Source organism: Pseudorca crassidens, chromosome 2, assembly GCF_039906515.1.
Source record: "Pseudorca crassidens isolate mPseCra1 chromosome 2, mPseCra1.hap1, whole genome shotgun sequence".
NCBI classification, from domain to species: domain Eukaryota; kingdom Metazoa; phylum Chordata; class Mammalia; order Artiodactyla; family Delphinidae; genus Pseudorca; species Pseudorca crassidens.
In genome coordinates this window covers 166,179,077-166,251,165 of record NC_090297.1, presented here as the reverse complement: position 1 = coordinate 166,251,165, position 72,089 = coordinate 166,179,077, and the positions used below count along the sequence as shown (strand labels likewise).

The following is a 72,089-nucleotide window of genomic DNA, read 5'->3' as shown; positions in this document are numbered from 1 at the left end:
ATCTTTTTTGAGTTCTTTAGATTTTTCTCCACTCATGGGCTTCAGGCAATCAAAACACACCCACATGACACCCTCCTTTAGCTGCAAAGTACCAAGGGGTGACAGACCCAGGACCACCCTGGAACGCTATTCAATAGGCAATTTTGCAATCATTTAGTCCCATCTGAAGTTGCTGGTGTGGGTGGCAAAGAGGTACTCACATAGTGACATCTCTGAGAACTCTAGGGCTACCTGAATTACCAAGGATGGTTATAATAAGGTAAGAGGCTACATTTCTGCAAACATTAATGACGGACATACCTGCCATCTTTTCACCTCACATGATTACTCAAGTCCTGCGGTAGTCAAGAGCTTCTAATAGCCCCACAACGAGTATTACATCATGGATTACACCACCAGCTATCACATGACACACGGAAGGGAGTAGTAGCAGAAGTGTCAACATTGGTTCAACCTCCTTAATTCCTGAGTAACTGTCTTCTTGCCCAAGGAAGCAGCATAGGTGCCAATTGCCAGCCTGCCTTCTTTATAGATGTTCCTTTAACAGAGTTAAGAGCCCAGGCCAGACTTCGTTTTAGGTACGGCTGATATAGCAATAGATAGGCAGATGTATCAATCGTTCCTGTCTCATGGAGCCTACAGCTTGGTAAGGGAGGCAGGTCTTAAATAAACAATCAGAGAAATAACTGCATAATAAAAATTATGATAAAGAAAATGTATCAGATGCTACATACCATACAGTGGTGGACTTAAAAAGAAATAGTCCTGATATGTGGCATTTGCCAATTTCCAGGGAGTAAACACTTCCACTGTGATTTTAAGCTACTAGCCAAGCTTACAAAATTCCAGAATGTTTAACAAACAGATCCCATTAGCCAGTGTGAGCCAACACCAGCACATAGAACACAATAGAGGGACTGAACCAAATTATGGGGGTCAGAGCTTTCCTTATTAAATGAAATTTAAGATGAGACCTACAAGATCAGCAGTAGGCAGCCAGTGAAAGAAGGGGGCAAAATATTTTACAGACAGAAGGAATAGCTTGTGCAAAGGCCCTGAGGTGAGAAGGAACATGGCATTTGAAGTAACAAGAGAAGGTACGTGTGGTGGAGATAAGTGTGCCCCCATACTGGATGAGACAAGTACAATTATTATTATCCCCATTTTAGGTGTAAGGAGACAGAGCTGCAGATGGGATAAGTAACCAGTCACTTGTTCAAGGTCATATAACTGCAAAGCAGTAGGGTACGAGCTGAATCTAGGCAATTTTTCTCTAGAGTCCGCCATGGTATTACTACTTTCTGCTGCTTTTCAGCTGAGGCTGGAGGTGTGGGCAAGGTACCAAGTATGCAGAAGTTAGTGAAATCTGGGGGTTACTTCTAAGAGCAATATAAAATACTTGTCCTCAAGTCATCTCTCTAGGCTGACAGTTCTTAATTCATTGTGTTAAAAGACCATTTACAGTCTTTGTAGTGGGCCAAAGCTGAAAGACAAGAAACTATGTAGGCTGTCATTTCCTCTCCTGCTTACCTCTTGCCCGCTCTCTGTCTTAGAAATTTTTTTGAATCTAATTTTTTCTATATGCCAAGAAACTTTCTAGGTTCTCTTACTATTCCAGGAACAAAATATTTTATCTTTTACTGGTGTCTTGGAGCCATGTCCTTTAAAATACCTCAACCAAGAATGTTGGGCTAAGGGTAGGGAGATGTTGGATTTTGCTTTTCCATTACATAAAAATGTGTTAGCACCTATATTTAATGCTCTCCTCAAAGATACATACCCTTGGACTTCCTTTGTCAAAAATAAACCTTAAAAATGTCCATGTGCGTGTCAATAATTCTATTTCAGTAAGTCTAGTTTGTATGAATTGAATTATACTTCAGAGTAAAATTCCAATATAATTATATTTTGTTCTACCTTCTTCAGTAAATGCTTTTGAATTCAAAAAAGTTATTCATAAAAGTGTTGCGAGACCTTTGGAAAGAAAGTGCCATTTAAATTCAGAGCAGTACAATTATAATAATTATTATTTTGTTGCTATTCTATCAGTGATCCTGACATTGCCCCTCCTACCACTTTCAACCAAAATTTTTCTCCCTGCCATCCCAAACAAGACAGCTTTAAGTTAGCTAAAGAGAGAAAGGTAGATCTTTGGAGTACTCTGCCATGACAGCCTTATGAGGTAGAGAATAGCTTTTTGATACCATCTCATTTAAACACAATGGCTCACACCAGATCATAAAAGCTATTTTTTTTAATATTCTGGAATTTTGTGAGACAACAGCTGTTTTAGATGGGAAATACCAATGGAATAAAAATGTTCTGATCAGTCAACAATAAAATACCGAGTTCTTACTAAAAGGAAAACAAAAAATTATATGCTTGCTATAGGGCAAACCAAATGCCTCTTTGCCCTGGAGAAACATAGTCTGAACAGACTAGATGGGAGGCTTTGGGCTCCCTTAAGTGTATATCTTGATAATCACTTCCTATACATTGGGCCACTCAAGATATAAATGAAGCAAATGTTTATTTAATGAAAAAATAAAAAGATACATGGTAAGGCAGAGTTCTTCCTAGCTTGGGAAGAACACTTTCATGAGACTCCAGCCACTCATGTCCAGATTAGGAAAAAGGAAATGTCTCTGATGACCATTTTGGAACTGACAGATATAAGGGGCAAGAGCTAAAAGGATAAACACTTGTGTTCTATTCTTTTGGCCTTTGCCTCTACATCTCTAGATTTTTCTCTTGATTTGGTAGAACATAAGCCATGCAAAATATTGCTCAGCAGATCCCCCATGATTTAGTGGATCTGAAAAAATTGAAATCATTCTCTCACAAAAACAGAAGATGCTGGAGAGGGTATGGAGAAAAGGGAATCCTCTTGCGCTGTTGGTAGGAATGTAAATTGATACAGCCACTATGGAGAACAGTATGGAGGTTCCTTAAAAAATTAAAAATAGAATTACCATATGATCCAGCAATCCCACTACTGGGCATATACCCTGAGAAAACCATAATTGAAAGAGAGTCATGTACCACAATGTTCATTGCAGCTCTATTTACAACAGCCAGGACATGGAAGCAGCCTAAGTGTCCATCAACAGATGAATGGATAAAGAAGATGTGGCACATATATACAATGGAATATTACTCAGCCATAAAAAGGAACAAAACTGAGTTATTTGTAGTGAGGTGGAGGGACCTAGAGACTGTCATACAGAGTGAAGTAAGTCAGAAAAAGGAAAACAAATACCGTATACTAACACATAGATATGGAATCTAAAAAAAAAAGAAAAAAAAAGAGAAAATGGTCAGAAGAACCTAGGGGCAAGATGGGAATAAAGATGCAGACCTAGTAGAGAATGGACTTGAGGGTACGGGGAGGGGGAAGGGTAAGCTGGGACAAAGTGAGAGAGTGGCATGGACATACATACACTACCAAATGTAAAATAGGTAGCTAGTGGGAAGCATCCACAAAGCACAGGGAGATCAGCTCGGTGCTTTGTGACCACCTAGAGGGGTGGGATAGGGAGGGAGACGCAAGAGGGAAGAGATATGGGGACATATGTATATGTATAACTGATTCACTTTGTTATAAAGCAGAAACTGACACACCATTGTAAGGCAATTATACTCACAGTACTTATGACTCCTAGAACTAAGTATTTTTAATGCATTTTTTAACTGAAGTATAGCTGCTCTACAATATTATACAAGTTACAGGTGTACAATATAGTTATTCACAAATTTAAAGGTTATACTCCATTTATAGTTATTATAAAATATTGTCTATACTCCTTGTGTTGTACAGTATATCCTTGCAGCTTATTTTACGTATATAGTTTGTACCTCTTAATCCCCTACCCCTATTTTGCCCCTCCCCCTTCCGTCTCCCCACTGATAACCAGTAGTTTGTTCTCCATATCCGTGAGATTACATCTTCATTCATTCATCTGTTGATGAACACTTAGGTTGCCTCCACATCTTGTAAATTGTAAATAATGCTGCTATGAACATTGGGGTGTGTGTATCTTTTTTGAATTAGTATTTTTGTTTTTTTCAGATATATATCCAGGAGTGGAAATGCTGGGTCACATGGTGGTTCTATTGTTCATTTTTCAAGAAAGCTCCATGCTGTTTTCCACAGTGGCTGCACCAATTTATATATTCCCACCAACAGCATACAAATGTTCCCTTTTCTCCACATCCTTGCCAACATGTATTATTTGTGGTTGTTTTGATGAGAGCCATTCTAACAGGTGTGAAAATATATCTCATTGTAGTTTTGATGTGCATTTCTCTGATGATTAGTGATGTTGAGCATATTTTCATGTGCCTGTTAGACATCTGCATGCCCTTTTTGGAAAAATGTCTATTCTGTGCATTTTTAAATTGAGTTGCTGGGTTTTATTTTTTTGATGTTGAGCTGTATGAGCTGTTTATATATTTTGGGTGTTAACCCCTTATTTTCTCCCATTCAGTAGGGTGTCTTTTTGTTTTGTTGATGGTTTCCTTTGCTGTGCAAAGGCTTTTAAGTTTAATTAGGTTCCATTTGTTTATTTTTGCTTTTATTTCCTTTGCTTTAGGAGACAGATCCAAAAAAATATTGCTATAATTTATGTCAAAGAGTGTTCTGCCTATGTTTTTTTAAGGAGTTTTATGGTTTCCAGTCTTACACTTAGGTCTTAATCTATTTTGAGCTTATTTTTGTATATGGTGTTAGAGAATGCTATAATTTCATTCTTTTACATGTAGCTGTCCAGTTTTCCCAGCATGACTTATTGAAGACACTCTCTTTTCTCCATTGTATATTCTTGCCTCTTTTGTCATAGATTAATTGACCATACGTGTATGGGTTTATTTCTGGGCTCTCTATTCTGTTCCATTAATCTATGTGTCTGTTTTTGTGCCAGTACCGTACTATTTTGAGTACTGTAATTTTGTAGTATAGTCTAAAGTCAGGGAACCTGATTCCTCCTGCTCTGTTCTTCTGTCTCAAGATTGTTTTGGCTATTTGGGGTATTTTGTGTTTCCATACAAATTTTTAAATTATTTGTTTTAGTTCTTTGAAAACTGCCATTGGTATTTTGATAAAGATTGTATTGAATCTGTAGATTGCCTTGGGTAGTGTGGTGATTTTAACAATATTAAATCTTCCAATGCAAGAACATGGTATATTTTTCCATCTACTTGTGTCATCTTCAATTTCTTTCATCAATGTCTTATAGTTTTCTGAGTATGGGTCTTTTACCTCCTTAGGTAGGTTTGTTCTTTGGTATCTGATTCTTCTTGATGTGATCACAATGGGATTGTTTCCTTAATTTCTCTTTTTGATAGTTTGTTGTTAGTGTATAAAAATGCAATAGATTTCTGAATATTGATTTTGTATCCTGAAACTTTACCGAATTCATTAATGAGCTCTAGTAGCTTTCTGGTGGTGTCTTTAGAATCTCCTATGTATAGTATCATGTTATCTGCAAACAGTGACAGTTTCACTTCTTTCTTTCCAATTTGGATTCCTTTCATTTCTTTTTCTTGTCTCATTGCTGTGCCTAGTACCTTCAATACTATGTTGAATAAAAATGACAAGAGTGGGCATCCTTGTCTCATTCCTAAAATAAGAGGGAAAATTTTCAGCTTTTCACCATTGAGTGAAATGTTAGCTGTGGGTTAGTTATATATGGCTTTTATTATGTTGAGGTATGTTCCCTCTATGCCTACTTTCTGGAGAGTTTTTTTTATCATAAGTGGATGTTGAATTTGTCAAAATATTTTTCTGCATCTATTGAGAAGATCATATGATTTTTATTTGTTAATGTGGTGTGTCACACTGATAGATTTGTGGACATTGAACCATCATCCTTGTATCCCTCAGAGAAATCTCACTTGATCATGGTGTATGATACTTGCAATGTATTGTTGGATTTGGTTGGCTAATATTTTGTTGAGGATTTTTGTATCTATGTTCATCAGTGATATTGGCCTGTAATTTTCTTTATTTGTGATATCTTTGTCTGCTTTGATATCAGGGTGATGCTGGCCTCATAGAATGAGCTCGGGAGTGTCCTTCATCTGAAAGTTTTTGGAATAGTTTGAGAAGGATAAGTATTAACTCTTCTCTAAATGTTTGGTAGAATCTACCTGTGAAGCTATCTGATCCTGGACTTTTGTTTTGCTAAGAGTTTTTTTTGTTTTGTTTTTGCAGTGTGGGGGCCTCTCACTGCTGTGGCATCTCCCATTGTGGAGCACAGGCTCTGGACGCACAGGCTCAGTGGCCATGGCTCATGGGCCCAGCTGCTCCGCGGCATGTGGGATCTTCCCGGACTGGGGCACGAACCTGTGTCTCCTGCCTCGGTGGGCAGACTCTCAACCACTGCACCACCAGGGAAGCCCCTTGCTAAGAGTTTTTAAATAACTGATTAAATTTAATTACTGGGAATTGGTCTGTTCATATTTTCTATTTCTTCCTGGTTCAGTCTTGGGAGATTGTACATTTCTATGAATTTTTCCATTTCTTCTAAGTCATCCATTTTATTGGCATATAGTTTTTCATAGTACTCTCTTATGATCTTTTGTATTTCTGTGGTATCAATTGTAACTTCTCCTTTCTTATTTCTGATTTTATTGATTTGGGCCCTCTCCCTTTTTTTTCTTGATGAGTATATCTAAGTGTTTATCAATTTCGTTTATCTTTTGTTTTGTTTTCTTTCTTTTTTTTTTTTTTTTTTTTTTTTTTTTTTTGCGGTACACAGGTCTCTCCCTGTCGCAGCCTCTCCTGTCGTGGAGCACAGGCTCCAGATACGCAGGCTCAGCAGCCATGGTTTACGGGCCCAGCCACTCCATGGCATGTGGGATCTTCCCAGACCGGGGCACAAACCTGTGTCCCCTGCATCAGCAGGTGGACACTCAACCACTGCGCCACCAGGGAAGCCCTATCTTTGTTTTCTTTTTGGTCGCATGGCTTGTGGGATTTTTGTTCCCTGACCAGGGATCAAACCCCAGCTCTCAGCAGTGAGAGCACAGAGTCCTAATGACTGGACCATCAGAGAATTCCCTTGTTTATCTTTTCAAAGAATTAGATTTAGTTTCATTGATATTTTCTATTGCTTTTTTTTTAGTCTCTATTTTATTTATGTCTGTTCGGATCTTTATCATTTCTTTCCTTTTACTAACTTACTGTTTTGTTTGTTCTTCTTTCTCTAGTTCCTTTAGATGTAAGGTTAGGTTGTTTATTTGATATTTTTCTTGTTTCCTGAGGTATGTTTGCATCACTATAAATGTCCCTCTTAGAACTGATTTTGCTGTGTCCCATAGGTTTTGGATCATCATCCTCTTTGATCTCTTCAGTGATCCACTGGTTTTTTATTAGCATATTATTTAGCCTCCACTTGTTTGGGTTTTTGCAGGGTTTTTTGTTTTTTTTGTTTTTTTTGTTTTTTTTTTTGAGTTGATTTCTAGTCTCATGGCATTGTGGTCTGAAAATATGCTTGATATGATTTCACTTTTCTCAAATTTACTGATGCTTATTTTGTGACCTAGCATGTGATCTATTCTGGAGAATAGTCCATGTGCTCTTGAAAAGAGTGTGTATTCTGCTGCTTTCGGATGGAATGCTCTCTCTATATATCAGTTAGGTTTATCTGGTCTAATGTGTTATTTAAGGCCATTCTCTTATTTATTTTCTGTCTGGTTGATCTGCCCATTGATGTAAGTGTGCTGTTTAAGTACCCTACTATTAATGTGTTACTGTTGATTTCTTCCTTTATGTCCATTAATATTTGCTTTATGTATTTAGGTGCTCCTATGTTGAGTGCATATATATTTAAAATTGTTATATCTTCTTCTTGGATTGATCCCTTGATCCTTATGTAGTGTCCTCTTTGTCTCTTGTAATTGTCTTTATTTTAAAGTCTATTTTGTCTTATATAAGTATTGCTACCTCAGCTTTCCTTTGATTTCCATTTGCATGGAATAAGTTTTTCCATCCCCTCACTTTAGATCTAAAGTAAGTCTCTTGTAGGTAGCATATATGCAGGTCTTATTTTTGTACATTAAGCCAATCTATGGCTTTTGATTGGAGAATTTAGTCTATTTACATTTAAGTTGATTATTGATATGTATGTTCTTATTGCCAGTTTGTTAATTGTTTTAGGGTTGCTTTTGTACGTTTTTTTTTTTTCCTTTCTTCTTCTTTTGTTCTCTTCTCCTGTGATTTGATGACTGTCTTTAGTGCTATGTTTGGATTCCTTTTGCTTTTTTTGTTTGTATATTTATTATAGATTTTGCATTTATGGTTACCATGAGGTTTGTATATAGCAATCCATATATATATATATATATATATATATATATATATATATATATATATATATGATTGTTTTAAGTTGCTTGTCTCTTAACTTCAAGTGCATCTTAACAACCCTCCATTTGTACTCTCCTCCCCTCAAGATTACTGGTTTTGACAACATATTTTACATCTAATTGTTTTGTGTATCCCTTAACTGCTTATTGTGAATACAGACTACTTTTATCTTTTAACCTTTCTACTATCTTTGTGTGTGGATGATTTTCTACATTTACTGTATGTTTGCCTTTACTGGTGAGCTTTTTCATTTTGTAATTTTCATTCTTTTACTTGTGGCCTTTCTTTTGCACTTAGAGAAGTCCCTTTAACATTTCTTGTAAAGCTGGTTTGGTGGTGCTGAACTCTTGTAACTTTTGTTTGTCTGCAAAGCTTTTGATCTCTCCATCAAATCTAGATGAGAGCCTCGCTGGGTAGAGTATTCTTGGTTGTAAGTTTTTCCCTTTCTTCACTTCAAATATATCATGCCACTACCTTCTGGTCTGCAGCTGAAAAATCAGCTGATAGTCATATGGGAGTTCTCTTGTGTTTTATTTGTTGCTTTTCCCTTGTTGCTATATTCTTTACCTTTAATTTTTGTCATTTTAATTTCAATGTGTCTTGGTGTGTTCTTTTTTGGGTTAATTCTGTATGGGACTCTCTGTACGTTCTGGACTTGGATGTCTGTTTCTTTTCCCAGGTTAGGGAAGTTTTCAGCTATTATGCCTTCAAATATGTTCTGTATCCCTTTCTCTCTCTCTTCTCCTTCTGGGAACCCTATAGTGTGAATATTAGTGTGCTTGATGTTGTCCCAAAAGTCTCTTAAACTGTCCTCATTTCTTTTCATTTTTGCATTTTCTGTTCAGCGTCACTGATTCCCAGTACTCTTACTTCTAGCTTGCTGATCCATTCCTCTATATTATTTAGTCTACTGTTGATTCCTTCTAGTACATTTTTATTTCAGTTATTGTACTCTTCATCTCTGTTTGGTTGTTCTTTCTATTTTCTAATTCTCTGTTGAAAACGTCTAACTTCTTGCTCTGTGTATGCATTCTTCTCCTGAGATCTTTGATCATCTTTATAGTCACTACCCTGAACTCCTTTCTCATATAGATTGCTGGTCTCCACTTCACTTAATTCTTCTCCTGGGGTTTTATTTTGCTCCTTTGTCTGGAGCATGTTCCTCCTGGAGCTGGTGCCTGCCCACTGGTGGGTGGAGCTGGGTTCTGGGCCCTTTGGTAGGCAAGGCCATTAGACCTAAGTATTTTTTTTACTATACAAAGAGGAATCCTTAAGAATAGAATGTAGTGGGACTTCCCTGGTGATCCAGTGGTAAAGAATCCTCCTTCCAATGCAGGGAACGTGGGTTTGATCCCTGATCAGGGAACTAAGCTCCCACATGCCGTGGGGCAACTAAGCCCACACGCCACAACTACTAAGCTCACGCACCTCAACGAGCAAGCCCACATGTCACAAACTACAGAGTCCACATGCCCTGGAGCCCATGCACCACAACTAGAGTGAGAAAAAACCCCACAAGCCACAACTAGATAGAAGTCCACTAGAGAGAAGCCCACGCATCACAACTAGAGAGAGAAAACCCACCAGAACTAGAGAAAAGCCTGCACACTGCAACGAAGAGCCCGCACGCCGCAACTAAGACCTGACGCAGCCAGAAAAATAAAGAAAAAAATTAAAAAAAAAAAGAATGGTATGTAGTGTTTGATGTTCTAGGACATTTCAGTTGACATTTGTCCTGAGGAGAAAACATACTTATCCCCTAAGATGAAAAGAGTTGTAACTAAAAACAAAAAGTTGACTTAAGTGCTTACTTCCTCCTTTGAACTCCAGGTTTATTCACTCAAGAAATGATTCAGAAGGAAATAATTATAATTTAAACATGCCATAAAAGTATTATATAATCAAATATGTTTGTAGAAGGCTCAGTAGCCTCATGATAAAGACTTCAACTTTATCCTGGCACCAAAGACAATTGGCTTTTAGGGAATTCTCTTCAAGGTAAAGGATAAATTGTTATTTTGACCCTTCCTACTACTGAGAAAGAGGCACAATGTCTAAAATCCAATAAGGCCTTATTGGATTTTGGAGAAAATATATACCTCATTGGGCATATTAATCCAGTCTATTTACCAAGTAACATGAAAGGTTATTAATTTAAGTAGGGTCCTGTTATATTGTGATTACAATAAGAAATATATATTTGTTTCCACTTCTGACAGAGAGCTCCTAAAACCCTTGGAATTTCCCATGGATGAGAGTGATAAAGGTGTATTTTGTTACGTTACTGAGATAACTTTTGGAAAGCACCTAAGTATGGTGGCTAGGTGCCATGGAAACCAACCATGTAACTAAATGGTTGGAACTTTCAGCCCCACCCAGGACCTCTGGGGAGGGGAAAGAGGCTGGACATTGAGTTCAATCACCAATGGCCGATGATTTAATCAATCGTGCCTACGTAATGAAACCTCTATAAAAACCCAACAGGACAGGATTTGGAGAGCTTCTGGGTTGGTGAACACATGGAGATTTGGGGAGTGTGGTGTGCTCTGAGAAGACGTTGAAACTCTGTGCCTTTTCCCCATATCTTGCTCTATGAATTTCTTCCATCTGGCTGTTCCTAATAAACTTTTATAATAAACTGTTAAACTTGTAAGTAAAATGTTTCTCAGGGTCCTGTTAGCCACTCTATCAAATTAATCAAATCCAAGGAGGAGTTGTTATTGGAACCCACAATCTATAGCTGGTCAGTCAGAAACACTGGTAATAACATGGACTTTGATTGGTGTCTGGAGTGGAGGAGGGGGGTGGTTAGTCTTGTAGGACTAAGCCCTTAACCTGTGAGATCTGGTGCTATCTCCAGGTAGATAGTGTCAGAATTGAGTTGAATCATAGGACACCCATCTAGTGTCCAATAATAGCTTAGTATGGTGGGGAAAAAAAAAAAAACCCCACACATTGGAATTGGGTGCAGAAACTTAGCTCCAGAACAAGAGAAGTCTCTACAATATTTCAAGGCTATCATGCAAGCTGCTCTTGCATCTAAATCCAGTACATCCCATGGTGCTAGAAGGGTCTGTATTAGGTAGGGATCCTGTATGAATCCATTCACCTGATAGGTGAATCATGGAGCAGACATTTAGGATTTTGGAACAAAAGTATGACAGCTTCTTTAGAAGAGAAGAAGAAGAGCTCTTTTTCTGAGTAACAGTTTGAAACTGGAAGTTTAGTCATAGACCATCTTGTTATAATGCAACATGAATTGTTCATGAAGAATTAAGAGTTATTGACCCTATAAGCCTCTAAGTTAGGCATGAATAATATTATTCCATTATCAGGTGGAATTGGAATATGTGAAATCAGATACAAGTAAGTTGAGTAAACAAGTGACCCAAATATCCGTGGTCTCTATTCTTGAACTCACACTTATGGCTTCATGAGACTTTCTCTGTGACCAGTGGACTGAAAGAAAAATATTTGACCTTGATTGTACAGTTTTGTGTGATATCTCAGTATCACCCTAAAATGAATGGCTACATCACTACAGCCCCACTTTGGGGTGGCCAAGGATGATAGTGGTGAAGGAGAAATTGCCCTGTGGGCAGAATTTGCAGCGGTGTACGTGGTTGTTCATTTTGTCTGAGAGATAGTCAGAGATATAGATCTACATTGCTTCATGGGCAGTAGCTAATGGTTTACATGGATAATCAGGGACTTAGAAAAAGAATGATTGGAAAATTGGTGACAGAAAAGTCTGGGAAAGAAGTCAATGGATAGAACTCCCTGAACGGGCACAGAATGTACCATGTTAATGTTCAAAAAAGCTCAACCTCAGCATAGAAGGATCTTAATAATGGTCAAGATGACACATTCTGTGAACTTCTTTCAAGTCCCTTTCTCTAGTCACACCTATCATTGACAATGGGCTCATGCACAAAATAGCCATGATGGCAGAGATGGAGTTTATGCTTGAGCTCAGCAACATGAATTTCCACTCACCATGGCTGCCCTGGCTACAGAAACTGCTGAGGATCCAACTTCAACCCACCCAAAGCAGAGACTAATACCAAGCCCCTGAAATAGAACCATTCCTAGAGTAATCAGCCAGCTATCTGATAGCAGGTTAACTATATTGGACCTCTTCTATTGTGGAAGGGACAGTGTTCTGTTCTCACTCCACAGAAACCTACCCTTCATATGAATTTGTCTTCTCTGCTTGCAATACTTTTGCCAAAATTAGTGTCTGTGGGCTTATAGAATTCTAATGTCTAATTCACTGTGATGGTATTCCACAACGCTTTGCTTCTGACCAAGGAACTTATTTTGCAGCACATGAAGTGTGGCAACAGGATCACACTCATGGAATTTACTAGTCTTACTATGTTGTCCGTCACTCTGATGCAGTAAAATGGTTCTTTTAACAATTCAGTTACTGAGCTAGATGAATGGAAAACTTTTCAGGGCTAGGGTAATGTCCCGCAAGATTCAGTAAATTCTCTAACTTGTCAACCAATATATGTTGCTGTTTCTCCCCTATCCAAAATTCACAGGTCCAGAAAGAGCTGTAAATGAAAAAACACCTCTTGCTGTTGCTCCAGGTGATCTACTTGCAAATTTTGTTTTACCTACTCTGCAACTTTTGGCCCTACTGGTCTAGAAGTCTTAGTTCCCAAGGGATAGATGCTTCTGCTAGGAGATGCAGCAATGGCTCCATTAAACTGGAAGTTGATTCTGTCTGCTGGCTACTTTGGTCCCCTCCTGCTAAAGAAACAACAGGCAAAGAAAGAGGTTACTGTATTGCTGGGATGACTTGTGACTATCAAGGGGAAATTGGATTACTACAGGACTATGGGAGTAGGAAGAACTATGTCTAGACTAAGGGCACCTCCTACACTCTCATGTCCTGTAACAAAAGGATCCAGTGCAGACAGGACTGCCAAAGGCTCAGATCCTTAAAAAATGAAGATTTAGGTTACCCTAGCAGGCAAGGAACCATGACCAGGTGAGAGGCTTGCTGAGGACAGAGGGTAAATGGAATGGGTAGTAAAAGAAGGAAGTTATAAACATCAGCTGAGACTACATGATCATTCATAGAAATTAGGACAGTAAGAGTTATAAACATTTCGTACTTTGATATAAATATATTTGTTTATATATTAACCAATTCTTTCTTTCTCCTCTATCTACCATCTAATATTAAATGTGGTAAATGCAGTTGTCCGTTGTATTAGTCTCCTTGGGCTGTCATAACAAAGTCCCAAAAACTGGGTGACTTAAAACAATAGAAATTTATTCCCCTACAATCTGGAGGCTAGGAGTCCAAAATCAAGGTGTCGTCAGAGTTAGTTCTTTTGGAGGCTCTGAGAATCTGTCTCATGTCTCTCTCCTACTTTCTGGTGATATCCAGCAATCTTTGGTGTTCCTTGCCTCTTAGATGAGTCACTCCAATTTCCACCTCCCTAGTTATATGCCATTGGTTCCTCTGTGTGTGTCCAAATTTCCCTCTTTATAAGAGGGATTGGTCCAATTACACCAGCAATTGTATTAGCTCCCATCTTAATCCAATATGACCTTTTTAAAACTTGATTACATCTGCAACTATGCTATTTCCAAATAAGATCACATTTACAAGGTCTGGGATTTGAACTTCAAAAACATCTTTTTGGCAAACACAATTCAATCTGTAATATCCTTATATCTCAGTATTTAAATTTCAGAATTTCAAAGGGAGAGTGGATCTCAAGCATAAGAGGAATGAATATCACCCCCAAAATGGATAAAGTAACACATGAGATTATGCACTTTCATTTTGAGAGAGGATTGGTATCTTTTCAACTGTGGAAGAGATAGTTGCATCTTCTTAGGTAGAAACATCATTTTCTAATGTCTTTGTTTGGAAGTTATATGTATGGTTAAAAGAAGTGTAAATGGATGGCAAGTTGGCAAGGGATAGATTGGGGTGGCTTTGTACAATATCAACTTAGCTGAATCAGAAACTGCATTTCCCAGAATTCCTTTTCCTATTTAATGCTAGGTTAAGGTTTGCCTTAAAAGAACTCTGCATGAGACTTGGAAGGCAGAAGTGAAGCAGTGGCCATTATACTATGAAGAGGGCAACAGGCACTATTGCCAGCAGTGCACATTATCACCGACCTGGAATCTCACCTTGACTTAGGGCCACAGCTGTGATCACAGCTCCTGAATCTCTCTCCAGATCTCCTCCTTTGCTTCACAAGTCCTGCACCAGGTACATGGTCAGTAACATGGGAAAGGGCACTGGATCCTTCTCCAAAGTCACCTACATCATGGAAGTTGGTAAAAGGCAAATGTGCGTTCTAGGTTTTCCTCCTGATTCCAGTTTTTCCTTGTTCTCCTTTACTTCATCTTACCTTTTCTCACTGGTAGCTCTGCTGACGCACAGAGACTTCAGCCCATCATCGGACACGGAGGCAACAGGCTCCCACTGACTTCTTCACTAGATCCCACAGTTGTCTAACCCCATGTGTCTTCCACCAAACACTGGCAAAAGTTGTCACACAGGAGGAAATCAGGAATGATGGAAAGAACTGGCAGTCATAGTCTACCACCTTCATAAAGTCAGAAAATCTTCTACAGATAGGTTTAATTTTGGACAATTATATCTAACTACCTTCTTGTTGCCCATCCTTCTGGAGGCCAGAACTTGCTAGTCATTTTTGACTTCTCTTCCACCCACATCCATATATTATGATTCTCTCCAATTAGAACATAAAACCAAACATCAACCCATATTTCCTGAGACTGGATGTTACAAGCTTGGGGAATAAAATATAAATATGTGTTGTGGCTTATTTACAAGATCTTACTCACAAACAAGGTGACAACCACATCATCTCTATTCAGTTTGGCTTGCCAGACTTCTTATCTTCCAGAAGAACTGGTTGGAGCAATTTATTAGCATTCTATCTTAATCAACTTCTGAAGTGTAATTCAGTTTTCTTAGTTCTATACTCTGATATAGTTTTTGTTTGTTTGTTTTACTATAAACTCCCATTTTCTCCTGTTCCCCATATTTTATCACCCTTTTGGAAGGTCGTCTTTCCTCATTTACTATCAACAGGTGATTTTGGGGTTATGTACACTTCTTCTTTCATATCTCCCCTTGTACATGTCCTCCATTTGTTAGCTTCCCTGCCTCACATCCTGCCTTACCTGTCCTTTTCCAAAAGTTGAAGACACAAGCTCTTCCATGAAATGTGGACTCTACACCTTGGTTAATATCCATTGATTGGAAATGTATTGTGTGGAAAAAAATGTTTATAGAGGAGATGAAGCTGCTATTCTGTTTAATGTAAAGTAACAGTGCCTGTTGTATCTGTTTCTTTTTTTTTTATTAGATATGTTACAGATTCATTCTATTAAATTGTTAAGTTCATCCAGCATGCAACAACACTTGTTGGACTCTGAGAATGATATGTGCATCTGTCAGTCAGAGACTGCTTCTCAAGAAGATAACAGTGAAGTTCCCAGCTCAGCCCCAAAGCTCCCAGGTACCAAGTGAGGCCCAGATGCTGTAATGGAACAGGAGCAGGACCCTGGGCAGACCACTCCCTCATATCCTCAGCTCTAGCCCTTCTTTGAAGTACCTAGATAATAGTATCTAAAGCACATTTCCTGAGTTGTTTTACAGATGCTAAAACCCCCAGGGCTTCCCTGGTGGCGCAGTGGTCGAGAATCTGCCTGCCAATGCAGGGGACACGGGTTAGAGCCCTGGTCCGGGAAGATCCCACATGCCGCAGAGCAACTAAGCCTGTGCACCACAACTACTGAGCCTACACTCTAGAGCCCGCGAGCCACAACTACTGAGCCCGTGTGCCACAACTACTGAAGCCCTCGCCCCTAGAGCCTGTGCTCCGCAGCAAGAGAAGCCACCGCAATGAGAAGCCCACGTACTATGACAAAGTGTAGCCCCCACTCTCCACAACGAGAGAAAGCCTGCGCACAGCAATGAAGACCCAACACAGCCAAAAATAAATAAATAGATTTATAAAAAAATAAAATAAAATAAAACCCCCATCAAGTGGAAGAAATTAACTACTTGATGACCATGAGCACATAGCCCCCAGACCTACTGGCACCTAAGCACTGATAATGTTAAGCCCTGTGACACTGCCCTGTTACCTCACCATCAACCAATCAGAGAATCGTGCCCAAGCTGATCACATACCCCGGGACAAACCTCCCTCACCTTACCTGTAAAAATGCTTTGCTGAAACCCATCAGGGATTTGGGGTGTTTTGAGCAACAGCTGCCCTGGACTCCTTGCTTGGTGCCTTGCAATAAACGCTGCAGTTTCTTTCACCGCAACCCGGTGTCAATAGATTGACTTTACTGCTTGAGGGTGAGCAGATGCAAGTTTGGTTCAGTAACAAAACTGAGGGGAGTCTGGTTTCTAGAGCAATGGCTTGGTTAATCCATGTAGTTTTCATGAAATGATTAACATTCCTCATGAAGAAAGAGAGGCTAAATGACTCAAAACAGATTAGCAAAAAAGACCTGAGTCTCTCTCAGAATTCTTGGTATGCTGGTTGGCAGGATTTCTATCTGCCCCAGGACAGTCTTGTTCTCAAAATCATAAAGTTCAAAAAACATAAATTATTTCCATGTAGCTAAAGGAGGGAAACTATATTCACTGTTCATCTTGTTTGTTAAAAAAAAAAAAAGAAAAAAAAGAAAGAAAAGAAAGGGAATAAAACTTACAGTATTAGAACTTTAACATTTGGATTTAGAATAAAGAATAAGAAATATGCAGTAAATCATTATGTATTTTAAATCACTAATTATACATCAACCCCTCTCCTTAAATATGTTCTAGCACCAAGAAAATTGTTAGTTTGCAGAGTAGAAAGCACCATAAGAGAAATTTACTTTTCATCCTAACACTTTGTAGTAAACCAAAATCATTCAAGACAGCTCTCAGTTAATTCCTATTAACGTCAGTCTCTACTTTTCTAATAAAAGAAAAAGTTAAATCACTTCTAATAGAAAAGCTATTTTTAAAATGTCAAAAATATTTCATTATAACACTTATCAGCACATATTCACAAGAACAGTATGTCCAAATGTAGTCCCGTAGAATTGAAAATGCCAGAATTCTACTTTCTCACCTCAGGCAAATCTTAATTTGCTGTGAATCTTCCCTATGGCCAAATCCCTGGAGGCATCTATTTTAATAAAACATAGAAAACGTTTGAATCATGTTCTTCCCCTACCCCACTCTTACTCTGCTGTGGACTGGGAGCCCATGGAACACTAGCTGTGTATTAGCCAAGCGTGATGGGGAAGCTGAACTTAGGAATCTGAGCTCAGTTTGCTAGCAAAAAAGTAGGAAGTAGCAACGTGTTGCAGTGTACACTATGTGGTTAATGTTACCAAAGATGTTGAGTGAGCAAATGACAGTGCGGGAGGGAGGTGTCAATACCCCTAGCTGTTAGATTGTCATAAATACTTATCAAAGAGCCACTGGGGAGATCACAGAATTCTAACCAATCTATCTGGCAGTGACCTAATCACCAAGGCTCAAAGGCTGATATAGAACCTTCTCACGCCTTTAAGGAGGTTACCTGAAGCTTCCGCTTTGTAAGAGGAATTACTTTGGCAGAAGTGGATGGTAGGGCTGTGGCAATAGAGGAGATTATGATTAGGCAGACTGGAGCATTTTTTTACTCCCTTGCTAATTCTCTGTGCTTCACACTAAGGCCAGAGACTATTGTCTCTCCCTCATCTCTCTTTCCCTTTATAAACATGTGTGTTTATTTCCAATTATGTTACACGTACAAGTTCCTGGAGCTATGAGATGCTTGAACCTGAACTGAGAAAAAAGAGGAGGAAAAACGACACATCTCCAAATGAGTTTCATTTATATAATGAAAATAAATTTTTACACAATCAACAGAAACACACCAAGTTTTTTTTGAGAAAAATATTTTTAAATAAATTTTTGTCTTTTTTTTTTTTACATTCTGATATACATATGTAACAAGGTTTATGGCACTGTAACCAGAATCAAATCAAAAAAAAAAGTTAAACAAAGGAAAAAGGTGGGAAAGAAAAGTAATTGGTTTTGTTTAATTCCTTTGCAGTTCCAAGCTGGCAACTTTGCACTATTTGTCTATCATTCAGCTGCCAGCTCTAACTCACTTGCACACTCAAAACACCATATTATTGCACAAGAAGCCAGTGAAGGCATATGGTATAATGGTCAGTTCCTTGCTATTTCAAAAAATCTCTTAAACCCAGAGAGGGGGAAAAAGTAATCCAGAGTACGAAACACACAAAATCAACAGTATCCTTTGTCTCTTTAAAGAATGTGAAGGGTTCTTAGACCACTTAAGCTGCCCTGATCATCTCTTTGCACCAGTGAGCACAGCAGGGCTTGGTTTGGTTGGGTTTTTTGTTTTCGTAAGGACAGCCCAGGCAGATCCCAGGTCTTCATGATTCAACGTCTTTTCTACGTACTTTGGGTTGTTTTTAATTGGTTTAAAGTGTAGTATCTTCGGTCTATGAACCTGCACAGACTAGTTAATCGTAAACTCTACAAATAGCTTAAAAGGAAAAGGGGAAGAAACAAATTTTGTTACATTTTTATTGTTGACTTAAAAAAATTACGTCTTTAGCCTCCCTGCTTTGTCAGTTGGCGGGAAGTAAATCTCAACGGCATCAAAAGTTAAATTCTTCTCACACTTGTTAAAAATAAAAAGTTTTAAACAAGTTTGTTTCCATTTACAAACTTTACCCCATCTAAAAAAAAAAAAAAGACAGAAAAAAAGAAAAGAAAGAATCCATCCTCCTTCCTCTTCGTCTCCTAATGGAGAACAGTCATCCTTTCCAGCCAGACTATTGTCACACAACCGTCTCCACACCCATCAGCTTTGGCGTAAGGATTCGTGGTGTCACACCGTTGTTTAGGTCTTCCTCAAACTCCAGCAACTGCCCCATGAAGTTAAGGTTTGGGGAAATAATTGGTCGTTTGCCTTTGACAAATTTATAAGCATCAGTCATGGTCATCCGCGTATGCTTCATCAAGTAAGCGATGACAATGGTGGCAGAGCGGGACACCCCAGCCTGGCAGTGGATGAGCAGCCCCTTCCCACACTGGTGAGCTTCCTCTGGAACAAGGGAGAAAGGCAAGAGGTGCAGAGAAGGAGAAAGAGAGATGGAGGGAGAGAGGTTAACGTTTCTCTAGACTTGACAATGCCATATTCTGTAGAGAGAGAAGACATCAAAATGGCTTTGAACCTAAGTATAGTTTACTAGTTAATTGTGTATGTTTATGTCACAACCTCCAGAACTGACTACAAGTAATATTAGTATGAATAAGAAGCTACATTTCTACGTTTAAAGAGAAGGCTAGGTAAAGGAGTCATTCACAATAATAGCTGACTTCACAGGTGACGGTGGCCAACTAAGGATGGAGCCACAACACAACTAGCCTAAATGTCAAACAAGCTACTGGTTAAGTAGACCCCTCTGATTCAAGATGTTAATTTCTATCGCCATGTTGTGTCACTTGTCAAAACTAGTGTTATTAACAATGTCTCTCCTACCTGTGACAGAGAAAAAGCATTTCTTGTTTTATACTATAGAAATGCTCTGTGCAGAAACTGGTACTAAATGGATAAGAGTTTCAATCTTAGGAAACTCTGAAGAGGGTTAAAGGAACAAAACTCAACTAGAAAGTTACTACATTCAGCTTCTCACTAGCAAACCCTATTGTTGCAAAGTTAAAGACTTGCAGTTCTCAGGCATAGGGTGTCACCTACATCTGAACTGTCCAACCCCCTCTGCATCTACACATGCCTTTCCAACATGGCAATGATGCAGAAGATGAAGGAATTAACAGCAATGGCTCAGAATCCAGAGCAACTGAAAAAGGCAATACTTTAAAGGTTTTCAGGTATATTAAAAGCCCAGGAGAATAGCACTTGGGCACTGCCTGAATGGATTCTTAATGACACTTCTAAACTAAAAGGCATCCCAAAGAAAGCATCCCTGGAAAATATACCAATTAGATGAAGAGTAGGAAAGGAGATGGTAAGGAGAGTCCCGTTCTAACAAAAACTACTTCTACTGGCTACCCGCTAGTAGATTAAGCAAAGAAACATTGTGCAAATTTTCATCTTAAAAACCCAGCAATTTAGCTTGCTTCCTATAGATAACTGTATTTTAGGAAAGTATCTCCTGTTTTCAATTTCTCCTCTTCAGCACACACTATTTAAGGACCTCCACCTCAAAATGGGGAAGCATGGGGGTAAGAAGATGAGCCACAAAGGGCTAGGTTTGACCATGATTCCACCTTGTGGTGGACCTTGTGTGAATCACATAACTCCCCAGAGCCTCAATCCTCCTATCTGAATAATGGGAATAATTGTAACTAACCAGGCTCAGGAGATATACGAATAATATCACCTGACTCAGGAATAACTAAACTGGCATAGTTAAACCCTAAACCTAGACTCTGCTTCGTTTATATTAGACTCTCTGTGAATGCTATTATGTTTCTAAAACCAGCTGTGTTTTCCTTAAAGCAAGACTATCAGATTTCAGTTTATCCAATGATATATAACAATGAGAATAAAATATTGTGCCTGTGCAGGGTGTGATGCGGAACTGTTTTCGAGGTTAAATGCTATTTATTACTTGTTTTGTTTTCTTTCTAAAACACCAGGTGAGCCTGAATAATCTATAAGGAATGTGGGTGCTTTGACTAAAAATCCTCTTAGAACCTAAGCATATCTTATGCTACCCATTAAAAGAAAAACAATTTCTTTTTTTTTTTTTTTTTGTGGTACGCAGGCCTCTCACTGTTGTGGCCTCTCCCGTTGCGCAGCACAGGCTCCGGAAGCACAGGCTCAGCGGCCATGGCTCACGGGCCCAGCCGCTCCGCAACATGTGGGATCTTCCCGGACCGGGGCACGAACCCGTGTCCCCTGCATCGGCAGGCGGACTCTCAACCACTGCGCCACCAGGGAAGCCCGAAAAACAATTTCTTAACTTCCCCCAACTGGAATTAACTCAGATAAAATTGCACTCATAACATCATATATCAACCAGGAAGTTCCTCATCTACTTGGTGACAAACTTTTCTTCCTTGGGACTCAAGGTTTGATTCACATATCACTAATAAAAAATCTAAGGTATCTTTGCATCCACAATCATTGCCCATTGAGAACCAATAGAGCCTTGTAAACACTGTGTTCCCAAAAGGCTCCTGGCCTCACAGTCAAGAGCATTAGGCTCTGGTCCCTTTAGTGACCACTCAGAATTTCCTTCCAGATTGAACATTCTATGGTCCTGCAATAAATAAAGGCACAATTAGCAAGGAAATGCCTGGGTTAAGTGACCAGAGCTGCCAATTCTACAGCAAACCCACCCACCCTAATGGTTGTTAAATCCAAGGGTATTATTTTTGTTTTTCTTTTTTTTTCTGACAAAGGAGCACTGAACATGAGTGCATTCTTCTTGGGACAGAGGCCACTAACAATCTGCTACAATATTTAGGAAAAGTACTGGGTCACCCTTTTGTGGTAAGAAAGGTTGGAATCACTTGGGAAAAAAAAAAAGAAATTGTTGAGCACCTGCTGGGTGTCAGGTACTCCCCAAGTGATAATTTGAGCCTTGCAACAGTTTGAGGCTTAGAAGCAGCGAAAGTTAAAGTTTAAGATTAGGGTTAGGCTGGCCGTTGCTTCCTTCTAGAGATTAAAGCCTGCTGTTGCTAGAATTTTCTCTCCTTGGTAACTACATGGGCTATACAATTCGATCTTTCCTACTTCAATGAGTCTGGGGTAAACTAAGGGAATCTAGTACCATCTCATGAGCACTCAACTTCAAGCCTTTTTGCTACCCATTGTTTAAAAACTGAGGCAAAGCAAACAGAAGGGAAAAACTACTCCCCCCCACCCCCTCACCCCTCCACTCCCGTTCTTTCTCTCCTCTGTGCTGAGTAATGCGTAAAGATGTTCACTACAGCATTATGTTTCTGAAAAAGATCCTTCAGAAACAATCCTTCAGCAAACACTACCTTTGCCTCAAGCAGTGGCAAAGAAATTTAACTCAAAGTAAGGGAGATGTCATATTCACAATACAGCTGGCCTCGGGTACCCGCGGGGGTTTAGTTCCTGGATAAAATTCACAGATGTTCGAGTCCCTTATATAAAATGGCATAGGAAAGTCAGCCCTCTGTATCCGCGAGTTCGATCCGTGGTTGGTTGAATCCGCAGATGTGGAACCCGCGGATACAGAGGGCCGGCTGTTTTTTACTCCCTGCAAAGTGCCTAGGGACACCAGTAGACTACATACCCACGGTTCCTGCTCTGGCCGCCAATTTCTTACTTCCTGCCAGTTCTTTTGAGATGGTGTTATAGAACATCTCAGTGCTAACCCCTGCCACTTTTTCATTGAGAACTTGAGGGATGTGGAGGTCTAGTTGAACGGATCCCAACCCAGTTGAATTATTGTTCTTTTATAACCATGGTTCCAATACACTTGATGGGTTACGACTTAGGAGAATACTTTGGCTGCACCAGGTGGCAGAGCCCAAAAACACCTCGGTGGAGCTTTTTTTGCAACACAGGCATAAATCTTGGACTTGATATCAAAGCCCAAGCCAGAGAGGAAAGGAAGGCGGAAGATGAGACTTCCCCGTAGGAGATAGTTACCAATGAACTCAAAAGCCTCTTCAAAGTACTGCCTCAGGTTCTGCTTGTTGCTGTCGGTCGCCGGCAGCCGCTTGTAGTTGAACAGGCCTTTCTCATAGTGGTACAGGGGTAGGTGAGTGGTGACGTTGATGACGTAGCCAATGTTCAGCCGCTGCATCACATCCAGGTCCTGGGCATCCTGTTCGTTGCCGAGGAACAGGAAGGGCAAGATGGGCGTCAGCTCTGCATTCTCGATGTCGGGGGTGCTGGGGATGGACTGAGGTAGCATGCTCGAGGCCGCGGACGCACCGCTCCCCACTTCCCAGCACTCTTGGAGCTGGAGGGAGTTGTCACAGAGGTTTTCATGGTTCTGCTTAAAACTGCTAAGTCCACCTGGAACAAAAACACAGAAAGTGAGAATGACTACCCCTAGAACTTCAGAGCTGGCAGAAGATATCACTTTCCCCTTAGGAATGAGTGTGTTTAGTTGCTTATTACATTTTTTAAAATAAAATCAAAATACAAATGAAAGTCCATTTGGAGACGGAGGACAAACTTTGGAGGATATCACTGCATGCAGTACTTTGGAAATGTGCTTTTTATACAAACTGGGGCATGTTCCCCTGGAAAGAGCTCCACGAAGCATCAGGCAATTTCATTAGCAGCAAATTTGTTCTGCCCCAAAGAGGCATATGCTCAGTGGCCTATATAGAACCTTGCACTTTGGGAGCCCAGGAAGGCACAGATGACTTCCTTGGGTGTAGAATTTCTGCCTGTACCTGGGCAGTGTAGGTGTGTGTGCCTTGCACTCTTTGTAAGCTCACCTTACCCAGAAGGCCAAGTTTGCCCCCAATACAGCAGCGTGGTTACAAGCAGGGACACTGGAAGAACCAGGTTATCTTGGCTATAATCCCAGTTCCACCACTTCCTGCATCTGTGACCTGGATAAATTAATTTCTCTCTCTGGGCCTCAATTTCCCTGTCTGTAAAATGAGGGCAATGGCATATACCTCTTAGGTGTGATTGGGAGTCTGGAATGAATGGAAACATACATAAAGTATGCAAACCTCCCCCTCATCAAATGCAGTGTCACTTATGAGAATGTATCTTAAGGAAATCATCAGACCAAAGATAGCCAGCTAGATGCATAAAGATGTTCGCTACAGCAGTTTTCTAGAAAGGTCAAAAACATTTTTTTAAAAGGGAAAAGTTGACATGTGCACCCAATGGAATATTATGGAGCCATTAAAAGTTGTGAAAGGAATATGAAAACAGTGTTTCTGTTTAATATTAAATGAAAAAAGCCAGTTTAAAAACATTCACCTTACATGTGATCAAAAGTTGAAAAAACATGCAAAAAAGAACACTGAAGTCAGGAAATTTATAGATCATAGTTTATTGCTTAAACTTTTCCTTTAATATTTGTCAGATATGTTTGTGGATAAGCCCAAAGGATTATTACAGAGGTCAAATTATACAATATACATGTAAGGGCTATGAAATCAGAGTTGACATTATTAACTACCAAATGAGCTCTAATTCTTACCAACTAGATACACTCTGGCCTTCCCTTTGAACAGAGGGGGAAGTTGGAGATCTAGAAGCTGAAAGCCACCAGAACCCAACATTGACCCACCTCACCCTCCCCCAGATAGATGCCTTGCTTCTGTCTTGATAGTTTCAAGAGATAAAGGAGGAAACATAATGGGTGAACAGGATATGGTTGTGTTGAAATAAATACAGGAAGTCTATCTGTCTACCAGTTTCTGAACCTATGTCCTTCTCCGTTTCAAGTTTCATCTTTGGCAACCACAGCAGGAAGCTCCAGGCTGTAACCCAGACCAAGCCTCAGGGCTGTTCACAGCCCATGCACACTAGTCGTATAAACTTGGGAAGTCATATTTTCATTAAGATCCGTCATGATTCAAAGATCATTCAAAGGCGGTAATAGTATGACCACCTGTGAGTATCAAAACCTGTCTTTGCTTTTGGAAAAGAAAAACAACAGCTATAAATTCATTTTAATTGATTTCTAGAATTAACTTCTGCCCTTACATCTTATTATTCTGCTATGAAACATTGATTAAAACAAAAAGCTTGTCTGGACCCAAAGAGATCATTTTTCAAGTAGATAGAAGAAGTGGAAACCACCAGAAAAACTTCATTAGTGAATACCTAAACAAAAATTTGAAATTGCCCGCTGTCACCATCACAAGCTCCACGAAAGAGACTAAAGAGTTATTTTAAAATCTGCTCAGCTTTGGCTCCATAAAATCCAAGTAAACAGTTCCACAGTGGTTCTGTAATGGGAACCTAATTCACTTTTTGTTTTTTGAATAAAAAGACAGTTGTTACACTTTTCTGTATAAGATGAGAGGACAGAACAACAAAACAGATTCAAAAGAAGTCTTTAACGTGGTGGATTGGAGGGGGGGAACTTCTCTCTGTTCTTATTTAGTGTACTCAAGCTGTAATTTGTCTTAAAAGCAGCTAGTTTTTAAAAAATGCATGCCAGAAAACCACACACACAGAAAAAAGCAGCATACAGCTTTTTAAAATTCTGTCTCTACACCTCCTTTCCCAATGACATCAGCTGGAGGCTCCCCACCTGCCCAGTTGCCATAGCAGTTACACAAAGACATACAATGACATCAGTTGGCATGATATCAGCTCTTTGAGTGCAAACAATACAAGAAGAACTACTTTGTTTAAGGCCTTTGGTGCAACTGTGTTCTGGGGAGCCAATGATGTAATGCTAACAGGTGGCATGGGCCTTCCATTTGCCTAATGGGGGGAAAAAACCCATGGGGGAGGGGAGGGGAGGGGAAGGCATTGGAGACAGACAGACACAAAATACTCCGAATCCCAGGGGGTGCCCACGTGCAAAATTATGTGTATATTGTATGTTTAAGCCACGTGGGAACTCTGTTCATCGAATCTTTGGAGGCAGAGTGGATAGAAAAGGAAATATTCTAATTCACACATATTAACTAGACGAGGAAACCCTCATTGAGGGATATGAACAAACAGTCTGTTCAGTTGCCAGTCTGCTGACCAGTGTCGGCATCAGTTCTCATTAAGGGTTGTGCACAGCTAGATACTGCAGTTAAAGAACTCTCTCTGGGGATGGCGCTTACAGCAAAATGAACCAGTAGAATCTCACAGTGGTGGTTTTGAGAGAGATGTCTGTAGGGAGGATTGTTTTCTTCCCTTAGAGGTTTGGAATTGGAAGCCAGGGAGGGATGAAGGGAAGATGATGGCTAATGTGGTTCTCCCTTCCAACTACTTTCCCTCCACCCTACCCCATCACGTATCATAGAAGCCGAACGGACTGATCACTTAATGAGGAGTTTTGATTATTTCATATTTGTTATTACTACATAGGAACATTACAAGATGATAACTAACAATTGAAGTGGAAGCAGTGTAGCATGGTGGTTAAGAGAGGGGTTAGAGGCAGGCAGACCCGGGTTGCAACTGTGATTCTGTCTCATGAGAGTTTGTAAGACCTGGTATAAATCCCTTTTCCTCATTAAGCCTCTGTTTACTGATCTGTAAAGTGGACTTAATATCACCTACCCATAGAATTGTGGTACAGGAAGCCTATGTAAACATATAATCAGGCATTTGATAAATAACATCTTATTACCCCAATGTCATCACTGTTATTGTCCTCACCTCCAGCTGATCCGCTGACTCTGAAGTTCGTGAGAACCCTAAGCGCAGTGCAAGTGATTCTGAGGCCAGGCTGCTCAGGCCTGAATCCCGACACTGCCAAATACTGGCTCTGAGACCCTGCACAAGGTCCTTACCTCTTGGCTTCTCCGTTTCCCCACATATAAAACAGGAACACCTACCTCACACTACAGTCTTGAGGATTAAACTGATTCATAAAAATAAAGTACTTTGAAATGATATCTAGCACATATGAAGCACTTATTTTCACTACTGTGGAAAACTGCCATTTTAAAGACCTAAAAAGAATTCTAAGGCAAATACCATATGATATCACCTATGTGTGGAATCTAAAATATGACACAAGTGAACCTATCTATGAAACAGAAACGGACATAGAGAACAGACTTGTGGTTGCCAAGGGGGAGGGGGTTGAGGGAGGGATGGAGTGGGAGGTTGGGATTAGCAGATGTAAGCGATTATATACAGAATGGATAAACAACAAGGTCCTACTGTATCACACTGGGAACTATATTCAGTATCCTGTGATAAACCATAATGGAAAAGAATATAAAAAAGAATGTATGTATATATATGTATAACTGAATCACTTTGCTATACATCAGTAATTAACACAACATATCTCAAAAATAAAAATTCAAAAGAAGGCAGAAAAGGAGGGAAAAATAAGGTACAAATTGAATGAATAAAAGAGCTTCGAGATGTGAGGTTATCATCCAGAAAAAATAAATTCTGCTTAATATAAAGACTCTCAATGATAATAGGCTGATGTTTCTAGAGTTTTTATTTGTAAAAGCTTATTGAAAAAGAACTAGGTACCAAGGTATCTGAGCAGTTTTAAAGTTTAAATAATATACTTTTATCATAAAGAAAGCAACAGCTCCCTATCCTTCTTAAACAAACCCATCTGATTTCATTTTTTCTTTGTCCTAGCTTTCCCAAGAAAGCCTGTACGTCTTTGGATTCCTGGGTTTGCCAGAGGAGAATTGAGTGTTTTCAATAAAATCACTCTTCTCTCCTCCCTCCCCTCCTCTCCCCTGTGTCCCCAAGTCCCCACCAGGCTGAGTGATCTCTGTAGACACACAACTGCTCCCAGATATCAGTGCAAATATTTCCCAGGCATGAGCAACAGTGCTGGGGGCAAACATTTCAGACCTTATCTCAAAACCAGGTTCTCTGCCAAAATAAGTATGATCAGCATGTGGATTCTGAATGGCAACAACAAAGAATACCCAGCACCCCTGCAAAACACATAGAAATGCAACCGGTGAGTTTCCTCCAACGGGAGGTCAGTGAGGTGACAGTCCCACTGAAGCAACGGATTCTAGTTGTAGTGGGAAATCTCTCTTTGTAGATGTATTTCACCTCCTGTAGCTGTGTTGGCTATTGCAGCCCTAGAAACACAAGAGCCCTCTGTAATGTGATTCAGAAGCAGTGCTCTGGATGGCAAATTAAAGGAACGACATCCAAATGCAGAATCTATAAGCAAGAGATTTCCATCGTCCAAAGATGGCCAGCACTTTGGCACACCAGCTTTTTGGCTTCATGCTAAGTTGAAAAGTGAGCATTTTTCAGAAATCTAAGGAAAACTCTCACTGAAGGTCAGCAAATGACATTAACACCCAAAGAAAAGTGGAAGGGAACTCAAGTTGAACTTTTCTACAAGCTTGCTGCGAGCATATTCACTGCCCCTTTTTGTTGTTTAGAGTTTCTTATTGGGTGATTAGCTTTTTAAAGTAAAATGGTACTTGATGATAGTGGTTAAGAATGTAGAATCTGGAGCCAGACTGCTTGAGTTGAGAATCTTGGCTTCCGTCACTAACTAGCTGTGTTACCTTGGTAAGTTAGTTAACATCTCTGCACCTCAAATCTCCACACCTATAACGTGGAGTTAACAGTAGTATTTATCTCACAGGGCCCTTAATATGGATAAAATGCTGCATGAGTTAGATATTATCACTATAAATGGGAAAGATATTGGTATAAAAGGGGTCCTGATGGATACTATTTCGTGGGCCCTCCATGGAAACTGGAGTCCATCTAAGCAGACTCCCAAGATTCTATTCTCACAAGGATCCTTGTGGAAGAAACAAAGCCTGAGTAAACCGGAGCTGACGTCAGGCTTCCAGAGTCGAAACTCCCAAAGATGGGGCCGGTCAGAGTTGTTTCATAATTTTCAGGGAAGAAAATCATCCACCTTAACAGGAGAAATATTAGAGATACAAACTAGAACCACGAAGATTACTTCTAACTCTTGTTTTCTATGAAATTGTCTTCATAGGTCACTGACATGACTAGGGATTTCATAGTAGGAATGATTTCAAGTTTAATACCAGATGGTATCACCTAAACTGTCCTATGATCGTGTCCCCAGGGAACATGTATTCTCTCCTAAGGGGAATGAAGGGAGGCTGTATCAAAGAGGGAGCATGAGTCAAAAGTGCTGTGTCACCAGGTGTTAAGGTAAGAAAAAAAGGGATAAAGAAACAACTTTGTTACCGGGGAAGAGAGAGACTTAGGAGGCTGAGTCCAACAGTGTTGCTGGTGGGGACCGTGAGTCAGAGAGGAGTACCCCTGTGATCCCTAAAATCACATCATTTCATTGCTTACATGTGAAAAGTCCAATGTGTGAAAAAACATAGACGAGTCACCATAGAGCTTAAAACTCTTTAAAAATAAATTAGGATATTGAATTCAATTGAGCACATTTTGATTATCTGTGCAAATATTGTTAAGTGTTCCAGGAAGATATATCTGCTCATATGTTAGTCCCTTACTTCATGGATTTTTTTTTTTTTTTTACTGTCTGTTCTCTCTTAGGAGATACAAATTCTCTACAGATATACTTTAAAAGCCAACTACAGAAGACAGTTTATTATATAGAAGGCAGCGGGGAAAGAGTGCAGAAATAACCTTATTTAAATCCCTCTGTACACAGGACTTCGCTATATGTCACAGGAAGATAGGTGATTTGTTAATATGTTTGATACCAATAGCTGTAGGGAAGATATCAATCGCTTGGTCATGAATGGGTGATCAATCTACTTTTGGAAATAATTTATAAAAATTAAAAGATAAGTTAAAGGACCTCTCTGGTATCTGTTTGACCTAGTGACAAACCATAGGTAGAAATTACTTCAAGAATGCCCCTCCCAAAACTGTCCTTCCAAAATAGACTAAAGATTACTCCTGTCCTTATACTTAATAGTAATCTAACAAAGTTGTCTTTAGTGATGTTTTGAGAGAGAAAAAAAGAAAATTCCTCAAAAGTTTATACCAGAATATCCTCAAATTTTGAGTTAATAATACAGCCCTTTCACTGGATTTTCGGCTGGACAAAAAATCATAATTTAGGCTATTGATGCTTACCTGAAATAGACATCGTTTGTATCATCATTGTAACTCAGGTATCTTATTTTTGTTTCCCTCAGATTACGTGCCATCCCTTCTACCCCAACAGTTCGGTAGACTGTAAAATCTGCCATTCTGGAAATAAGCTAATACTTGACTATCATATGTACCAAGAATTAAAAACAATAATTTTTGCTCCTCCCTAATCTTTGTATAATTTACAATATGCTTTCAGCTAAATTTTTGGTTCTGCATACTTCTACAACCATTTTCAATTATTAACTCGTTTGGGGGCTCTGATTTCTTCTGTCTTAAAATATATTGCTTCCTTCTTTGACTGTTAGAATCTTTGTAATACCCTCAGTGGAAACAATTTTTTTTTTTAACTCCTGCCTAAATATTCACCTCAAGAAAGCAAACCGAATCAGAAAGATCCAATGACTTAGGAACTGTGATTTACAAAAATTGAAAATGAAGCTTTAATTGTATGCCTTCCAAGAAACGCTGACCCTGGCACGTTTTTGTCAAAGTTTAAAAGATTCTGCTTGTGTCCCTGCCACCCCACCCTCTGCTCGGAAGTTGCCTCTGCTCCCTCCACTCGGGCAACCCCCACCTTGTTCTCTGTATCTAATGAGTCTGTTTCAGTTTTGTTTTGTTCGTTCATTTGTTCTGTTGGGGGACAGGCAAAAGAGGTGAAGGGGATGAAGAGGTACAAACTTCCAACTCTTAAATATATAAGTCATGGGGATGAAATGCACAGCATAGGGAATATAGTCAATATTATTGAAATAACTCTGTATGATGATAGATGGTAACTAGACTTAGCACAGTGATCATTTTGTAGTGTACAAAAATATTGAATCACTATGTTGTACACCTGAAACTAATGTAATACTGTATGTCAATTATAATTCAATAAAACGAGCTAATTTTATGGTATGTAAATGATAGCTCAATAAAGCTACTTTAAAAGCAAAACAAAAGCAAAGAAACAAACAAACAGGAAAAGAAGTTGAGGAAGGAATGAATTGGGAGTTTGGGATTAGCTTATGCAAACTATTAAACAAAGAATAAATAAACAACAAGGTCCTACTGTATAGCACAGGGAACTAAATTCAATATCCTGTGATAAACTATAATGGAAAAGAATATGAAAAAGAATGTATATATATGTATAACTGAATCACTTTGCTGTACAGCAGAAATTAACAAAACATTGTAAATCAAGTACACTTCAATAAAATCAATTTAAAAAAACAAAGTTGCTTGCGGTACACATAAGTCCCCTCACTACCGAATTGGTGGAGAAAAGGGCTGGGGATTAAATTTCAGCCTGCTGAAGTAGCTCTCAATTGCACACAAAAAAAGGCAAATTCTTGTTACTACCCTTGAAGGGGGGTGCACTTGTGTTGCCCCCTTCTTACCATTCGTACTTTAAGGCTTTAAAGGGTAACCAGTGTTTAGGATACCACCAGTTTAATTTGTGTGTATTTGAATAACACAGGCAGATTGTTTGAGAGGATACTTCGCAAGTATGTAAATACAGCCTGTTTCTTTAAATCTGTTACCTCATTTATTTACATTAGAACAGAAAGCACTGCCAGAAGCAACAGCTGATGACAGTCATGTAATTTTCCACAAAGACAACAATTAAATAGCTTTGTGTTCTTTTAATGAGCAGATGACTTCTCTGAGAGCAGGCTTCAAAGTTAAGATGGCAGAGTTCCCACGGCCAGGAAGGAACCCCTCAGGTTCTGCAGAAGTCACTGTGACTTCAAGGAAAAGCACCCTCTGGGCCCCTGTCCTCTACAGCCAACCGGCCTGTGTTTGCTCCTCTTCCGCCCTCCCTCCCGGCCTCCCCCTCCCTCTCTCAAAAACACTTGGGGAGGGCTTCCCTGGTGGCACAGTGGTTGAGAGTCTGGTGCAGGGGACACGGGTTCGTGCCCCGGTCCGGGAAGATCCCACATGCTGCGGAGCGGCTGGGCCCGTGAGCTATGGCTGCTGAGCCCGCGCGTCCGGAGCCTGTGCCCCGCAACGGGAGAGGCCACAAGTGTCAGAGGCCCACGTACCGGGGGAAAAAAAAAAAAAAAACACTTGGGTAAGAAAACAAGAGGGAGAGTCTACCTGGAATATATTTGATTTGATGCTTAAATGTCCAATGAATCCACAGAATATTTTTAAACCTATTTTTAAAGAGTTGATGGTGTGGGTGGGAAAAGGGGTCAAGCCTCCCCCCTGCCCTCCCACACACACTGTGAGCCCCCCTTGGTGCAGAAAACCCCATCTTCACACCCACCCTCCCCATTCTGTCTCTAAAAGGTTTCGGGAGGCACCACCTGGAAAGCAGTGGGTGGGCATAAATGACTTGTCCAAGTCGCTCCCTCAGCCTGAGGGGCTGAAGAAGCCTTCCACACTCCCTTAGGCTGAGCCTGGACTGGTCAGCGTGGACATTGTTGGGGGTCCAGCTGCCCCCTTCATCCTCCCAGTCCGCCTCGTGGAGCCTCATATTCACTGGGACTTCATCGGCCCTGAGACTGAGCTTCACTCCCTCTCACAAAACTACCACTTAAAGAGAGCAAATTTATGGCTTTCCACTAAGAAGTGTGCCTATCAAATCACGGGCAATATGATATGATATATATGGAGGGAAAAGAGGGGCTGATAGAAAGACAGCCAAGTTCAAGCCTCAGGTTCCTGAAAATCTGCAGGTTCAGATTTCCTTCTGGTCGCTCCATGTCTAACCTTTACCTATGTCAGCCCACGCCAACCAGCTCCCAGGGAGAAAGACACATCCTAAACACGTAGCTCGGGTCTCTGGGTTTTCTTAACAGACACACCAGTTATAGGAACACAAGCTTCACTTTTAAAATCTCTTTTATCAGACAGCAAGCCCTCCCAGACATTTTGAGACTCGAGTGACAGGCTGAAGATGTCCCTTCCCTCTCCCCTGTCCCTCTCTCCCCACTGGTCAGGGTCCAATGGGACGAGATGGATGATCAACATACAAACACACAAATAAAAAGGTAATGATTAAGGATGATAAGGGCCATGAGGTGCCCTCCAGTTCCTGGGTGCTGTGAGAGGGAGTGATTAGATCAGGGTTTAGGGCCGGCCTCTCTGGGGATAAGAAGGGATTGACTAGTTTGGAAAAGGGGTGGAGGGGAGGGGGTCCAGGAGAACAGTGGAAGCAGAGAGAATCACACTAGGGGCAAAGGCAGGACACTCGTGAGGCCTGCGATGACTCAAAGGGACAGAATGTGGTGAAGCAGAATGAGGGGGAGGGAGTGACCAGAGGAGGGCAAAAGAGTCTGCAGAGGGCCTCTGAGGGCCATTAAGCAGTTGGGATTTTATTCTAAGTTCAGTGGGAAGCTCCTGAATGTTCAGAAGTCCATAATACATGATCAATATGAGTTTGAAAGGAAAAGAGAAAGTGAGAGCCAGAAAAATGTTAATCTAGCAGATGGTGCAATTTACCTATAGTCCAAAAGCTGGGCAAAATCCATACCCTTTCTTTCTCAGAATACATGTTTTGTACCTGCTATGGATTGAATTGTGTCTCCCCCACCCAAATTCACATGCTGAAGCCCTAACCCCTAATGTGATGGCATTTGGAGATGGGGCCTTTGAGAGATAATTAGGTTTCAATGAGGTCATGAGGGTGGGGTCCTCTTAATAGGGGTTAGTGCCCTTATAAGAAGAGACACCAGAGAGCTTGCTCTCTCTCTCTCTGTCTCTCTGTGTCCGTCTGCCTGTCTCCCTCTTTCTCTCCCATTGAGGACACAGCAAGAAGGTACCCATCTGCAAGCCAGGAAGACCTCAACAGAACCTGACTATCCTAGCATCCTGATCTTGGACTTCCAGCCTCCGGAACTGTGAGAAAATAAATGTCTGTTGTTGAAGCTACCCAGTCTATGGCATTTGGTCATGGCAGCCCAAGCAGACTAACACAGTACTACTTTTAACTCCCAGTATAGCTCACTTTTTTAAAAAGCTAAATTATAATTCTTACTTTTGAAGAACCACACCCAAAGCTGTGGACTGCCTGAGAACCTGGTCCCTGGGAGCCCACCCAAGTGGGTACCATATCTCAAAGTCAAGCCAGAAGTCGTCCAAGGTCAAGATGGGGATGCTGCCTAAGGGACAGAATGCTCATAAGAAGCAAGCCCATGGAATCTTCCAGAACCTTCATTCCACAAGTCAGCTGCAAGCAGAGGGGCCCACTTCTTCCTCCCAAAGACACATGCCTCCTCATTACGTATACTCTCCTTATGGATCAGCATTGACCTATACCCTTCCTACAGCATCTCTCTGGGTTGAAAAGCAGTTTAGCTGGAGACCTTCTGTGTATTTGGGAGGCCACTCGATACCATGTTAGGGCTTCACCTCCTCTGTTCACTAAGTAGCTCAACACTGGTTAATCCATCAAGACGGATTAAGGGAAGGGAAAAAAAATCCATGAGATCATACTGTAAGGTTAGAGAGGGAAGAATGTTAACAGGAGGAGAGAGCTATAAAACACAAAGCCATATTTTCCCCAAGAGCTCAAGCAGATAGTCCCCATTATTGTTTAATTCTCTGAAGAGAGGGAAAACATTCTTTGCTTTGCAGTGCAGGAGTTTAAGTAATGAAGCATTGCTAAACAAACAAACAGAAGAAAGCCCATTAAAGCTACTCATTAAACAAGCCCACTGTACAAAAGGAAAACTGTTGCTTAACAATCCACCTCCCCTGAGGACCAACATTTATCTTAGACCCCAAATTAAACACATTACAACTTCACAGCAAAAGTATGTTTCCCAATGGGATTTAAGTAGAGTCCAATTAAATAAATCTCTAGAAATATCAAGAACAAGCCTCAAGAGAGAGCATATTTCTACTGTGAAACATTCCCACTGGAAGTTACATTCGTAAAAGGTCATCTACAAATGTCTATGACAAGAGGAGGGGAAGCAAGGCAGGAAGCAAGGCAAGGTCACACAAGTGAAGTCCGGGTGGGTTCCATCCCTATGGCGTATGGAAGTGCCTAGCCAAAAATGGTGTGTGCATCTCCACTCGCTGTGAATGAAGCCCCCATGTCCAAACAAACATCTTTTACGACCATGTGTTTTCATATGATCTGGAGGTCAAAGGGCTGTGGCGTAGGGAATTCAGGAAGTGGTAGGGGAAAGGATCAAGTGTCAACATCAAACTGTGAGTTGTTTTCCTGAACCAGTGTTTTCAGTTCACAAAAGGCATAGCAACAACTTCCTCAAGTCACTGAGCTGAATTCTATATTTGGCAAGAATACTAAGCAAGTCTGAGCATTAAGGATAAACTGCCAGAAAGAGCAGGCGTGAGCTCTCCCAGCTCAGGGGTTCACCCAGACAGCCATGCCCAAAGGTCCAACCCCTGCATGAGGGCTGAGCTGGGAAAGGTCAGCCTGAAGCCAGGTTAGGCCTCTGTGTGCTAAGAGATACACCAGTTTGCATCAGGTCAAAAGCTAGTGCGTCCCCATGTAGTGGACCACCTTCTGGGATGAAGGAGAAGATAAAACAACCAGGAGGCCAGTACATCGCTGAGAAGGTGAGCTGGGATTATATACTGTCAAAATAGAATAGAATATATACTGTCAAAAAAATAGAACACCTGAAATGATGTCAACGTAGACTTAAGGCTAAGTGGAAGGCCAGCCAAGTAATAGTCGGTTCAACCTGGGACATGTGAAACGGAGTGGTGACCTGGTATGCACCCCACATCTGGCACCGTCAGACTTCCCAGCCACATCCCATTGAAGCCATGACTAATATTGCTCAGGCGGACAGAAGTCCTGACAGTAAGGACTTGGAACACAGCCCTTCTTTCCACGCTGAAGTTATACTGGGTGCTAGCGACCCCTCTTGCCACTTCTAGAAAATCAGAGGTTTGGTTCATCTAAGTTTCTCCCAATTCCAGCATTCTATAACTTCAGCAGAGTGTGGATAAACTGGACATTGATGAACAATGGCAAGAATGAGAGCAGCCATCGTAGGATATGTGAGGCCGGGAGGGCCTGCCTCCCACCTCAGGGCCTTTGCACGTGCTGTTCCCTCTTCCTGGAACTCCCTTCCCCTAGGTCCTCAAGTAGGTGATTCAGACCTCAGATCAAACGGGATCACCTTATAAAGGTCTTGCCTTTATCTACCCTCCCATAGATCTCTACCATTGTACCATGACGTTTTAAAGTTTTGTGGTCTTCACTGATCACTTATCTGAAATCACTTGTTAATTTCTTCGCTTGTTTATTGCTATTATTAAAAGGCGGATCCCAAGAAAGACGGGCTGTCATCTGTCTTGGACGAAATACAGCACCACTGCCCTGTGGCTCAGGCGGCCTCCACACTTTTCCAGCAGAATAATCTCGGCAAAGTTCCTCACCTTCTTGCACCCAAGCTTCCTCATTTGCAAAGTACGGCTAATAATAGTACCAACAGGCAATAATAAGAGTCATTGCAAGGATTGAATGAGCTAATACTGGTAGCTATTAATAGAAATTGTAAGGATTCACTACTGTTTAGACCTACAGCTGTACCTGATTTGTACAGTAGGCCTCATTAAACGTTTCTAGATTAAATGAGCTTTGGAATGAGAAGAGAAAGGGCCCGTTCCTTGTAAAGCATGTATTATGTGTTGCTCAGCATAATGCCAGGAATTTGGAAGATTAAATTTTTTTTAAATAATATATAGTTTCTGAAGATCAATCAAATGGGAGAAAGAAGGAGAGATGAAGCAACAATAGAGGAAAGTTAGCAAAAGGCCTGGCAGAAGACACATTTTAGGAATCCCTGAATATCCTGTGATAAACCATAATGGAAAAGAATATGAAAAGGAATGTATGTATATGTATAACGGAATCATTTTCCTGTACAGCAGAAATTAACACATTGTGAATCAACTATACTTGAATAAAATAAATTAAAAAAAAATAGAATACCTGAAATGATGCCATCCCACTGTGACTTGTGTAGGACAGGTGCAGGGCCAGCCAGGTGAGTTTAGCGTGAGGACACAGAAATCCTGTCACTCCCAAGGCTGGGGAGGAGGGCTGGAAAGGCTCATGGAGAAGAGGCAGCCTGCAGGACTGACAAATAGCCGTGCCCGAGGATGGCTGGGGTCTAAGACAATTCATACCTGGTGGGCTTTTTTTTTTTTTCCTGGTGGGCTTTTAACCTTTTCTCCCCTCTCCATGCCTCCTCCTTGGACATTCTATATAAGCGATGAATGGATGGAAAGAGCCATGAACAAGAAAAGGAGGCTTAGTAGGGAGAAATCAGTCTGCGAGATGTCAGGGAACAGTGGGAGGGACCCCCAGTCCATTTCCACACACATTTATTAAGCATTAAATGTGGGCTGGGGTGACAGTACTGAGAGTACAAAACGCAAGATCTGGTTGGGCCCCCTCCCAGCTAGCTGGCCGGCCCACTGAGACAAGGTGAGCGGTAACAGATAGATGATTCACACAGTGTGAATTCAACACCCCCAGGTCCATTTCTTCTGCCTCTTGTTGAAGGGACACAAGGCTGGTTCTAAAATCAGGAATTCTGGGGTCCTCCTATCCCTTCCTCTAACCGTGCACCTTCGGGCAAGTTACTTAACTTGGAGTCCATTTTAAAACACAATTGTATCTTAAGAACTTTTTCTTCAGACACAGGAGTTTCCCTCTTCTCTAAAAAAGATGGTTACAGCCCTTGCTCTCCCACAGGGGTAACATTATGGGTGTTCTTGAAAGACAGACAAGGGGCATCAGAGCCTCTGGTCCTCCGGAAGGTGAGATGCTCAGAGACACAGTGTCAGAAGAGAATGCCCAGTTTTCTGTCCCTCTTTGGTTGGTTCTGATAAACCCATTCTATCCTTCTTAGAAACTGGGACTTACCTCCCACAGTTACTGAGAGTGGCAGTTACCTAAGAGGTAACTGTCCCCAACCTTAAAGCCAAACAGTTCTGGAGAGTGAGAAATGGAATATTGCCTGCCATGTCAGTAAACAAAGGATGTCACAGTCATCAGTGATTGCAGCCCTCCAACATGAGCCGGTGAGCCCTGAGGGAACTCAGGATGTGAAAACACAGGATCCTGGCCCCAGAGAGCTGAGGTGCATATGAAAGGAATGATTTCAGTGAGCCCAGACTCTTGCACCTTCCCATACATAGAAAGGCGCTAAATTCCTTAACTTGGGATAGCTGGTTTTCCTTAACTAATAATAATCTTTTGACGTTTGGACTACCAGCCCTTTGTTGCAAAACTTCTACATAACCTGGCTCCCCGCCCCCACGACGTTGCCCACACATACTTCCTAGGAGCAGTTCTCTCAGGGTTACTTGAGATGTTGCCTCCCGGGCTCGAAGTCCTAAAAATTCCCACCGAATAAAACATAACTCTCAACTTTTAGGTTGTGAATAATTTTTTAGTGAACAAGAGCAAGCCTGGCACAATGGCAGTATGCAAAGTGCCCAGAGCTGTGGCCCAAGTAGGTAGAAATCAAGTCATCTTGGGCATTTCAAAAGACCTCTTTTCCAACTCTAGAACCCTTTTTGTTTCATTCCTGGTTTTCATTGGTAAAGGAATCTCCCTATGCCATAACTACACCGCTTAAGTTTGTCTCTTCTTAGAAATATGCCTTCCTGGGCAGCCCCAGGATGCCCTCGTAGGAGTCCACTTTCTAGGAGCTGGTGACCTAAGAGGGCCTGGCAGGAAAAGAGCCAGACCGGAGCAGGAACAGAAGGGTAATGGCTACTGGACCACAGGGAAGACAGAGTGTCTATTTTAAGTGGGAAGGAGAAAACAAACCAAAAAAGAAAAACACATGGGGTGATGGTTTAAAAATCCAAACAAAAGCCCCCGAAGAAAAGACAACAGTTGATCTGGACACAGTGTTTAGCAGATGTAATAGGACACGTACGACAAAAGTGTGATTCTAGACATTGCAAACTACTTAAAAAAACAACCACTCCTTACCCGTCCTGTCACCCTACAACAGTTTCCTATAAGGAACTTAATCCCAACACCAATATTTAAGAATCTCTGGTACCAAAGTGTATGTAACATATGTATGTCACCACCTCTCATGTGGTGTCGTCTGGGAGATGAAGAAGCAGAGAGGACCCCAAGAGTTGCAGCCTGGAAGGTTCTGGGCGTGATGGTGTCAGAGGCTACCCTGTCTCCGGGCTAAGCCTAGTGGGCAAAAGCAGTTACTGGAAGACTGAATCATTTTACAAGTCTAGAGCATAACTGGCCATTGTCACCCAGGATGTGGGGGTAGAGAAACAAGCAAGTTAAGCTACATACAGTACTTTGCTTTCCCAAACACCATGCCCCTAAAACAAACATCTCGCTGGAAGGCAGTCTATTCTTGCAAAACTGCCGTGCAACCCTGACCATAACAACACAGAGTCAGCACAGACTCCACAAGTTAAGGGCATGGTCCCCAGCAAGACTGTCCTCACTTCTGACGCCAGCCACAAGTCCAGGGGTTCCCAGGCGACCCGTACTTCTGACCAATTGGCTGAAAATTCTGGGATTCCCACATCCCCCTCAGGTTGGCTAGTTCACTAGAATGACTTGCAGAGCTCTCCTTGCTATTACGGTTTTATTATAAAGGATACAAATCGGGACCAGGCAAATGAAGAGACACACAGAGCAAGATCTGGGAGGGTCCTGAACCAGGAGATTCTGTGTCCTACGGACTCATCACCCTTTCAGCTCACGGTTGTGTTCATTAATCAAAAAGCTGAACCCAGCCCTAGTGTTAAGTTTTTTGTTTGTTTGTTTGTTTTTAATTAATTGATTTATTTTTGGCTGCGTTGGGTCTGTTGCTAAGCGTGGGCTTTCTCTAGTTGTGGCGAGTGGGGGCTACTCTTCATTGCGGTGCGCGGGCTTCTCATTGTAGTGGCTTCTCTTGTTGTGAAGCACGGGCTCTAGGCGCATGAGCTTCAGTAGTTGCAGCACGTGGACTTCAGTAGTTGTGGCTCATGGCCCAGGATCAGTAGTTGTGGTGCATGGGCTTAGTTGGTCCACGGCATGTGGGATCTTCCTGGATCAGGGCTCGAACCTGTGTCCCCTGCATTGGCAGGCAGATTCTTAACCACTGCGCCACTAAGGAATTCCTGGTGTTGAGTTTTTATTGCAGCTTAATTACGTAGATATGATTGATTGAGCCACTGGTCACGTGACTGAACTCAATCTCCAGCCCCCCTTTCTTCCCAGGAGGAGCTCAGACTAATACAAAGCCCCCACCCTCTAATCACATGGTCGGTCTTTCTGATGACCTACCCCTGTTCTAAATCATCTCACAGTAGCATAAGCTCAGGTGTAACTAGAGGTTACCTCCCAGGAACCACCAAGGGCAAAAGCCAGACAAATTCTGCATCACACAACAGTTCTGTCCTGGGGGAGAACATCGGCTTTTCAGTGAGACTGGCCTGAGTTTGACTTTCTGCTGTGTGACTGGGAATTTACTTAACCTCTCTGAGCCTCAGTTTCCTCATCTAAAAAGTAGAGCTAATAATACTGTTATTAGTATACTGAGACCAGCACCGTTCAAGAGAAGTATGATGCCAGTTACGACGTAACAAATCTTTTTCTCATAGCTGCACTTTAAAAAGGAAAAAGAAACTGGTAGAATTAACATTACTTTTATATTTTACTTAGCTCAACCTGTCTAAAATAGCATCATTCCAATATGTAATCAATAGTAAAACAATTATCAATGCAATATCTTACATTCTTCTTTGTACAAAGTCTTTGAAATCCAGTATGTATCTTACATATATAGCACACCTCAGTTTGGACTCATCTCATTTCAAGCCCCATGTTGACTCATGGCTACTATATTGGGTAGCGGCTGCAGACAGAGGTGACTACTATTATCTTCATTAAATGAGTTAATGCTCAGTGCCCATTTTACAAATGTTCCCTAAAATGTGTGTGCGTGCACATGCGCACACACGTGTAGAGGCCGTGACCAAGGCCTAAACTCTAAGGTGCTCTAAGCTGTGTGCCAGGCAGCTCCCACAGAACAGCAAATAGCCATTCTCTTCTCCGGAAAAGAAACATTTCAACTTGGAGGAGAGAGGCTCTTGGATGAACTATCCACAGTGTGCTCTTTCATTCCCAAATTCCATCTCCCCAACGCACATTTTGATACTGGCAAAACCAAGTAACCACGGACAATAACTTTCAATGGGAAAAGAAGTCCTGAAAGCAGCCAGATGGGGGAGTCTCAAGGAACTCTGAATGGCTGGAGAGTGGGGAGGAAGAACTGTAGGGAGGAGTTTTGACTCATGAAGTCACCGAGTAGCCCCTCTGCTCTCCCTCAGGCCACCTCCCAGCATCACTGCCCAGACACCAGCAAGTGTACCTGCCAATCACCCAACTCTTCACTTCCTGGAAAATGCTCCACATTGTAAATCCAGAAGAATGTCATGAGCAGGAGATTGATTTCAAGGTAATTATTTAGGTAGCTTTGTAGCAGCTGATTCTCAGGACCCAAAACATCATCAAAGTGTCTTTTTTTTTTAAAAGGTGCAGATATTAATAGGCAAGCTCTGTCTCTTCGAATACTGGTGCCCCACCTTCAGCTTCTCCCAACCTTTATAACCAAGAGCTGCCCATCACCCTGCCATTCATCTAATTCAGTCAATTCTCAATGGAGCGAGGGTGAAGGTTCCAAGCCACCCTTAAGGTAGGAATGAAGAGATTCACCTAATAAGGCCAGACAAATGCATTTTTACATAATATGCAAGATTAATTATAATAAACTCAACCCAATTCACATACTTCATCAAGAAAGACAAGCTAATTATCTGTCAGAGAATTAGCCTCTATTTAAAGGGCATTTTACCTTAATTTGGCCAAAAGAACTAATGGGAATAGTCTCTCCATCCTGATGTATTCTTTTGACTGCTTAAGCACTCAGAAGACTTCAGCACTGCACTAAAACCTCAGGGTTTAAAAAAAGGGGGGAAAGGGGTAGGGGCACAAACACCTATTAACACCTCACAAAATCTAACTCTCTCTCTTGTTATTCACAAGGATGTCCCTTTCAAAGCATCTTATCAACAGCATCAAACCGGGAGTGACTCAGATTTATGAAACAAGGTGGCATTGGCCCTGCCAGATCGTTCAGTTCCACTGTAGCTTCTGGTTTTTAATAGTGCTGAATGGGGCCTCCACACTTCCTCACTCTGCCCACCAAGGCAGAAGCAGGAGATTTACAGCACATGCCTTAGGGCATGTGTGTTGCACACACAATCGGAATTTGTGCAAAGATCTGTGATGAAAGATAAAGACTTTCGTACAAACCAATAACTTTAGTAGGGAGTTGGAGCTTGTTTTCTGAAGAGAAAAGCAGGAATGAAAAAATGAAGGGGGATTGGGGGCGGCGGGGGGGGGAAATAAACCAAGGTGGCTGGCCCCGAGCTTCCATTCTTCAGTGGAAAAGTAGAGAAGCTCCCAAACAAGGGATTCCCTCCAGAGGTTTCTCTTACAATATCAAAAGCTTGGAAACAATCTTAACTTCATGAATAGGCAAACGTGTTCAGTAAAATGTGATACATCCCATAAAATAAGACACGTTATAACATTCAGAGCGAACCTATGATGACTATACAGGAAGCAAAAGTACTTGCAATATAAAGTGAAAATGAATTTCAGTTTCTGTATGAAAAACTCTGCAAAATATGCACAAATATGGGTAAAGAATGCAGAGGATATGTAAAAGTGAAACTAAGCCAGTCAGGGAGATTAGTATGTCATGTAATTTTTCTTTCTAAAATTTTCTTAATAGTCCAACAATGGGTATATAATTGAGCCTTTGCTAACACTTAATTTTATAAGATTTCCTTACACAGAAATAGTACTATTTTCCAGTATGGTGCTGATTCAGAAAAAAAGTCCTTATGTAGTTATCTATCCACCCCACTAGAAACACTGGGTTTTTCCAAACCTTTAAACAAAAAATAATCTACCAAGCATCAAAGAGTTGTTTCTACTTAACATTGCACCAGTGGTGATGTCAGTTCATGTGACTGTATCTATTACTCATTTATTCCTTGGAGATAAATATATGGTGATGAATTTTTATTGCAGATATATGATATAATGATGGTACATTTGTAATATATGTTAGCTATTATGTGCCTGGCATTGTATACGAATCATCTAATTTAATCCTCAATCCCATGAGAAAATTGTCATTACCTTCCCTGTTTTACGGATAGGAAAACTGAGGCACACCAAACTTATTTCGCTCAACTTCATGCTATTAGTAAGTGATGAAGTTAGGATTCAAACTCAGCAGTCTGGTTCTAGAATCTGTGCTGTTAATTTACTATATTCCCTCTGCTAGAAAAGATACACATTTCTAATAGGAAAGCTGAATACAAATGCAAATCGGCAGACCGATTCATTGAGAAGTCACTTAATCACCTCGTTACAAAGGGGAAGGGAAAGAAAACATGAAGCAACCTGGCCAAACACTTGGACCCACAAGATTTGCTTATTTAATAACAACTCAAATTCAAACCAAAGGATGATACTCCCACTGGGATTTAAAGGATAATTACTGTACAGAGAGTTAGGAAACATGGATTCTATGCCAGTTCTGCTACCAGCTACTTATGTGCTCTTGGGTAAGTAAGCAGTTTCTATATCTGTAACATGGGACGGTTGAAACAAATACTCAATAATCTGTCTGAATGAATACTACTTCAAGCACAGGGTCCCCAGGGGTCCATCCTGCTATCCTTCAAGGGTGTTAATCATGCTTTCTCTACGGTCTGTCCCTGCCACACTCCCAGATTCCCTGAGCTATATTTGGAGGCTTAGACTATAGAGAGGAAAAAGAAAGATAAGGAGAGGAAAGCAGAAGACGAAAGCAACAGTTAGTAAATAGTCTGATAACATTCTTTTTCACTTATCCCAGAGAATTCACTTTCCCAAAGGTAATGATAACCAAGTAGAAATTCTTTCTTCACACAGTTGAGGGGGAAAAGAAACCCCATAGTTAATATATTATCCACACTAATAGAACGGATAATGATTATAAAACATAAGCAATCAAATACCATTGGATCTTAGAGTCTTGGGATGTAGTCATACATACCCATCAAACATTCCTTCTTATTCACTAAATACAATTTCATACCTGTCTTCCTTCTCACTTATCTACCTCCCACTCTAGAAAGGAAGTACATGAATATGGACAAAAACAGAAAGCATCATTCTCATATCCACAGGCTACTAGGAGAAAGCATTCTAAAGTTCTCCACATTGAAAATACATGGAGCAGGAGCCTCAGAGCACTATGCCCAGTGGCTACCAGGTACCAGCTGAGTGACCTCGACAAGTGCCTGGACCTCTCTGAGTCTCAGTCACTCATATGTAGACGAATGTTATCATGAGACATAATGCTCTGAGCACAGAGTCCGCTAAGACAGCAAACATTTCATAAATGCTAGAAATAATTGTTGTGGGTTTCAAACATTTGTTTCATTGATTGGTTGCTCTAGTTAAAAGTCTCTGCCATGACCAAAATTTGAAGTTTCCAAAAGCCGCGATAGAATTCAGGGTGAGGTCATTGGAAAGCCAGCTCTTCGTTGAGGACACAGTCAGCCACTCTTAGCACTGGAGTTTTCAGTTGAGGAGATACAAGAAAATGGGCGGTGGGGGAAGTATCGTAACCAAGGACACTTCATAGATAAAGCACAAAGTGACCCTAAGGAATGAGATATACAGTGCACTTGTAAATAAACATGTGGCCAGCCTGGAAAGAACTTGGCCTTTGAGATCCTTAAAACTGGGTTTTAATACTTGTTCTGCAACTCACTGGTTAATAATCTGGGGGCAGAAATATTGAATCTCCTCCTCCGATTCCTCTTCTGTAAAACTGGGAATCTAAAACCTCTCTCAACAAGTTGTGCTGAGAGCTAAGTAAGACATGTATGTGACAGCCCAATGCCCAGCACATAGAAAGCAGTCAATCGCTTTTATATTTTTTCCCCAAACTATCTGGAAAATAATTTTCTAATTTTGAGGATGATAGGTTGGTCAGACCCAGAGTAGTTATATGTGATTAAATGGTGTTCCACGGTCAGAGTAAAATTTCACTTCATGAGAACCATCAGAGCGTTCTTATAAATCTTATCATAAAAATATGCTATTTAGTAAGACTAGAAATACAAGACCCAAGAAAATGTCCTCTATCCCTTCAAGGAAGCTCCCCTTAGAAGGCTGTCTCATCTTATTATTTTAAGAGGGACGCAGACATGCTGTAATAACTAATGACAGTAATTCACAGTCTTGAAAACTGGAACCTGGGACCTCAGTCCAAGAGCAGGAAGGTGCTGTCTCTGACTCTGAGAGGACCCTCTGCCCTCACACCGCTCTGCTCCCTTTATACCCCTGTTCCTACTTCCTCTCCCCCCAATCGGTTTTTCCTTTCCACTTGCCAGTAGCAACAGCTGGTGATATTTAGCCCAGTAGTAGTGGAACCCGGGGCCACGATGCAAAGAATGTGGGATTATTTCTCCCATAGAATAAGCATCAAGTAGTAAAGCACTGGACAGTAATGTTCTGCCACAGAGTGGTGACAGCCTCCTTACCCAGGGACACAAAATAAAATCACTTGAGCTCACATCATAACGGGAGAAGCTTACGCACCTCGAGGGGAGGACAGCCTGACGCTGCCCCCTGGATCAGGCAGCTTCGTCTATTTACTTGATTGAGAATTGGGCAACAGATGCCTGACAGGGGTCCACCGGGTGGGAAGACAAAGAAAACCAAACCCTCTGTCGAAGCACTCGGGAAGAGTTTGGCTTTGTTTTGCTTTCCATGAAATTCCAGTCTTAGGGGGGCAAAACACACGATGAGTAGACCGTCACCACAAATTAAACATTAAGGCGAGACAGATAATGTGATGAATCTGCAAACCTTTTCTTCCTGATAGTGATTATCCCTTTGCCAGAGGCAGAGCACGGGGTAATAAACTTTATCTTATATGAAAATACCAAGCTGCACAGCTCATTTCTTTATCCAAAAGCATAGGCTCAAGTTTCCTTTTCCTTTAAATTCCATAAAATATGGGTCTTGCTGGGGGGGGGGGAGTGGTATATATATATATATATGTATACATATATATTCCCCCCCCAACTTTTAAGTAATAATAGATGATACAGACAATAGGCTGAGAAAAAAAGGATGCTAAGACCTTCCTCTTAGCTTATGGATGAAAACATCTAGAGTCAGAGACTTCATAATTAGAAAGGACACTACATCAACATGAATGTAAAATGGATATTTTGAAATGTTCTACAATAAAATTCAGGCTGTGGTTCATCCTTATTCTTTTCTCTTCCCTCCCATTTTTCTGAATTAGTAAAGTTATATGATATTAATATAGAGTATATAGTACATGGATACACAGCCACAGAAAATTTGCCCAAGAGGAGCCCACATGGTTTAGGGGAAATAGCACAGGCTTCGAAATGACAGACACTGTGTTTTCATTCCAGCCCTGTCCCTTAGAGTGGTTTTTAACTGTACTCGCAAACTCTTTTTTTTCCCTAAGCAAGCCAAAACCTTGTCTTTGAAATACCATTTACAGTGATTGTTTGCTTAGCATGTCCTCTTTTCATAGAGAGCATGCAGGAAAAAATAAACACAGGTCTTGTCCCTATCAGCAACATGTCCCAAATTAGTGAGGTTCAGATTACAAAGTTCCACTCCAATGCACAGAGGAGGCCTGTCCACCCTGAGTTTCTTGAGGCAGAGAGAGAATGTATGCTTCCTTTTCCATTAAAAAAAATGACAAATAAAGAAAAAATTCTGTTCGGATCAAGACTTCGGAAAGAAAATCTGTTGGCCCACAATGATGTGCTTAGAAAAGACCAGACTCTATCTTGAAAGGGAAAAAGAAAGGAGAAAAAAGCCAAAGGCCACACCAGCATGTACTTCCCAGGAGAACGATATTTCCTAAAGATAAACTGCTCCCTAAACAAGATTGTGTAGCAGTAGAGGATGAAGAATCCGAACAGGTACATGATCTTCAAGGTGGAAAGAGTTCGGAATACTAGCCCGGTCCATATATATGCTCTCATCCTAACATTTAGAGTATCAGAGTTATGATGGCAGGTGCCTCAGCCTGAAGACCAGTGCCTAGCACATAGAAGGCATTCAGTAATATTTGTTGAAAAAAATGAATGAATCTCCTGTACCCACAAGGGTGTACATCCGTGGAACCCAACAGACCCAAAAGTCCCTAGAAACCTGAAACACTTGGGTACAGGGGCGCATTTTGATAAATGTTTTCCAGCTCTTCCTGAAACCATTAAATTCCCTAGAAGATGGGATTGACATCATTAACATTTGTCTCATACGTCTGTGATCCAGGTAAATATCAGGACCATGAGTCTGCTGGTTTCAAAAGACTTAGGTCCTTATACTTCTGGATGAAATCTCAAAATTCAAGAAAAAAGGTAGCGATACTCAAAATGATTGATTAAATATATTATATTACTTTATATGTGTATGCTATACAATAGATACTGTTATCATTAGATAATAATACACACACATAATCAACATATCAACCTGGCAAGACCTATTTTTTTGCACTAAGGCTCTGAAATTAATCATGCATGTGACCCTGGATGAGCAATAAACCTCTCTAGGCCCCAATTCTGTAACTGCATAATGAGAAGACTGGACGAGATGGATGGTTCCCAAAGTTTGCGGCAGGTTAGAACCACCCGGGGGCTTTTAAAAGTCTTGATGTTCCAGCTGGACCCCAGACCAGTTTAATGAGAATCTCTGGAAGTGGGAACTGAGCATCCCAGGTTTTAAATTGCCCCAGGTGATTCCAAGGAACAGCCTTCAGTGAAGACTCTTGGACAAGGTGACTTCTAAGGCCCCTTCCTATTCTAAAACCTGAGGTACTTGAGTTCAGAAGAGGTGACATGACCTCTCCTGGGATTAGAATTTCTGCCCCTTGTGTGTCGTGTACCTTTTTTTTTTTTTTTTTTTTTTTTTTTGCAGTACGCGGGCCTCTCACTGTTGCGGCCTCTCCCGTTGCGGGGCACAGGCTCCAGACACGCAGGCTCAGCGGCCATGGCTCACGGACCCAGCTGCCCCGCAACATGTGGGATCTTCCCGGACCGGGGCACGAACCCGTGTCCCCTGCATTGACAGGCGGACTCTCAACCACTGCGCCACCAGGGAAGCCCTCGTGTACCTTTATCTACCTACTAGAATTAAATTGCCTAGGGACGGGACTTCCCTAGTGGTCCAGTGGTTAAGACTTCACCTTCCGATGCAGGGGGTGCAGGTTCAATCCCTGGTTGGGAAGCTAGGGTCCCACATGCCTTGTGGCCAAAAAACCAAAATATGAAACAGAAGCAACACTGTGACAAATTCAATAAAGACTTTAAAAGTGGTCCACATCAAAAAAAAAATCTTTTAGAAAACAGTTGCCTAGGAGTACAAAGCAACATATTTCTATGCCCTCCCCAGCAATGCTGAGCCAGGGAGAGTCTGGCTGCTGCTAACACTGGAATGAAGGAAGCAGGGGCAGCTCCTGGTCAGAGGCGCACGCCAGCTCCTGAGAGCACAGGCACCACGAGGCTGCGTGGTAGAGAGCGTTTCTGCTCCTGTGATTTTGCCAAATCTCTCTTCCTCTACCCTGCTTTTTCTCATCTAAAAGCATTATCTACCACTGCTAGGAGGAGTTTCTTGAACTTGTCCTTGAGAAGCCAGATGGTTAACTTAACTGATCTGAATGGTTGAGGACAAGTGGTTCCTACTTAACATGCGCCCTAATGCTGTGCCCAGAACAAGGGCCCATTCCCCTCCCGCCCCCCCCAGTCTTATGGAAGAGGTTCTGAAAGGCCATGGGCGGGGTAGGGGAGCAGAGCCCAGGGACCTGATTTACTGAGAGCGATCTACGTTCTAGACACTCTATTTACATTGTCTGAGTTCATCCTTGATGTTGGAATTATCCCTGTTGTACAATGAAGAGAAATGGGCTCAGAGGGGTAACCTGAGTTGCCTAAGGACACCTCTAGCTGGTCAGCAGAAAAGCCTCGATTGGAGCTCAGGTGTAAGTGAGCTAAACGCCACTCTGCTGAACACACAGTGAACAGGGAACAGCTTTTCGCTTTCAATTAGGAAGCAGAATAGTACATCCAAAAGCTTAGAGAGGGTGTAGGCAAATGAGAACCAATTCAGGGGAGGGTTCAAGACTCGCTTAAAGACATGAGAGGGTCTTTCAATGAATTTCCTCCTTTTCCCTCCACCTTCCATCTCATCACAACTCAAAGCTTCGAGAACTTTTCAAGATGAAGCACACTGCCCCTCCTTCCACCTCCCCTTTTATAGTCAGACTACAATCCTTGTTCCAAAAATAAATCAGCCTGATGAGAGGCCAGAAAAAGCAAAGCTTAATTGTTTTATACTTTCATTATTTAGTTATGGGACATTCGTTGGACAGATTTATCATCACGTTTTTACAAACTCCCCTACAAATAAATAATTCTAGGATATGCCTAAATTACTCTGGCCTCCTGACCCAACACGTCTTTGTAATTACTTGGCACTCCAACTGTATGCTACTTAAATTAGGTAACAGTCACCAAGTTATTTTTAAGCCCTAGCAACACACACACACACACACACACACACACACACACACACTCACTGCTATACCTAGCTTGTTATCTGCACTCCTTTGGAAGAGGAGCTAAAATTGCACTTTTACTGATACCATCATTTCTGTTCGACCAACAGTAATAATATTAAGCTACATGTACTGAGTGTTCACCCTGTATGAGGAACTGTTCTAGACACTTTGTACCCATTAATTCATTTAATATCTAAACTACCACCATGAGACAGCTACTGTTATATCCTTTTTGGTAAATGAGGAAAGCAAGGAAGTAAGCGAAGTAGCCATCAGTAAAGGGCACAGAGCTAGTAAGGGGCGAGCCAAGACTAGAGCCCAGACAGGCTGGATCCCCAGTCCTGCCTGGATCTCTCCACCATTTGCTATAAGGCTAATATTCAGCATGTTTGGATATTCAACAGAAGCTCAGAATAACACATTTGTGGGTATATATTATGCCCTTATTTCACCTGTTTAAAAAAAAGAAAAAATCCTCCTAACATCCCTGACAGGCAAGAGGAAGACTTTTGTTCCCCTCACAAAACAAAGCAGGAAAGAGAAAGAATATTTCCCCGGGGTCTCTGATTTCTGCACATAGACCTTCACTTTGTCATCAGACTCAGCACTGCCTATAAGTGCTTACTTAGAGCCCTTTTTGACTATGGGAAAATGCGCCACCTATGTCGCTCATCTCAGCAGTTGCGAAGGAAAGTTTTCTAGCGTAAGAAACTAATTCTCTCTGTCATGGAATCTTCCCTACGCATCAGCCTCCTGAATTGATGCTCACTCTTCCCCCTCCCTCCCGCCAATAAATGTCTCTGATACAGACAGAGGCAGGCCTGTTGGAAGATGAAGCAATCAGTCACTCTTTGTTTTGTGACAGCACAGAGCAAGTACAGGCACGGGCCCTGACAGACTCTCGTGTTAGGGGAGCACTATAGACCCCCACGGAGGTGCCTGGAAACCTCCCACTCTGAGGCGGGAGGGATGCTTCTCCATAGACCTGATAGCCAGTTAGTCAGAGTGGAATTTCAAGCTCGAAAATCTCTCAACAATGGGCACATGACACCAGTATTTAGGAGTGAAAATGTTGTCCATACTGTACTATACAATATTCCCAGCCTTCTTAATTTGAAAATATTACGTTTAAACATGAAACATATTGAAATACATTCAAATATTGTCTATACTCTAAAATCTTTCAACAACCAAGAAAAGAAGAGACAGCAAATAGGGAAAGTGTTAATAATTGTTTAATCTGGGTACTAGGTAGATGGGTGCCCATGATACTCTTTTCTATGTTTCTCTATATTTGAAGTATTTCATAATAAAAATGTTAAAGGCATAGACTGTCTTTCAAGAGGAGGTGATAGTAGACTAACCTTTCCTACATAGGTAAGTGACAAATTATTTCCCTGAACACAGCCTTGCTAAAAAGAAAGGGAGCCTTATAAGCATCATGGCAAAGATGGTAGCTCTCATTCTGAAAAACCCAGAACTGTCTAGCCTCCTTATTGAGTTGGGTGAGAAATCACATTAAACCTCAACTTTGTGTAAAACAGCTTGTAATTCTTTCACAGACTTTGCAGGTCTCTAAATACTTATTCATTTGGATCATTTTTTGCCAGGTTGAATAGAAGCACAGGTCTGATGCCATTTATTCTTCGGAAGATGAGAATAAAACACAGATTCAGACGTAGGTCACAACAGGGACGGGACTGTAAATTAGAAGAGTAACTTAATCCCAGGGGCTTCTGCGCCTCTGATCGGTTTCTTCCCAACCTGACACAGCATTACTAAAATGGTATCTGAGCCGCCGCTCTACTTGACAGGCAGCACCAAAAATGGAGAACATGGCATTGAAAGAGGGGGACATAAAACTTGGACAGGGAGGGTAGCAACCGGTGTTTACAAACATAAACCAGAGAATCAGATGGGTCAGCCATAAATTACCCGAGATTATACTGAAATCTCTGAAAATAAGCTAATGAAGCCTTAGAAGTTTCGACCTTAGATTCTAACTACCCCCACCCCAGATCTACCCTACAAAAGTCACTCATTCCAAAATGGTACCACCGCCACTCTCGCTAAAATAAAATCTTACATCACTAATGGAGGGGGTTACTAAAATAAACCTCAGCAGAGAAGCCAGACCAGAATGGTCTGCTTGACCCACTCAAGAACCTAGGAGAAGTTGCTGGCTATGCCTTCTGAGAGATGCCCACCCCACTTTTCACCTCAGTGGTGCTATGGTATTAACGTTTGGTTTACCCAGATGAAAGGGTAGCGAGGGGCATTCGAATACCAATCTCTTTCCCTTCCTCCCCATTGTGGTCCCAATTTTAGGCCATTCCCCCAAAAGAGACCAAAGTAATAATGACAAAAATAATAAAGTAGATTACTGACCCTTTTGCTCCTGAACTACATATATTCAACCAAATTCCCAGATATTTGAAGAAAGAGCCCCCCAAACTACAAATAATCCAACCTCTACCACCAGCGCATCTTCCAGGTCGACCGCCGCTGTGTCTCACCAACCCGAAAATGATGAGCCCTCACAGCGGCCTCCCAGGCACCCAGTGGTGAGGTCAGCAGCATGTCCGGCCCCGCCCCATTGAGGCAATCTTCCTCACTGACACTGAGGAACAAGCGCAGGCTGCCCGGGCTCTCAGCTGCATCCACCGGAAAGGGGGAAAGGAACCCCACTTTGATCAGTAACACCTAGGAGATTCATTGCCCAGCGATTGACAAGCCACACTCATACACAACAACGCCCACTGCAAAGTAGAGGGTAGAATCTCCACCTCTTCCTAATCACCCTATGTTCATGTCCAGGGTCATCTTCATGTGGATTATCTGATGCCTGTCCTCAGATCATACAGACACAAAAGGTCTGCTTTCCCTCAATGACATCTACTCTACATGAGCAATAGACCACCCTCAAGATCATTGCATTGGTTCTCCCCTTCTTGGCTCCCCAAGACAAACTATTACAAATGGGAAGTTTGGAGACTGTATTTTCTCATCCAAAAAAGATGAGAGAAGCCAAGATCATGGGGACAGAATGCTAGCTGGGTAAACCTACTGGGAATCACTCAAAGTCAGCCAAACAAGAATACAAAACAATAAAATACAGGGGTACACAGAGGAAATCTGAGCATATCTGTAACCCCAAGAAAACCCATCAGCAACAAAAAAAAATACCTGGGAGCTGCTGGGAACTCTCTGGATGCAACTTCCATGATGTCCTCCTTCTCCTGAGGGCCCACCAGCCCAAGGAAAGCCATACTTTTGTGCTAGCTGAGCCCAACAAGAGCAGGTTTGAGGGCAGTAAGGGTGGGCAGAGGGGATGATGTCAAAGACATTCAGAACTGTATTTCTAAGAACACTGCTTAACAAAAGGCAGAATGCACCATTGGGAAGACAAGAAGAATGGCAGAGCTGGCCCACAAAGGTAAAACTCCTAACTTGCTCAGCCCAATGGCCTGTTGCAATTTAAATATGCAAGGTGTTCAAAGGAACCCAGCAACGTCTTTGGTCTACACACCGCACGAGACTGGCTGGTGATGTGGCCCAGACTGTATGCCTTGACTCAACATACTTGGGAAGAGAAGAAATAAGATGCCTATCTCTCACTACCACCACTACCCCCTGACAGAAGACACCGAAGATGAAGTGTGGTGTGCAGTGCCCCAAAGAATGGCATCCGAGGGCAAAGAGGCACACCTGGGCTGGATACGAGACGCGGGCTCCACTACTAGGTTAGGCAATGCTGTGTGGAAGGAGCCCAGAGACCAGGGAGCAATTAATTCCTGCTGCCAGGGCTCAGCGACACTGACCTGCCAGTTATTCTGTGCTCAGTGGGGCAAGTGACCCACCACCCCATCTTAGGAAGAGCCATGACGCCAACGGTTGTCAGGTGATGCCAGAAGGAACTTGGGGGGGGGGGGCTGGGGAGTATTTCATAAAAATGACTCTGTCCCTTGAAGCTTTGGCAGAGGAACGGATGTTTGGGGTGAACTTATACTTTGTGAGGGACCTTAGAATACAGCTCTCTGCCCTTCCTGAAGGTCACTTTCAGAGAGGTGAGAAAGAGGAAGAATTTCCCACCAAAAACTGGTACCTGGAGGTTTACCTGTAGTTCACCCCAGTTGCGGTTTCCTCTGTTCCATCAACTTTGATTAAGTCTGAGAGACAAGAACTTTCCAGCTAGTTTGACTGGACTAGAACTACCAGACCAGGCATGACTGGAGATGCCATCTGGTGTCATAAAGCCCCTTTATAGAAAGATGAGAAAACGGTCTCCAAGAGGGGAAATGACTTGCACAATGCAAATGAGAAGGTGAATGAAGACTAGAGCCCAAATCTTCTGGCTATCAGTTCAAGGCTGCTGGGTTTCTCTCCCAACCCCCAAATAATTGAGAGGGCACGGAAGGGAAGACAAGAAGAAGAAAGGCAATTCTGTTTTTTTTTTTGCAGGAGGATGCTATTACTTCTAAGAGAAAACCCAGAGTGACCCCAGGCTTACCAGGACTGTGCTCGGGGAGGGGGTGGGGGCATTACCTTTCAACACCAGAGGTTCTTTGCCTTCTCTCTTCAGGGACTCGAGAACTACGTGCAGTGGCTGGGAGGGCATCACTCGGCTCGGCTCATTGGTATTCTCATCATAAACTATAATTTCTTTGGAAAAGATCCTCTTGAAAGAGTCTTTGCCTTCCCTACAGGAAATCAAGTCTAAGACAGTGATCTTGCCCTGCTGTAGTCTCCGCCGGCTGATCTTATCGGCACAGTTAATGTGGACAGCTCCTTGGATGTGACTCTTGTTGTACTCCATGAAGGGCCGGCAGTCAATGATGACGGGGCCCTGGCTCGGCAGGTGACTCTTGCTGCATTTGGTCATCTTCTTTGCCAAGTCATTGGGGTAGATTATTTTGATGCTGGCTAGCTGCTTGGGGGTCCCTGACACAGGGCTGCCCACCCCACCTGATGGACTTAGAGAGCCTGCGTTCTCACTGTTGTTGACCATCTGGTTGGCCGGGCAGGTGGTAGAGCTTCCAATGGTGGTGGTGGTGGTGGTGCCGGCGGCAACGGCTTGGGTTGGGGCCTGATTGTCCTTGTCGTAGGTTGCCACAGTGCAGCAGCTGGCACTGCTGCATCCACAATTCAGGGAGCGGGCAGAGCCGCTGGATGAGGGCATATACGTCAGATTCGCAGCCTTTAGGGACACAACGGTGGTGGCGATGACAGGAGGGTGGCTGGTACTGCCAGGGGTGGCAGAGCCAAGGTAGCTAGAGTCTAAACAAAGGTTGAGATCCTGAGGTCGTACAGGCCTAGACAGTGCCACCACTACCCTGTCGTCTAAAGGAGACGGAGGCATGAGGAGGCTGAAAACTGGCAATTCAAGAAGAACTCAAGACAGTCTGTAAAGAAGGGGAGGGGGGAAAGAAAGAATAAAGTCATGTGACACAAAAGGCAGTCGAATCCAATCCCTAGGAAGGGGCTTTGCATCCCTCTGAGCGAAGTTGTCCTAAGTGCCCTTTACCCTGTCACTCTCAAAGCCTGAAGCTCATTGCTATGGATTCAAAGAAGATGCAAACCTGAGGACCCCCCAGTTCTTGCTAAGTCTAACGTTAGATGTAAAGTCTATGCAAATGTTGATGAACAACCTTCCACCGACCCACATCAAAGTTCAGCCTGAGAAAAGGTAAAAGCACAAAGAATTAGAAAAGCTGAAGACAGAAGGGAAGGCTCTTAAGAGGCATCTCTTCTGGGCCTCATCTCCTGGGCAGAAGTTAATGCAACCGTCTGAGAAAGACCCATGCGTCCTCCCGTGCATACTTTCCATGTAATTCCTTCACCCACTGCAAAGGTAAAGGAATGACCAAGAGTGCTGGCGTGGCTCACGGGAATATACGGCAGCTAAATATACATCAGGGGCGGATGTCAACTTTCTGCACATCAAAATGAAAGCATCCCCCTAAGTGAATCTCTTTAACTGCCAGCTATTCTTACTTTCCATTCTACTGAGTCCTTTGAAAAGCACAACAAAGTCATATTAAAACCTCCCATGTTTCCAATTAGCCTCTTATAAATTAATCTGCATTTCCTCTTTCATTACAAACTAGTCTCCTAGAATGAAGCCTCAAGCCAAGGAGCCAGGTCTGGAAGCCCCAACTCTGGCAGATCCATCCCTTGGATTGCTCCCTTGCTGCCTTTAAGGAAAGGACCACTTCAACTCTCCTCCCTCCTTCTTTCCCCACAGGCACATCCTAGAGATCTTCTCAATGGGAGGCAGCCGCTATGCATAATCTTTCAATCCCACACAGATATCCCCCCTCTTCAAGAGGATGGATTCATTAAGAAGACTTCCCAATGAGCCCGTCCTTGTGGGAAGTAAAGAGTTGCTCAGGGGTCTACCTCCTGTCTCATGAGAGGGCGCGTGCAAAGGGACAGTTCCTTTCTCCCTGTACGCACAGGGGCACTCCACACCCGGGCCCTGATGGCTCCTCTCCTATTAGACATACACACAGAAAAGAACCCAAACCCCATGCAAGAGTAGCTCATCTAAACGAACTTTAAGAGATGTCTGGAAAAATGTCATCGAACATCCCTCTACACAGGACTGTCACCACTCTCTGACACAGAGCCAAAATGTCACAGGCAGAATCCACACATTCACACACACAGGGGCACGCACGTATCACATCCACAGATCGCCACCGACTCAGCTTTCTCTCACCACCTTTGGATGAGCAAGAAGGACCCAACCCCTTTTCTCCCCCCTTCCTCTTTTCTTCCCTCCCTTCTTTCCTCCCTTGCCCTCCCGCCCTCCCTCCCTCCCTCCTTCCCTCCCTCCCTTGCGTAGTATTTTTTGAAGAGCAAGTACTATTCCAGAAGCTATAACTGTTTCCCAGCTGGACCAAGCAGTGAAAGTCTTTGCTATTGTGTTACCTGGTAGGGTACCTCCCAGGATCAACAGTCCACTTCCCTTGAAAGGGACGCATGAGCGTGTTCACGGAGACACAAGCTGGGACCCCCACCTCCACACGGAGTGCGCGGCGCGCACACACTCTCTCTCACACACACGCGCGGAGTGTATAAAGAGATCTGCATCCCTGCAGCAGGGGGTCGGGCGTAAATATATATTGCCCGTGAAACCATCCAGACTAGCCTAAGAAACCTCCCAGAGAAATACTGAGCTATCCCCTCTCCCTCGCTAGTCGTCCTTCCACCTCTAGTCAGGGGCTGGAAAGAAAATGAAGTGGTCAGAGAATGCTCCTTCCCCACTCCTGGGGCACTTAACATCCCCCTTCGCAACACAGCGCACTAACAAGTCCCTGGCATTTAAAACTGCCGCAAAGCGTCCCAACAAACCTCATTTTTTCCTCGCCCCCAATCCAAGTAGACTGCAGAGAGAGTAAACGCACAGGGCAGCGTGAGGCAACAGCCGGAACCCTTTAACCTCACCTGCTGTGGCTCTTCCGTGACCATCGCAACACACACACACACACACACACACACACACACACACACACACACACACACACACACACACACACACACTCACACCGCCTTACACTCCCGGGCTCTCGGGAGTAGCCACGGTGACTTCCACTTACTTCATAAATAAGTGTAACCCTCCACTATCTGGCGCTCCGCTTCGGCTGTGGATTCGCACATTCAGCCCTCATTCACTTGGCTTCATTGATCTCCAGCAGCAACATAGTTACTTTCTCTTTTGCTACACTGTAAATGTAAGGTTCTGAGGGGGCGGGCCGGCTGCCGACCGACGGCGCGTTGGACCAATAGAAATCCAGAGAAAGCTAACCGCTACTTCGCAGCAGCCCGCGGCCAATGGGTGGCTGGAGAGGGCGGAGCCAGGGCGTGGCCTTGCCTCCTTAAGGAGGGTTTATCCGACGCCGCTTCGGGTCCACAGTGTTATAACACGGGCGGTGATGTCATTGGCAACCAATCAAAAACTTAAAAGGGCCAACTGGGGCCCGCACGGAGCAGCTGCTCTCTATTTACATGTAAACCGAACCGGCAGGATGCAGTTAACCCTTTCCGGAGCTGGATTGTCAGTGGGCTGGACTCGCCGCTCCAGCTAAAACTGGCTCTGCCCACTTGGCGGGATCCCCCTAAGTCCCCTCACCCCCGGACAGACCACGCTATTTCTTTTCCCTTCTTACTCTGGACGGATGATCAAACGTGTTGGAGTAACTTTCTACAGGCAAGTGGCAACGAGAATGATCACTCTCCCCAGCGGGAAGAACAGGTTCTCCGAGTCGCTCGACGTGACTTGATAAACCCAAGATTCACAGACGTCGCCGAGCCACCCGCGCGGGGGGATGCATGTGAGCACGCCGCCAGGGGCGTCGCTTCTTCTCCAGTCCGCGGCTTGGGGCCACGCGCTGGGGACCTGGGCTCTGGGGCGTCTGGCGAGCCGGCCGTCTGCCCACGGGCAGTGAGGCCCTCCAGCCTCGCCGCGGCCCGAGTCCTCCGGGCCACCCCCTCGGCCCCGCGCCGCCAGGAAGCGTCGGCTGCCCGCCCGCAGATGTCGCTGCCCCTCCGGCTGCCCTACTGCTACCCAGCGCGGAGGTGGCGCGGCGCCCTCTGGCTCTCCTATATCTGCGCCCCTGTCACGCCCCCGCTTTCCCCGCCTGCCTACCGGGGCTCCACCCGTAGCACGAAGGCAGCGCTGCGGAGGGCTGCTTGGAGGCGGCGGCCTGGACCCGGGCCAGAAGCTACAGGGGGCGCGCCCCGAGGGGCGGCACAGGCGCCACCCCCTAGGCCGGGCGTCCCGGGGCCTGGAGTGCGTCTGCCTCGCCACCCAGGCCTGGCCCTCTACCCACCCGCGGCCCCTCTCCCACCCCGCCCGCAGGGTCCTCGCGCCCCGCTCCTCAGAGCCGCGCGCGACCGACCCGCAGCCCGCCTTCCCCGCGCGCCTCGGCAGTTACCGGCCACCGCGTAGGGCCCCAGCGAGCCGAGGACCGCCTGCCCGGAGCTTCTGGAACAGCAGCGGCTGGCGGAAAGGAGCCGGAGCTGAGTAAATAACCGACTGAGTGTGGCCGGCGGAGCGTCGTGAAGGCGGCGCTCCCCTCTTGGTTCTCGCGACTTTCGCCGGAGTGGTCGCCGGCTGAGGCGCGCGGCAGAAGAGGGGATTGGATTGGGGGGAGAGGGGGTGGGAGGATGGCGAGCCTGCCTGTGCATCATCAGGAAAATATCAGGGAAATTGCGGGAAAGTCTTGAGGTACGAAAAGAAGTGGAGATGAGGAGATGAACCTCAGAGAGTTTGCATCAAGGAACCCTAAAGAAATAGAGCTTTTTTTCCTTTTCCCCCCTCTCCTGTCTCAGAGAGCGCTAGAGAATATTTGACTATGATTTCTTCTTACCAGATTGAAGGTGTTTGGAGACATACTTCAGGATCCAAGCCTAATAAGCAAGCTAAGTGGCAGCGACATATTCATGGCATTGGCTTTAAGTGCAGATCTGAAATCTGACGATGCCAAACCTTGGCCGGCTGACCAGCTATGCTCAATGAGCTGAGACATCCCTTTGGGTACCTCTGGGGATATATATATTCTCATATTCCCATATATGCATAGACACACAGTCCGGGTTTCACGACAGTGTTTCAGACTGAAGTAAATGCATGCAGTCATCTTAAACAGGAAAGCATTTTTGTTGCCCCACGCCCCACAACTCACACACCAACACACATAGACAGTACCCCTTAATGATAACTAATGAGTGGTTAAGGTACACCCTTTGATCCTTACACCTTTGGGGATCAGCAGGTCCTGGCCAAGAAAGGTGGGTTCTGGATAATTTCCACAGAAATCAGAAAAGAACTTCCCAGAGGCTCTAACCCTGGATCTATTTGGAACTTTAATAGCTTGCCTTTTCCTATCCATAGATAAGTATTGAAAAAAATATTCACTAACTCAAGGTTGGAGAGTTCTGGTTATAAGTCCTGATTCTGACTCACTTCTATTGTATCTGTTCATCCAGAGTCACTGTATTTATTTATCTGTAAAATAGCAAGAACCCAGCTTAGAAGAAAAAGGAAGAAGTTCTGGTGCAAGCACTCAGGGGGGAAAAAAAGGATCGTCTGCAGGTAAAGGGCATTCAGTAAAAAAAAAAGAAAAAAGCATTGTGTTTGCTTTAGCAAATAGGGTCCCTCTATTTAAAAGTACTTATGATCTGTAAGTTATGAATTCAATGCTAATATCTCAGTATCTATCAGTATCTAAGTCCAAACAAAGTAGGAATTTATACAATTGCAGAATAGTTCTTAAAAGTCTTTCTACAAGGCCCAGAAGGGGAAAGCAACTTTAAAAAGAAATGTAATTCATTGAATGAGATGATTATTTTATTAGAGTTTCAAACTGGTGGATTATTATAATTTAGTTGGCTAAGAATCTAAGCCATCCAGGATGAAAAATTGGGAAAGATGGCAAAATTCCTCATCATTTATCAAGCCTGAAACATGGAATAAACATGTCGTTAACATATACAAAGATGTAATTATTTTTTAAGTTAAGCATCTCTAAGTGTATAGTTCATACTCAAATTGCAGTGGTAGAAAAAAAAAACAGATTACAGATGGATTTTTTTTAGTCACTACTCTTCTAAGCATCTTTTCTACAAAAAGAGGTGATTTTGTTCCATGTTTTGAGTCATAAATGTGGAAATAGTATCTGAAGTACTACCCTTAGATTTAAATTTGTAATGCCAACCAGCCAATGGCTATGAACCTGATCTGTGTACAAATAACTGGCAAAGCCTTAGTGTTCAGTTTTAGTCCCAAAGAAACAGTGAAGCATCTTCTCTGCATTTGAGTGTTCTAACATGATTGCACTGAGCCATTTGTTCCTACAAACAAACATCATGAGAAAAATATTTATTGTTATTTTCAGGGCAAAACACCATGTGTTAAAGCAAAAAGATGAAGCTAACTTAAGCCAGCATATAAGACATAATATGGATAATGTCGAACAAATGTATTAATTAAATGCCTGCGTTTATGTTCACGCAAATGGTTAAGTATGTGGGAACTAATGGCAGCAGGTCGGGACTGGGTGAGAGCCAAGTTTTCAAAATAATACTCAAGGTCAAAGTGGATTCCTGGAGGTACAAGAATTAAGGCAGAGAAAGACTTAGAGAAAATTTAGCAAGAAGAAATTGCAGGATAAAGGTGATATTAAATCAGCAAGAAGTGGGGAATGAGCTGAGGGATAGAAAAGTGAGGGGGCAAGCAGTTGAGGTCACTGAGACCAGCCTGTTGAAATATCCTATGACATTTCTAGGCCTAGAGGAAGGTTGAGGAGAAGGATCCCCTGCAAGAGGAGACCACTGCAATACCTGTGGGTGAAGGAAACAGAAGTGGACCCATCTGCCTGTCTCACTGTCCATGAGTTTGAACACAGGAGGCCTATACAGATCTTTCCCTTTACATTCATGGGTAAAGTGCACTTGGGACTCAGGAAAAGGCTCTGAGGCATTTAAGGTTCTTTATCTTTGTGTTCGGTGAGGTAGCCACTTGCCACATGTGGCTGTTTAATGCTTGAAATGTGATACGTCTGATTTGAGATGTGCTGTAAGTTTAAAATGCACACTGGATTTTGAAAACGTCATATAAAAAATGTAAAAGATCTCCATTACTTTTAAATTCATTACATATTGAATTGTTTATAGTTTGGATACTTTGGGTTAAATAACATATGTTAGTAAAATGAATTTTACCTGTTTCGTGTTTACTTCTTAGACTATGACTATTAGAAAATTTCTACTGACTTATGCAGTTTACATGTTTCTGTTGGCCAGTGCTGTTCTAGAACCTGTAATTGCTCCTTCGATTTGAGGTCACTTTAGTGCCGAAGGCACCAGAACCACAGAATGCTAGACCTGGAGGGGACTTTAGAGCTTATCTAGGCCAGTGGCTTTCAAACTGTGTTAGGATGAGCCAGAGGGAGAAGGGATGCAATGCAAGTGGGGATGAGTGAATCCACGCAGCAGTGAGCTGGTGGGGCTCTGAGGCCACGTCCCACCCCGCCACTCCTCCACACTTGAGATGTATATGAATATATTATTCCTGAAACTCCAAAGTAAGATTTCATTTGAAGGAAAGATTCTGGTACTTTTATGTGTTCTATTTGTTTTTTTTCTTAAATCCTGGTCCACTGTTTTACCATGAAGCCGATCTGAGACCCGGAGAATGGAGAGGGCATGGCCCAGCACCGTGCTTGACCTCAGGACTTGACCTCAGCCCTCATTTCAAAGTCCAGCCTGACAGTAGAGTTGGTGACTGACCAGTTGGCTTGGGGGAGTTAAGAAGCTCTCTGTCTCAACTGCATTGAGAAATCCCCTTTCCAGGCAGTTAGTTTTTCCTCCCCTTCCAGTCACCCGCCATTTGTGACCTCACACATGCCTACTGCTCTTTGTCAAGAGAATTCTGGATAAACCCAAGTGTGTGGATCATTGACACCAACTTATTTCCTTGGAAGAAAAACAAAAACTAACTCACTGGCCCTTGGTTTCTGGCAATGCATTGCTCTGCAGTGGATGGCCTATTATTATTACATGTTGCTACATCAAAGACTTAACATTTTCCCCTTTGCCAAGCTGAGCAATTATTTTCTCACTAGGAAATGCCATCAGATCCAGAGTCTCCCAGCCTCAGGAGCCTGTGTCAGATTGTGTTGTGTGTTGTGGGATGCAAAGATAGAAGATAAACAGGCATCCTTAGCATTCCTAAACCCCCTTAGGACTTGTTGCAGGTCTAACATGAAGGAATTAATCTAACCTTCTCAGCATCTCTTAGCAAGTTAAGAGGGTACCGCTTCCGGATATTACAAGTTCCCTTTAGATTACTGAGTGTGTCATAATGAGCCTCATTTCCTTTACAATTAAACATTGACTGAACTGATTCTAAAGATTTGGCATTTGGAAAAAAAAAAAAAAAAACAGGTAACATTTCTTAGTGTTTTGCTTTGTGCCAAGCAGAGTTGAAAGAGATCCACAGGCGTTAACTCATTTCAATCTTCACATCTACATGGATGCTGTAAGTAGGTACTTTTATTAGTCTTAATTTAAAGATGAGGAAACAGAAGTACAGACGGATTAAGTAATCTGCCCCACGTCACACAGCTGGAAAGCAGCAGAGGTAACATTTGAACCCTGACAATCTGGCACCAGAACATCTGTTTTTAACCATTCTGTGTTATTTAATTCATGGTCTCTGTGATTGTATTAACTTTTATCATATCCCCTTCAGCCTCCAGACTGCCAGGATATTTTTAATTGCCTCCTTGTAAGAATTTGCTGTTTTTTCTCTACTTTCTCCCGAACTTCTGAGTCCATTATGTCTTCGTGTGGTCTCTCTCACCACTGCATCCTCCATGTTTGGGACCGAATCAATCTTCCACTTGGTTTCCAGAATTCTCCCAAATAGTGCTCTAAACTTTGTCAATGTTTTGATTTGACTGCAGGCTCGACTGACAGATTCAATGAAGGGCCTAAGACATCTCTTTTGCCAACCACGCCTTGTTGTGTTGCTGTCCCCTCCCTAACAGGAGCTAGCACACAGTGTGAGCTCAGTAGGTTCTGTTGAATGAATGAATGAGTCAGTGAATGAATGAATGAATGAATAACATTTTTCTTATATGTGCCCTTGAATTGTTGGATTTTTTTAGATGCATACCCTGGTTCATCTGATGCTTTTCTAGCTACTGATTTGGTCTCCTCTGAAGTCCCTAAGTTCAATTGTCTTCTGAATTGTTTATGCAGATGTTAAGTGTCTGTCTCTGGGGACTCCCACTGTTTACACATCACTTGTTTGTTAGCATACTTAGAGTTTAACTCCAATTTAGAGTTGGAGTCCCCCCACTTTCCCCTTTGGTAACCGTAAGTTTGTTTTCAATGTCTGTGAGTCTATTTCTGTTTTGTAAATAAGTTCATTTGTATCATTTTTTGAGATTCCAGATATAAGTGATACCATATGATTGTCTTTCTCTGTTTGACTTACTTCACTAAGTATGATAATCTCTAGGCCCATCTGTGTTGCTGCAAATGGCATTATTTCATTCTTTTTTATGGCTGAGTAGTAATTCATTGCATTACATTGCATCCAATCCATTCTTTATCCAATCATCTGTCAATAGACTTTTAGGTTTCTTCCATGTCTTGGCTATTGTAAATTGTGCTGCAATGAACATTGGGGTACATGTATCTTTTCAAATTAGCATTTTCTCTGGATATATCCCAGGAGTAATTTCGTTTTGTTCATAAATTATTTCCTTGAAGTTTTGATTACAGGGCTGGGAAAGGTATGTTTGGGCAGAGAGTGGGCAAGAACTGGTCAAGCAGAGGAAATGTTGCCAATTCCAGACATTTTGTTTTCATGAGCTAAAGAGACTAGAACAGAATCTGGCCACAGAAAGGAATTGTTGAAATCTTTGCAGTCAAACAATGAGGTAGTACTGAGGCTCAGTATGGCTGTTCCCAGCAGATGCTGGACCTGCACTCCTGGGATGGGAGGGAAGCAGTCAGGCTGCTCATCTTGGTGCATCTCTGTGAGGGGCAGCTCTGACCCACACACCATCTGACTGTTTTAATGCCAGGCCAGGGGGCTTTAAGTATGAAAAAAGCTAGTACCAGCCCTTGGGGAAGCTAGGTGAGTTCAAATGCATGCTCAGAGACACTCTATTCAACTCTAGAACCCCAAAGACAAGTTTCTCTGATCCCATAGTATGAGGAACAGATTGTGCCTCGTTCTCTCGTGAGGATGCAGAGCTTTCCCCCTGTGTTTTTAAGCTGCTGTGATCTTCATCTGTGATGGGTAATTTCATGTGTCAACTTGGCTGGGCCACGGTGCCCAGGGAGTTGATCAAACATTATTCTGGATGTTTCTGTGAGGGTGGAACCGATGTTTGAATCAGTGGACTTTGCATAAAGCAGATTGTCCTCCATAATCTGCTTGGATGTCCTCATCCAATCATTGAAGGCCTCAGTAGAACAAAGACTAATCTTCCCCAAACAAGAAAGAATTCTACCAGCAGATGGCCTTTGAACTTCAACTGCAACATTAGCTCTTCTTAGGTCTCCAGCCTGCCATCCCATCCTACAGATTTTGGACTTGCCAGCCTCTATAATCCCATGAGCAATTTTCTTTAAAAAACCTCTCTCTCTCTCACTCTCTTTCCTAGTATATGTATACATCCTATTGGTTCTTTTTCTCTGGAGAACCCTGACTAATACACTAGTACATCCTTCTTCCCCTTTGTGGACAGAGCAAAGCAAAGCCTGGGAGATGTGCACTGTATCATGTGTCAACACAGCTCCATTTCTCTCCTGCATTAACTAAAGACATGCTGAATTGAGTGCATCTTCATCTTTGAGCACCTTCATTTCCAAGAGTTTAAAACCACTCTGAGAGGGTGATGACTATACATTTAATAAATCTAGGATAGAAAAAAATTAATTAAAAAATATAAGCAATGATTATTGATAAAGAAGGAAAACAAAGTCCCCCGCCCTACCCCCACTATAATTTATTAGGAGAAAGTAGAAAAATGCAGTGAGGCTTCCGGCTTTAGAATTCTAAAGCAACCTAGAGATTGGAAAGATAAAATTAACCTAAGTTTCTGAGCCTCTCATTTGTGTCCATCTAGCCTGAAGGAAGAAAGATGAATATTATTGCTTTCCCCCCAAATGCATATTTAATATTTATCTAAATATCCTGAATTTTGAGCCCGTCAGGAGCTTCCACAGTTGGTACAGATTGCTTTCCCAGTTTTCTATCATGTATTAAGAAAGCCATTTTAAATCCCAGAATTAAGGTTGACATCTTGTTGCAGTTATTTATTCCTTGTTTTGCTTTCCCAAGTTAATTGACCTACAGTTGAATTATTATAAGATCTCAGCATAAGGTCCTAAGGAGTGGATTTGGCAAAATGAAGAGGTCACAGTTCACAAAACCACATTGGACACAAAAATGTACTGTATTTTTGCAGCTGCCTAATGTTTTCGGTTTCCCTGGCTCTTTATCAGGAATGTGTGAAGTGCTTGACCATGAATATACAACTGCCTGCTTCATCCTCCCTGGTTTCTAGCAGACTGGAAGTTCCCTGCCCTTCTCTACACCAGAGCTTCTCTAGCTCCAAGTATACACAAACCCCCAGGGTATATTGTTAAAATGTTGATTCTGATTCATTAGGTCAGGGGTGGGACTGGAGACTCTTCATTGCCTAACATGCTTTCTGGAGACTGTTGCAGCTGGTCCAGAAACCACACTTTGCCTATCTAGACCCACACCGTCTAATACGGCAGCCGCTAGCCACACATGGCTATCTGGGCACTTGAATTACGGCTAGTCCGAATAAACCTCTACTGTAAGTATAAAATACATGTCAGATTTAGAAGATTCAATAGAAAAAAAGACAAAACATCTCATTAATAATTTCACATAGATTACATGTTGGAATACCATTTTAGAAATATGTGATTCAATAAAACATATTACAAAGTCTTCCACGTGTTTGTTGTTACATTTTTACATGGAGTTACTAGAAAATTTAAAATTACATCTATTGTTTGCATGTGTGACTTGCATTATATTTCTATTGGATAATACTATTCCAGATCAACAGAGCTGGCCCTAGAGGCATTTGCAAGAGAGAGTGACTTTCCTGTTCCTTTAATCACTTCTTGCCAGGCACCGAATCCATCTCCTTGGCTCCTTAGAACTTTTTCTGTAGTGTGTGTCTCACCCCCTGCCCACCCATTCTAAAGTCACCCCAGCACTGCTTGGCCATCTTGGATCCTGTCTGTCAGAGTGTATACTCTCTAGCAAGCCCTAGCCAAAAATGACATGGAAACCCTCCAAAAATTCATTAATGGGGCTCTCTTTTGTGTTCCCAAAAAAGTTTGTGACACTTACATAACATTCATAAAGGACCAAGTCTCTTAGCAAAAAGGGCATGGGTTTTAGAATCAAGAGACCCTGGAGTTTAATTTGATCAGTTTATTAGTTAATCCAAGAGCCTACTCTGTGCCTCTCTTTTAGATGCTAGGGATTCAGGGGTGAACAAAATTAACATATTCTCTGCCCTAAAGAACTTACAGTTTAGAAGAGAAAATAGACATTAAACCAGAAACGGCACGAAGAAACAGATTACAAAATACCATCCCAACTTCTCTTTTTCTACTTCTGCGAATATTCCTTTCCCTTTCTGAGCCTCAGTTTAATTTTTGGAATGGAAGTAATAACACTGCTTCCAAGGCTTTGTGAGGATTAGAAATAGCGATTGTATTTATATAGCTAGCATAATGTCTGGCACAGAGTAGGTGCTCAATGAACAGTTGCTGGCTGGCTAAATAAAAGTGAGCTGATCATATTTATTTGTTTGTTTATTTCTATGCTGCCTGTTTCTGTGTTAAGGAAACAGCTGGTAAAGCATTATTTCTGGGTGAGGTCTATGAGGGTGTTTCTGGTGAGATTAGCATCTGAATCATCACAGTGAGGAAGACAACCTCACAAATGTGCATGGGTGTGACCATGACCCAGTCCCTTGAAGGCCCAAAGAACAAAAAGGTGAAAGCAGGGAAAATTCTCTTTCTCTTCTCCTGCCCTTTGGACATGGAAGTTCCTAGTTCTCTGGGCTTCAGACTCTGGGACTTATGCCTTAGAACTTTGGCCTTGAACCAGGAGTTACAACATCAGCTCCTCTGGTTCCCAGGCCTTTGGACTCAGACTGAATTACTGGCTCTCCTGGTTCTCTAGTTTGCAGTCTGTAGAGCTTTGGGGACTCCACAACTGCATGAGCCAATTCAAATAACAGATCTCCTCTTATATATATAGCTGTACACATCCTGTTGGTTCTGTTTTTCTGGAGAACCCTGACTAACCCTGCCTCATTCCACAAACTGTTTGCAGTAGCTGGTTAGGCCATTGTCACATTGCAGATTGTAAGCGAACTTTGACTCCTGATGTCACTCAAACTTCCTGAGTACATTTCCCAAATCGATTCTTTGCACATAAGAAGTATTCAATAAATGTTTCTTGCATCAAACTATACCTGAAATGGACATTGCAAGTGTCCTGGTACAACGCTCCTTATTTGCAGAAAAATGTAGTAGCCAGCATGGAAGTGACTTAGCCAGGAATACACTTTCAATAATAGTTCCAGAAAAGAATACACTGGTCCTATCTGCTAGGCATTTGTGGAAGGAAAAGCATTTGTGAAAAAGCAGTCAGAGAAATGAGGGAAGACCAGGGGACAGAGGAGCTTAGAAAGGAATTTCAAGAAAAGAGGATTTCAAAGTGTCTGATGTTGTAGGGAATTTTAATAGGTTGAGGTCAGAGAAGACACTTGGACATGACAATTGGCACCAGGCTGCAAAGAGGCAGGGAGGTGGGAGCCAGGTGACAGTGGAGGAGACAGTGTCAAGGGCACCCTTTCAGGAAGTGCTGTGATTAAGGAAGGGTAGGAGTTCAAAAGCTGGATGGAAGAAGGGGAAGCCCCAGGGGACATTGTTTCAGAAAGGAGGATGTGGGTGCTTGCAGGCTGAGTTGAGTTGCTGGTTGACATGAGAGGCAGAAGGTCCAACAGAGGAAGAGGGCAGTTGTCAGCAAGAAGCCCCGGAGGAGGGAGGATAGATGAATGGGTCAGCAGGACAGAGACAGTTGTTAGCCAGGGGGAAACTTCCCTTTGGATATGAAAAGGAAATGTGAGTAAACATTCAGTTAAGCATTGAGGGGAGAGCAGGACAGTTTAAGAAGTGAACAAAGAGGCAGGACAATCTAGACAGTGAGGAGGGCATCACATGCTGACATATTCTACCTGTTCTACCTGTGCGTCCAGCCCAGACCCTCCTGACCCAGCCTTCTCAGTGTGGTCCGTGGACCAGTATGGGACCACATGCTGCTTGTTGCTGGTTTAAATTCAGAGAAGCAGCTTGTGTCAGAAAGCACAAAAAAATTACTAAGCACACTGTTCAGTGCAGCTGAATATTTTTCCCCTCTTTGAAAGTAGCAGAGTATTCATTAACCTTCTGGCCGGGCTCCCTTTCTCATCACGGCTTACAGAGCAGGTACTTTTGGGTAACACTGATACGTACCATCTCCTACTGACAGTTCTGCCTCAATCACCCCATAGACTTCTCTCACCAAACTGAACTCATCACCTCACCTCCGAAACCAAGTCCTGCTCTGTATTGTCTTCCTCAGGGAGTTGCTTCCTCTACCCACCAGGTCTCTAAGCCAGAAACGTGGGGAAGGACAGTTTATCCTACACCTCTTGCATCTTCCTTGATCAATCATTTGAAGTCAAGACCGAAAGGGATAACTTAGTTGACCTCATACTGAGCAGAGGTGATGAAAGGGGGGGTCATGAAATGCTGCCTGACTATGGCTAAGGTGTTCTCGGAGACTGGACTGCACAGAACTCTAGCCACAGAGGTGGAAGGCTATAGAGGCTAGAAGTCAGGTGGGCCGCTGCTGACATGTTTCCACTGGCTGTGGCTTCTCTCTCTGCATCTGGTACATTGGCAACAGCTCTCCTGGATCACATCAAAAGCAGCCGTGGCTGAGATCACCTTTCAAAATGAGAGTTCTACCACTTGTGCACTTTGTCAGCTACTCTTCATGTCTAGACGTCCCTGGTTTGTCTCTCTTTCAACTGAATATTATTATTCTCCCAACAATCCCCCTGTCAGCACCACTACTGTTTTGACTTCTGCCCTTGACTTAGACCTTACTACTTACCATCTCATTTTTGCCTTCACATTCCTTTAAGATATGACTTGCAGAGTCTGGCCCCAGACTCCAACATAGCAATAGATGGTAAGACAGACCCAATTCTGACATTCTACCCTGGTCTATGGGAGTCCATTTGCTACGTTGTCACTTTATGCCAAAGAATGACAGGTAGGACAGAGAAGGAAGTTTGGGGGTGGGCTGGGGGTAGAGGAAAACTAGCACAACCCTTTGGAGCCAAAGAATAGATTATGGCTGGAAACTCCTGCCTTGGTTTGGCTCAAGGGCCACAGTTATATTTGGCTGGCCCCTGATTGACATAATTATTATTGCCAGAAATTAATTTTAGAAAGAACTTAAAAGGAGGACATGGGTGATTAAAGTTCTAATAATAACATTTCTAAAAAGTCTGGGTTAATGACTCCATAACTCAGGTAAAAGAAAAGAGGCTTGAGGTGTTCAGGGATTAGTACCTAGAACTGAACTTGGAAAAAGATATTCTGTGGGGAAGTCAAGTAGGGCAGGGATAGATCACATGCCCCTAAGACATCTTGGGGACGTAAAAAGAGAGAGATGGAGTTCATTTATTTACACTGAAAGTTCCTCTAAAAATTTTGTGAGTAAGGTTTTACAAAGCAGGTAATGTTTTCAATGCATTTGCTGAGCATCCCTTGTGTGCAAGGCACTGTACTACTTCCTTTGGGAGATTCCCATGAGTGTCAGCAGGGCTGACCTGAGAGCTGGCTTAAGCATTCTGGCTGTTTATAGGCAGCATCTGCTTTGATTAGGCCAGTGTCCAACCTGATTGGCTGATGCCCTGCCAGTTGTTAAATATTTTGAATGTCACCCTTGGATAAAAGGCAAACGTTCTGTCCTAAAATAGCTTACAGTTTAGAGGATAAGATAGGTCCACAAATAACTACAGTGCAATGCTGTGTCCAAATAATGGTTACCACTGTATTCCACGTTGTCCTTTACAACACGCTGTCCTTTTCATACACTTTATCACATTTGAACTCCACAAGAGCTCTGCGGCGCGTGTTGTGCCATTCTCATTTTGCAAATAAGAGAGCATGAAGTTCAGCAGGAAGTGGTCTTTCACATTTCATAGAGCAAAACCCTGTCCTGACTGAACAGCATCTGATTTTTCCACAATGCCCATACCCTCCCTATTTAAAACAGGAGATTAATGAAAGCAAATAATTGTTTATTTCATGAATTAATTCTTGATTTCTAAAGACAGGTTTTCATACCCAGGTAACTAATGAAGATCAGACTTGTAGCTCTGTCATCCCGATAGAAAGTTACAAAAGCCTCATTCTGAGAAAGGAGATGTCAGGAACCTCAGGCAAGATACACAGGGGAAGCATCCCGTCCCACTCAGGCCCTCTGCTAGGCAGTTGTGTGTGAAACAAACAACTGCAAATCAAAACAAAAAAAAGCTAGGGCAATGAGATTGTGGATTGCAGAGGCAAGAACAGAAACAAACAAAGAACGAGGAAGCAAACAAACAAAACCTTTAAAGATAAAGAGTAGCTGCATCCTCTCACCATAGCACAGAACAATAGTGGGTGTTCCTCACACCAGCCCCGAGATAAGTAGGTTAGACCTAGTGAAAGAAGGGTTGATGCCTGCAGAAATAAGCTCGGGGGTTTTTTGGGAATTCACTTATACAGAGCATCTCATTCTCCAAGGAGCCACCTACAAATGCTGCTACTCTTAAAGCACCTCAAGTCTTTATAAACATAGTCACAACAACACGTCTTTAAGCCACAGGGAGGGAAACAAAATACCTCCCAAGTGAGCGATGCCTACAGTCTGTATCATCATTTGTCCAGTGCTCCTGATATAAGAGGATGCCTAGATCCAGGCTCTCAGAGCTGGGACTCTCTGGCTGATTTGATGTCTTCTCTTCTGCATCTGGCATGCATCTTAGCCATGTTCAATTCATACTAATCCCCTGGAATGATTACCTTCATGGAACCTTGCAGAAATACGATGTCAGGATAGGAAGGGAACTTAGGAATGGTTTAAGGCACTCTCTCTTTTTCCAGGAAAAGAGCATGAAATTTACAAACGTGAAATGACTTGTTCAAGGTCACAAGAGAGGTTAGTTACACAATTAATATTAGAGACTCTAATTTTTTGGTTGTTGCTACTAAGCCTTTGTTCATTTCAGTGTTTGAAACAGCTTTACTATCCCAGGACTTGTGGAACTAAGTAACTCCACCTGGTATTGTAGTGCCAGACACAGAAATTAGGCCACCTTATTAGTAACTGCTCACTAGGACATCCTGTTCTCTATCTGAGGTGAATTTCTGAACAGTTGGGCGTAAATACACTTCTGATTATTTAGATTCCATTTTGTACATATTCAGGGATCTCTCTCTGGCGTATACTTGAAAGGGCGCCAGAGTAAACTTTTTCTGTGAAGCAAAGAAGCTTGTGACAGTAAATATTTGCTGCCTGATTAATTCTTTTTTTGTTTTCAATAAAAATTTAAAAGTCCACTGGAGCTCCTGGCCTTTAATTCCCCTGGGCCAGAACTGCAGCCCTCTCTCCAGCCCTCAACTCCAAGACTC

General features: G+C 42.4%; 1 protein-coding gene across 3 annotated transcripts; it reads right to left on the bottom strand.

Moving 5' to 3' along the window:
• Window positions 1–18,975: 18,975 nt before the first annotated feature.
• Window positions 18,976–58,808, bottom strand: DUSP10 (dual specificity phosphatase 10). Of its 3 annotated transcripts, none has more exons than XM_067729705.1 (4): window positions 58,709–58,808; window positions 54,315–55,171; window positions 23,062–23,433; window positions 18,976–19,512 (listed from the first exon to the last, which is right to left on the bottom strand). In XM_067729705.1, the coding sequence occupies exons 2-4, from the start codon at window positions 55,126–55,128 to the stop codon at window positions 19,247–19,249; spliced, it is 1,452 nt and encodes a 483-aa protein (XP_067585806.1). In that variant the 5' UTR covers window positions 55,129–55,171; window positions 58,709–58,808; the 3' UTR covers window positions 18,976–19,246. The 3 variants fall into 3 exon arrangements, with proteins under 3 accessions (XP_067585806.1, XP_067585807.1, XP_067585805.1); XM_067729706.1 differs by lacking the exon at window positions 58,709–58,808 and adding an exon at window positions 57,941–58,077; XM_067729704.1 differs by lacking the exon at window positions 58,709–58,808 and adding an exon at window positions 57,371–57,544.
• Window positions 58,809–72,089: the final 13,281 nt, after the last annotated feature.

Excerpts from the sequence above, each read along its gene's own strand:
- DUSP10 (XM_067729705.1), bottom strand. The coding sequence starts at position 55,128 with ATGCCTCCGTCTCCTTTAGACGACAGGGTAGTGGTGGCACTGTCTAGG. Across the intron at positions 23,434-54,314 it reads AGAACCTCTGGTGTTGAAAG|GTGGACTTAGCAGTTTTAAG; the intron begins GTAATGCCCCCA and ends TTTTTGTTCCAG. Across the intron at positions 19,513-23,061 it reads AGAGGCTTTTGAGTTCATTG|AGGAAGCTCACCAGTGTGGG; the intron begins GTAACTATCTCC and ends CCCTTGTTCCAG.